This window comes from Pomacea canaliculata, linkage group LG14 (assembly GCF_003073045.1).
Source record: "Pomacea canaliculata isolate SZHN2017 linkage group LG14, ASM307304v1, whole genome shotgun sequence".
NCBI lineage: Eukaryota > Metazoa > Mollusca > Gastropoda > Architaenioglossa > Ampullariidae > Pomacea > Pomacea canaliculata.
The window spans coordinates 9,210,693-9,282,781 of NC_037603.1; positions in this window are offsets into that span (position 1 = coordinate 9,210,693).

Here is a 72,089-nt window from a genome sequence, read left to right on the forward strand (position 1 = left end):
ACGCGGCACCACTACACTTGCAGTGGGAGGAGCAGTGCGGCATTGTGTTACTACCTCAGCTCACGCACTTCAAAGGAAGCCGCCAGTCGGGAGGTAAAGGGGACTTGGTTATTGCCTGCAGGGTCCGCATGCAGCCAGTAGCTGAATAATTCATGCTGCACTGCGCTGTGTCGCCATCGCGGCAAGTAACGACTCGTGAACCAATCAAACTGCGGAATTCATTTTTTTAAAAAGGTGAGGAGACGGAGGTGAGTAGGGAGGGGACTTGTTCTCCACACGCCATCAAACAAGAGGTTGGTGAAGCGTGCCAGACAGTCCGGCCACGTGTTTGTGTACTGGAAATCGATGGCCAGACACACTTTCTGTACAGTTTGAAATTCGATATCGTCTAGGACGACCTGACATCCGGGCATTGGACAAAGTGATAGTCTCGGTAAGGCTCGCGCATGCGTGGCGCGGTCACATGGTCACACGGTCACACTGTCACACTGTCACGCGGTCACACTGTCACGTGCCTTGTGTGGTCAGCACGTCCAGTGCACTCTGCTCCCCCTGCACACGATCAGTGCATCTATCGTATCTCCCCTCCTCCTCATCTTCGTGTGTGGTGTGGTCCACCCTTCATGGTCTTGTGTCTACCATCCACACAGCACAGTCCCAGCATCCCACTGGGTGTCTAGTACTGACTAGTACTACGCTAACCCTTTGCTGCTCCCCCTGACTAGCTATGCAGGCTATCCTACCTGTGGCTGACAGTACTACCTGTTTACTACCCATCATCAGTTTCTCTGCCTCGTGTTTACACGTCAGGTACCCAGCACCACCCGCACAACCTGTCACTATAAACACTGTCAGCCACTAAATATGTCTAGCTCAACATGTTGTATACAAAGGTTTAGAAGAAATCACACACCAAAATTATAAAATGTTTTGCCCAAATAATTTTAAACTAGACAAAACCGTTTAAGGGTTACTTCCGCTCCCATGAGAACAGCCGCTTAAGATGGCGGCTGCTAGATAATGTGAAGATGACTAAAGGTAAATGTTTCCTACACGATGGATCTAGAATAAATTCTGAAAGACTGAGTAAATTGTTTAGTTGCCAAATTAACAACTTGTATAATAAATAATAAATTATTTCCACGTGTCGATGTGATGACGAGAGCAGAGAGAGTGGGATGTGACAGATGACCACGTGACTCCACATGACGACTGCCAATAAACGACTCAACTTCAAACAGTCAAAATGTCTCTTGCAAAAAAGGCCATGATAATGTATACTGGTAAGCTGTGTAGCCAAATGTTGCTAATTGAAAGTTGATTACAAGACTGAGTTGACGGATGTTGCAAGTGCTTCAGCCACAATTATTGTAAGTGACACGTGTCACTGCCATCCCCTCCATTATCCTAGCGATGTCGGCTTGTTACCACTTCCAGGTCTTCCCCGAAGATGACTGGAATAGTTGCACCTATCTCAAAATAAAACCATTTCAGTGTAATGTCCATTGTAACACAGGATTGAGTGAAGAATAAGATGAGAATAAAATACTTGACAGGCAGAAACACGCACGTGCGTCGTTACACGTGTAAGACATCGCATGACATCACGACATAATGAGACTTTAATGAAAGTACCCGAGATTACACACTACTGCTCTACCACCGTACTACAGGTACCTACACACAGCAAAGACAAACTGATTATCCCGAGATTAGCAAGTGCTTAACCCCAGTGTTACACAGTGTTATCTCTGTAGACAACATCTGTCTTTACACTAAGTGTTTGACTCCTACATTACACAGTCTTATCTCTGTAGACAACATCTGTCTTTACACTAAGTGTTTGACTCCTACATTACACAGTGCTATCTCTGTAGACAACATCTGTCTTTACACTAAAGTGTTTGACTCCTACATTACACAGTGTTATCTCTGTAAGACAACATCTGTCCTTTACACAATGTTTGACTCCTACATTACAGTGTTATCTCTGTAGAAACATCTCTATTTCCCAATGTTACAAAGTGTTTGACTCCTACATTACACAGTGTTATCTCTGTAGACAACATCTCTATTTCCACAATGTTACAAAGTGTTTGACTCCTACATTACACATTGCTATCTCTGTAGACAACATCTGTCTTTACACTAAAGTGTTTGACTCCTACATTACACAGTGTTATCTCTGTAGACAACATCTCTATTTCCCCAATGTTACAAAGTGTTTGACTCCTACATTACACAGTGTTATCTCTGTAGACAACATCTCTATTTCCACAATGTTACAAAGTGTTTGACTCCTACATTACACAGCGCTATCTCTGTAGACAACATCTATTACCCCAATGTTACAAAGTGTTTGACTCCTACATTACACAGTGTTATCTCTGTAGACAACATCTGTCTTTACACTAAAGTGTTTGACTCCTACATTACACAGTCTTATCTCTGTAGACAACATCTGTCTTTACACTAAGTGTTTGACTCCTACATTACACAGTCTTATCTCTGTAGACAACATCTATTTCCCCCAATGTTACAAAGTGTTTGACCCCTACATTACACAGTCTTATCTCTGTAGACAACATCTATTTCCCCCAATGTTACAAAGTGTTTTTTGACTCCTACATTACACAGTGTTATCTCTGTAGACAACATCTGTCTTTACACTAAGTGTTTGACTCCTACATTACACAGCGCATCTCTGTAGACAACATCTATTACCCAATGTTACAAAAGTGTTTGACTCCTACATTACACAGTCTTATCTCTGTAGACAACATCTGTCTTTACACTAAGTGTTGACTCCTTACATTACAACAGTCTTATCTCTGTAGACAACATCTGTCTTTACACTAAGTGTTTGACTCCTACATTACACAGTCTTATCTCTGTAGACAACATCTATTTCCCCCAATGTTACAAAGTGTTTGACTCCTACATTACACAGTGCTATCTCTGTAGACAACATCTATTTCCCCAATGTTACAAAGTGTTTGACTCCTACATTACACAGTGTTATCTCTGTAGACAACATCTATTACCCCAATGTTACAAAGTGTTTGACTCCTACATTACACAGTCTTATCTCTGTAGACAACATCTGTCTTTACACTAAGTGTTTGACTCCTACATTACACAGTCTTATCTCTGTAGACAACATCTGTCTTTACACTAAGTGTTTGACTCCTACATTACACAGTCTTATCTCTGTAGACAACATCTATTTCCCCCAATGTTACAAAGTGTTTGACTCCTACATTACACAGTCTTATCTCTGTAGACAACATCTATTTCCCCCAATGTTACAAAGTGTTTGACTCCTACATTACACAGTGTTATCTCTGTAGACAACATCTGTCTTTACACTAAGTGTTTGACTCCTACATTACACAGTGCTATCTCTGTAGACAACATCTATTTCCCCAATGTTACAAAGTGTTTGACTCCTACATTACACAGCGCTATCTCTGTAGACAACATCTATTTCCCCCGATGTTACCAAGTGTTTTGCTCATACATTACGTAGTGTTATCCATTAAGACAACATCTCTATTTTTCCCGGCATTACAGAGCTTCTCCTCAACATTACTGATGGCCCACTGCCCCAGACATTACACACTGCTCCCCCCTACAGCCCACCCCGAGACTACAGTCACAAAAACTACAGGCTGCTCCTCCCACCTTCTGGACTACCACCGTCCTCCGTCACACCCACACCCTCACACCCGAGACACGCTGCTACACCCCAGAGATTACAGATTACAGATTACACCTCAGGAGATTACAGATTACACCACAGAGATTACAGATTACAGATTACACCTCAGATTACAGGTTACCCCGTGCTTGTGAATCTTGATCACACTTTACCCTCCCCGTGCACACGACCAGACTACAGGCTGCTGGGAAGTCTTCATGACATATTAGCGGGAGTCAGTTACCAGGGGAGACAAATCTATCGGTTCCCCAGCGCGTCACAGCCACCCCCACCCACCCCACCCCCACTGGCAGTAATGCGCGTGCTAACAAGCACACTGGCGGCTAATTTACATGGGAATGTTTCAGACAGAAGCAAACCTCACGCTGGCCAAACACAGTGAGAACTGCCAGCAGCCATGACCGCCCTGTAAGTGCTCCGTGTTCTCTCCCTTTGTCAGGGGCCACAACTCGCCCTTCATGTGATGCCATCATTCTCTGTCTCAAGCACGTGACTTGCCTGCAAGTGGAGCTGCTGGCCGCCATCAGCACGTGCCAATATTTGCCGACATGTGTACGATTAATCGAGACAAACAGCGCGCAACACCGTTGCTAACGGACAAGCCACCCGACAAAAGCCACAATGAGGTCCAATATGGCCGCTCGTCATCCACGTTTGAATGAAGCCATGTTTGGACAAAACCGTGCGTGAATGGAGTCGGCGAGAGTATAGCAAGTAACATCGCCATGAAGCCGACTCTCCCCCACAACAGTTGTAAGCGATACCCGGCTTCAGCGCCGAGATGAACCACCCCGGCCACCCGCCCCGTGTGAAGGGATGGGCAACAGAGAGAACAAGCAAGTCCCACTGGGGCCATCAGCCAGCCACCAAGTCACCCACCCACAGAATGACAGTCACACGTACCTCTTGGTCAAAGTCACACACAATGACATTCACACTTGTCTTGTACAACCCATAGACACATTCACATTCACACTTCTCTTTGTCCACCTCTATCCTAACCGTTGAGACTACTTGCAGACTAACTGCAGACTGATGAAAGACGACATCGCAATGGTGCTTGTAAACTAATTACCGTCTCATGATACGACGACTCGTGCGATCAGCTGTGGCAAGGAAGTCTGGGTGTGATGTTTGTCTCACTTAGCAAGTGTGGGTGTGATGTTTGTCACTTCCTGTAAGGAAGTCTGGGTGTGATGTTTGTCACTTCCTGTAAGGAAGTCTGGGTGTGATGCTTGTCACTTCCTGTAAGGAAGTCTGGGTGTGATGCTTGTCACTTCCTGTAAGGAAGTCTGGGTGTGATGCTTGTCACTTCCTGTAAGGAAGTCTGGGTGTGATGTTTGTCACTTCCTGTAAGGAAGTCTGGGTGTGATGTTTGTCACTTCCTGTAAGGAAGTCTGGGTGTGATGTTTGTCACTTCCTGTAAGGAACTCTGGGTGTGATGTTTGTCACTTCCTGTTCGCCTGTTTATGTACACTGTGTCGTTTTGTTGCCTTATTCCAACATCGCAGCACTACTGGGGCAGCACGGGTGGATGCACCCACTACAGGGTCCTCGTACTAAAACAACAAATCAAAGCTCGGGACGTTTTCTGGCAAAGAACATGCCGGCGTATCGTGGATAATTCATTGTCACATCACCAAATCACAGTTGTCTTGCAGACGAGGCTCGTCTTAGGCGCAGATAACTCCCTGTGGTCCAGAGTTGTGGGGCCTGATTGTGGTCCATTTACGCCCCACAGCAGACGACAGCTCACCTCAAGCTCGAGGCTCAAACCCTAACCACATGGTTAGCACCACTTCACCCGAATCTCCAGGCGCTGTAGTGGCAGCGGGTGACGTGAAAGGGGGATAACTCATCAGAAACCCTTGTTAGGTCCACTACTGTCTACAAGTAGGTTACAAGGGGGCAGCACTGTAGCCCCTAGCCAGACTAAGGCTCACAAGGGGGCAGCAATGTAGCCCCTAGCCAGACTAAGGCTCACAAGGGGGCAGCACTGTAGCCCCTAGCCAGACTAAGGCTCACAAGGGGGCAGCACTGTAGCCCCTAGCCAGACTAAGGCTCACAAGACAAAGCCCCTCCAGTGCCCAGTGTGACAGACGTCGTTGCACACCATCAGCGGCGCACGACAAGGTTGAAGACGCACAGTTGTCGCTGTCGCTGGCGGCCATGTCTGTGCAGCACAGAAACCTTGCAACGTCCGTCAGGTGGCGCTGTGGGGCTGCCTGAGCCTCTACACAAACAGGTTCTCTTACACTTGGGAAGCAACTGCAACAGTTGGTGCATCTCGCCTTCAAAGCGAGGCTCGTTATGAGAGAGAGGCTGCTGCTAACGGCCGGACATCAAAGTGCGGTGCACCCGGCGGTGGTGGGGGGATCGCTTACTTCAAAAAAAAAACAACACAAAAAAAACAAAAAAAAAAAAACAACAACAAACGAATGGAGTCCTGACATAGAGGTCTGCACGCACGAGCACACAACACACTTCTCAACCTACACACGCACCCGTTACTTATTATACATGCAAATTCACACACACACACACACACACCAGCACAAAACACATACACACGTACCCGTTACACATTATATACACACTTACACACACATGGAAATGCACCCGTGACACACTGCACACTCTCCCTCTCACACAAGAGCCCCACACCCGGATTATCAAGGACAGCGGCAGGTCTACAGATGCAAAATGTACACATGAACTTTAACCTCTACATAGCGTGTGGGATGCCGTCAGGCTCACAGTCTCTCTCACACCCAGTCACCTACCCCACACCTACTTCAGCGCCACCTACTCTCTTCACTCCAACTACTGACCTTTTGAACCTGTATCTTCCCATCACTCCAGGCGCTCTATTTGTCTGATATCACCTTAGTCCAGTGGTTCCTGGCCTTGTTTGGGGTAGCGAACCCACAAGTTTCATCTGCACAGTCATCGAACCCTTCTTTAGTGTCATCACGAATTGCGGGTGTGTCTTGACCTCCGTGGCGGAGGCTCCGAGAACCCCTGAGACCGACTCACCCAACCCCTAGGGTTCGATCGAACCCCGGTTAAGAACCACTGCCTTAGTTGCTGACACGGTGTCAAACTCAAAAATGCAAACCAAACCCTCCATCATCATCGGTTAAAATGCAGCCCGAGGCTGTGACTACCACTGTGCCAGCCATAGTCGTAGACTTTTAGAGGGAATGTCTGCCACCCGCCCCCAGCCTGTCTTCCCCTGTTTACATTGCTTTAGGCGCCTGGAAGTGGGCCTACACCATTACCATCACATCATTACCATTACTACGTCATTACCACTGCACGTGATGACACAGGAGCACGTGATGGCCGCCATCATCACCTCTGTGGCTGCAGTCACCAAGGGCCGTCCGTTACAAGCAGCCCACCTGGCAACCAGTCGCACCCCAGACTGCAGGAAGCCTCTCCCAACTTCCTTTCCTTTCTTCCTCCACACGTGCAGGGCACCCAGCCCGTGAAAACATTGCCACTAGGTGTCACCGCTGACACACATCATGGCCGTGTTGCCATGGCAGCAAAAACACACCCACTGCAGTGCACTCATCAAGAATCTCAGGGTCTTAGAGGACTCGCACTCTGGGTATCTTCAGTTTCTTCAGTATCTTCAGCAGACACCACAACACACCACTGTGATGCTACCTCCGACATGACAGGGATAGACAGCTGTATTGTATCTGAGGTTAAAGTCTAGCGTGTAGACAGCTGTATTGTATCTGAAATGTTGCACGTACACAGCTGTATTGTATCTGAGGTTAAAGTCTAGCGTGTAGACAGCTGTATTGTATCTGAAATGTTGCACGTAGACAGCTGTATTGTATCTGAGGTTAAAGTCTAGCGTGTAGACAGCTGTATTGTATCTGAAATGTTGCACGTACACAGCTGTATTGTATCTGAGGTTAAAGTCTAGCGTGTAGACAGCTGTATTTTGTGTGAAATGTTTCACGTAGACAGCTGTGATTTATGTGAGGATGAAATGTTGCATGTAGACAGCTGTATTTTATCTGAAATGTTGCACGTAGACAGCTGTATTTTACCCGAGGTTAAAGTCTGGCATGTAGACAGCTATATTTTATCTGAAGCTAAAGTGTCTCACGTAGACAGCTGTATTTTATCTGAAGTGTTGCATGTAGACAGCTGTATGTTATCTGTATGTTGCATGTAGACAGCTGTACAGTATGTGAGGCTGGAGTGTTTCACGTAGACAGCTGTGCTTTATCAGAGGCTGAAGTGTGGTGTTTGTGATGAAGTTGTTTGTGTTTACCTCTCGGTTGAGAAGACTCGCTCACAATGCAGTCAAGAGAACTCAGTTATGTAATAGGAAAATCCAGAATTCTGTCTCGTTTACTACTCGACAAGATGTACCGACGGACTGAAGTATTCAAAAAAGAACAAACGAAGGAACCGAACAAGAAAGGAACATTGGAGATGGGAAGTTTGCAAACAGGCTCGTAAACAAACTAAAACTACTGACTGCTTCAGTCCTGCTACAAAAATAATTCAGCAAACAAAGCTGGTCTTCATCCCCCTACAGAAAAAGCAGGAAGGGTTTTGTAATAAACCATCTCAACATGTCCGTCAAGACAAGACAGAAGGTAGAGGGACACTGTCAGTACAACTACAGGTTGTAAGGTTGGAGTAGAAAAGTATTGAGCAGAAAATAGACCTGAAGTTCAAGGTGAAGACGAAACATCCAGCCCGCGAGACTGCGAGATCCTCACAGGGTATCAGTTACTGAGGACAGGTCATCAAGACACGACCTCAGTCACAGAAGACAGCCACGTGACAGACAGCACTGCTGTACTCGCAGGACAGTGAGCTGTACAATGACCTGTATAATGACCTGTACAGTGTACACTGACTTGTACAATGACCTGTACAGTTACCTGTACAATGACCTGTGCAATTACCTGTACAATGACCTTATAATTACCTTACAATGACCCGTACAATTACCTATGCAGCGTACAATGACCTGTACAGTGTACAATGTCCAGCTGATGACAGATAACATTCTCTACAGCAGCCAGACCACATCAACCAACCCTCAGACCCACCAGGTGTGTGGCAAGAGGCTGAGACAGTTGGCAGTGTGACGGGAGAGGTCACCTGATGTTGACAATTTCCCAGCTGACCACTTCAAGTGCGAGGAGACAAAACAACAACAACTAACTGCTCTGTGCCAATCACAGGCCTTCCACACAACAGAAATAGTAAAGTAAACAGAGCTAAAAGTACACAACCATAAACCCGATCAGCTACAAACATTTTATGGGCTGTGAGATACAGACAGTAATTAATTCTGAAACTGATGAAAATGAAATGAAAGTGAAATACAGATGTAAATACACACAAACACAGAAAGCATATTGAAATAACCCAATCTAAAACCTCTATTGAACATATTTCAAAATGTATATTAAAGTAGAAGCCGTTGTAAAACATAGACTAAACACAATAAACACAATAAACACAACACAAACAGCAGCAATACCACAGGTGTCTTGTGTTTGACAGATTAAACACTTTAGTGTTGCTACTCTTCCTACTGAAGTATTTTTAATTATACTACTGCACTCTAGTCTCAAGCTTGCTATCATACTTTCAATTTTCAACATGCTCTCAGCTTGCTAGTCAACCAAATTCCAACAATTTTCAATTTCTCTCGGCTCTATTGCATTTGTAAGTGGGAGAAGTACTTAGTTGATGAATTTGTTTTGCCTCGCAGCCATGTTGCAGTTGATATTTCAGTTTTTACAACTCAAGCAGATATTTTCATACAGACTGAACTTGTTCATTTATCTTCATAAGACGGGTGACACCATCCCAAGTTAATTCTGTATCATCTGTATATTGTACTTTTATACTTTGTTTTTATACTTTTGTTTATACGTACTGTTCCTAATCAACATATTTAAATTTCTACATGTAAAGTGTATAAATAATCGACATATAATCGACATATTTAAATTTCTACATGTAAAGTGTATAAATAAGGTGAAATATCACTCTGTATGCTCTTGCATTGAGCCTCACTGATGATGTGCCATTAACGGACACACCCGACTTCAAAGTAGATAAAAATGTTATCCATTGACAAAACTTGGGGCTGGAGCCGAAGAACACATGAGACATAAACTCCAGCCATTAGTATCAACGGAATTTCTCACAACCAAGGCTTACCTGTAAACCAGGTCATTTACCAGTATTTTTAACAGTATTACCAGTGATTACCTGTAAACAAGGTGATTTACCAGTATTTTTACCAGTATTACCAGTGATTGCCAGTAAACCAGGTGATTTACCAGTATTTTTAACAGTATTACCAGTGATTACCTGTAAACCAGGTGATTTACCAGTATTTTTACCAGTATTACCAGTGATTGCCAGTAAACCAGGTGATTTACAGTATTTTTAACAGTATTACCAGTGATTACCTGTAAACCAGGTGATTTACCAGTATTTTTACCAGTATTACCAGTGATTGCCAGTAAACCAGGTGATTTACCAGTATTTTTAACAGTATTACCAGTGATTACCTGTAAACCAGGTGATTTACCAGTATTTTTACCAGTATTACCAGTGATTAACTGTAAACCAGGTGATTTACCAGTATTTTTACCTGTATTACCAGTGATTGCCAGTAAACCAGGTGATTTACCAGTATTTTTAACAGTATTACCAGTGATTACCTGTAAACCAGGTGATTTACCAGTATTTTTACCAGTATTACCAGTGATTGCCAGTAAACCAGGTGATTTACAGTATTTTTAACAGTATTACCAGTGATTACCTGTAAACCAGGTGATTTACCAGTATTTTTACCAGTATTACCAGTGATTGCCAGTAAACCAGGTGATTTACCAGTATTTTTAACAGTATTACCAGTGATTACCAGTAAACCAGGTGATTTACCAGTATTTTACCAGTATTACCAGTGATTACCTGTAAACCAGGTGATTTACCAGTATTTTACCAGTATTACCAGTGATTACCTGTAAACCAGGTGATTTACCAGTATTTTACCAGTATTACCAGTGATTACCTGTAAACCAGGTGATTTACCAGTATTTTACCAGTATTACCAGTGATTACCTGTAAACCAGGTGATTTACCAGTATTTTTACCAGTATTACCAGTGATTGCCAGTAAACCAGGTGATTTACCAGTATTTTTACAGTATTACCAGTGATTACCTGTAAACCAGGTGATTTACCAGTATTTTTACCAGTATTACCAGTGATTGCCAGTAAACCAGGTGATTTACCAGTATTTTGCCAGTATTACCAGTGATTACCTGTAAACCAGGTGATTTACCAGTATTTTACCAGTATTACCAGTGATTACCTGTAAACCAGGTGATTTACCAGTATTTTTACCAGTATTACCAGTGATTGCCAGTAAACCAGGTGATTTACCAGTATTTTTAACAGTATTACCAGTGATTACCTGTAAACCAGGTGATTTACCAGTATTTTTAACAGTATTACCAGTGATTACCAGTAAACCAGGTGATTTACCAGTATTTTACCAGTATTACCAGTGATTACCTGTAAACCAGGTGATTTACCAGTATTTTTAACAGTATTACCAGTGATTACCAGTAAACCAGGTGATTTATTTGCATTCAAATATTTAATCAAATCGTGTATCAGCCTACTAGAATATCTCCCATGGATAAAGCCCGAGCGATCTTCGTGAACAACAGAAAGAGAAACACTTCTTCCTTCTACTTGCAACACATCCTGCACCCATAGTAGGTACACCATTCACTACAGGCAGGTTTCCCGTTCTTCATTTGATCTGTCCATCTGTTTTTGGCTACATATGGTCCCACCCTCGTGTAAACACTCTGTCTCCTTGAGTAAAGCCTTCATCGATAGACCAAACAATAAAACAACAAAGAAGTTTACAGAAAACATTAAAAACACTCGGCAGCAAATTTATCTCTTTCTGAGTTCCTCCATCTCACATACTTTCCACAGTTCGACCTGTTCCTCTACACTTCTAGTTCCTTCCCTCAGCTGAGGTTGTGAATATTTTGGTCAGTTTTCTGGGAGACCAGTCAAGTTCCAGACATGCACAGCTCGCTCCAAAGACAGCTTGGAAAAGAAGAGTGAACTTCAAATCTTATTTCTTCAGATTTTTTGATGCCCTCCCTATTTCGCTTCTGTTCGGAATTTGCTTACTTACATAATTCAGTTTTTCTACCCAACAGAAACATCAACTTTCTTCCCTTCTGATATCCACCTTGCCCTGCGGTGGATCAGTAAACATTCTGTTTTCTTTTCTCTGAAACTATTGTTTGTTCCTTTTCCTTTCAACTTCAATAATCTCCTCCATCAGCTTGACTGTGTAATTGTTTTTTATTCTAGTACTTTTTCATTTATTTCTTATGTTTTCTTATTAGTACGAGTTGTTTTCCAATCCTATTTTCATGACCATGGTGTGTGAAATGTGTGATGAGATACAGCGAGGTGTAATTCCACTGAGGCGATATTTATTAAATTATTCCTGTTACATGGGACGGCTGAGTACTCTTCTGTAAGTTCTTGTTATTCATTCGAGATAAATAATTATAGTCTTTGTCCTTCAAATGGCAGGAGACCCAATTGCCTGTCTGTGTTGTGTAGCTGCTGACCACGTGGTTAAAGTGGTCAGGTGGGGCTAGGGGTGTATGTGCCTGTGACAAGACCTGCAACTGTCTGACATGGGAGGAGTGGACTCCACTCTGTTGTCATGGACTCCACTCTGTTGTTATGGACTCTACTACTCTGTTGTCATGGACTCCACTCTGTTGTCATGGACTCTACTACTCTGTTGTCATGGACTCTACTACTCTGTTGTCATGGACTCTACTACTCTGTTGTCATGGACTCTACTACTCTGTTGTCATGGACTCCACTCTGTTGTCATGGACTCCCCTCTGTTGTCATGGACTCTACTACTCTGTTGTCATGGACTCTACTACTCTGTTGTAATGATCTCTGCTCTGTTGTCATGGACTCTACTCTGTTGTCATGGACTCCACTCTGTTGTCATGGACTCTACTCTGTTGTCATGGACTCTACTACTCTGTTGTCGTGGACTCCACTCTGTTGTCATGGACTCTGCCAACACCGAGGGCCGGACATCTACTAGACAGCAACTTGTCCTCCTCATGTCTACTTGTTCTTGCCCTGTAATGTTGTTGTCATGTTTATAATTATGTCCGTCTAGCTAAATATTTACAACAACATTCCAATCTCCCCAGTAGCAACATTTTCTACCACTAATTGTAAAATAATTTCCTCCCTTCTCTGAAAATCTTTGAAACTGAAAATTGAAAGCGGTTACTAGGACTGCGAGTATATTATGGACAGAGGCGAGATGCCGATGTTCCAAGTGTCTGCAGTAGGTCAAGTAAACAAACCTTGTTTGGTAAACAGTCACGTGTGTCACATGTCAGCTGGGTCCTGACAGCAAAGTTGCAATGTGTACTCATATTAGGTAAATACAAGGTACAATAAGCAACAGCTGTAAGTTTGTAAGAGGTACAAACAACAGGACTTTCTGTCTTCTACTGTGTGAACCTGACAGAAAGTGTCAGCTGTGGTTAAAAGACAACAACAATAAAAACAACAAGTACAGTAGTAAAGGCAGATATTCTCAAAAGGCACTGTCATGTCCTGTAGAAAAAATGGTGTCTAAGTATTGATCAACAAACTGACACAAAAAGAAAATCAGAAGAAAGTTAGAAAAACAAAACAGAACAAAACAACAAATGTCAGCAAGACGAGAGATAAAAACAAAATAGAAGAAGACATAAACAAGAAAACAGTCAGAAACAGCAAACAAACATTTTTTATAAGCGGGTTGGTGGCATTTCCTGATGACCATTGTTTAGTGATTAGTATTGCAGCAACGACATGTTGACTTCACTAGTGAGCTGTGAGGCCGTGTACACAAGCACTCGTGGTGTGGTGTTGTGGTGTGGTGGTGTTGTGTTGTGGTGGTGGTGTGCTGTTGTGTCGTGGTGGTGTTGTGGTGTGGTGTGGTGTGTGGTGTCGTTGTGGTGGTGTTTTTGTGTCGTGGTGGTGTTGTGGTGTGGTGTGGTGTGGTGGTGTGGTGGTGGTGGGGTGGTGTGGTGGTGTGGTGTGGTGTGGTGGTGGTGTGGTGGTGGTGTGGTGGTGGTGGTGGGTGGTGGTGTGGTGTGGTGGTGTGTTGGGTGGTGTGGTGGTGGTGTGTGGTGGTGTGGTGGTGTGTGGTGTGGTGGTGTGTGTGGTGGTGTGTGTGGTGGTGTGTGGTGGTGTTGTGGTGGTGTTGTGTGGTGGTGTCGTGGTGTGTGTGTGGTGTGTGTGGTGGTGGTGTGTGGTGGTGTGTGGTGTGGTGTGTGGTGTGTGTGGTGGTGTGGTGTGTGGTGGTGTGTGTGTGTGGTGGTGTGTGGTGGTGTGTGGTGTGTGTGTGGTGTGGTGGTGGTGTGGTGGTGTTTTTGTGTCGTGGTGTGGTGTGGTGGTGTGTGGTGGTGTGGTGGGTGTGTGTGGTGTTGTGGTGGTGTTGTGGTGGTGTTGTGGTGCTGTGGTGGTATGGTGTGGTGGTGGTGTTGTGGTGGTGTGGTGGTGGTGGTGTGGTGTCGTGGTGTTTTGTGTCGTGGTGTTGTGGTGATGTGGTGGTGGTGTGTTGGTGTGGTGTTGTTGTGCTGTGGTGGTGTGGTAGTGTGGTGTCGTGGCGTTGTGGTGGTGTGGTGCTGGCTAGCCAGGCTATGGTGCCAGGGGGACACCACACCAGCCTACAGTCCCCTCTCTACTTTGCAATCACCATCCCATGCTACATCACTCATTCTGTCGTGGCTCCCTACATCAGAGGAACCACCTCGCCTCCAGCAGGTCGTGAGAAGGGAGGAGGAGGCCAGCAGCTCCAAGACAGCAGCAATGGCGGCCATGCTTGTTTGTGTGGCGGGGCTGCCAGGCTGGGGGGCACCATGTCTATCACCATGTCTATCACCATGTCTATCACCATGTCTATCACCTGCTCGTAGTTCTCCACACCGCCAGCTGCTTTGAAGTCTCCTCCTCATCTCTGTGCAGTCTGGAGCTTCTCTGCTCATTCCTGCTCCTCTAATGACACCATCTTCACCACATCCATGACGGCCCCCCCTTTGATTCCCCCTCTTCATCCCCGCCCCTGCCCCCGCTTTATCTCACACGAAGCTGAGTTATTTGTCAAAAGCTGAGGCCAGGCCAAACAAGTGTGTGTGGTTTGTGAGTGAGTGACACGATGCAGACCCCACAGCCAGCGAACAATTCATTTTCCACGCGCTGCTCGTCTGCTTCTCGTCCTCTTTGACATCAAATGCTTGCCACAGGTCTTGTCGGTCACGTGTCATGACGAGAGACAATCACAGCAAACAAAGTAAAAACAACTCAGATATATTGCCAGCCCGATAAGCATCACTCATCTGCACTGCAGCATCTGTAACCAGCAGCCGACGATGTATGGAGGGTGCCACGACGAGCAGACAAACACACGGACATAAAGACACAAGCATTTGGAAAGGTTAGGGTTAGCCCTGAAATGAGGGACATGGAAACAGATTAGGATTAACCCTGACATGAGGGACATGGAAACAGATTAGGATTAACCCTGACATGAGGGACATGGAAACAGATTAGGATTAACCCGGGCATAAGTGACATAGGAAAAGGTTTGGGCTCACCCTGACATGAGCAGCACGGAGAGGAGGATACAAGCAAGGAAGCAAGGAAGGAGTGAAGGCAGGCAGAACAGACGAAAGCCCCAGACACGGCTGAGACCACCCAGTAACTACAAAGAAATGCAGAAACCAATCAAGATTTCAAGAAAACACCGACAACTTTTTTTTACGGGCAAACCAAAGATAGATGTCTGTAGATATCCGAAGTCAAAACTGAATTTCTCGTGCTTCGTGTACAGCCGTTGCCTGCATTCCTGAAACAGAAGTCAGGAGGAGAGAGAGGGGGTGGGTGTGGGTGGGGTGGGGTGGGGTGGGGTGGGGTGGGGTGGGAGCTGTTGCTGGCATTTGGAGATTGCACAGCAGGCGGGACAGCAGCTCGAGTGCCGCTCTGATGCCGTTTGTGGGTTTGGGAGGCTTTTTTGCATGATTTTTTTTTTGTTTTGAGATGTGGAGGGCTTTTTTCTTTCTGCCAGTGAGTCACTCCTGTGGCCTTCTCGCATCACCACAGCTACAGCGCTCCGCCGCTGATCACAAGGCAGAAGGCAGCTCGGGGGTTAAACGCTCACCTGTCTCTTCAAACAAATGGCAGCAGGTGCGTGGCCACTCAAGGTGAGCAACACAAGATGCCGACAAGTGAGGGTCAGGAATGCGCTGTGGCGGTCGACAGGTACTGACTACAGTCTACAGACTCACAGTCCTGGGGTCGGTGGGGGTCTGCTATTCTCTCTACTTCCGGTACACTTCTCCGTCCTCCTGCTGATAGAATTCTGATAGCATCAGTGACACAGGCGCACGACAATGTACATCCCCCACAAACATGTCGACACAAGTTCACAGAAGCAGGCGCACTCGGCACCTCCACTCTTATGGTGCAACAACAAGGGCAATGTCAACATGAACAATGCAGCCAGCAGGTCAGGGACATCAGGTGACCTGCAGGGTCATAAAAGGACCTTCACCTTCAGACGCTACACTCTGTTCACTAGGAGAAACTTCGTCGCCACACAAGTCAGGAAAGTCTTGCTTTTCATTGGGGACCTCTTTGCTGTTGATCAGTCGTCTGTGACTGGATCAAGCACACAGGACATGGCTGGCTACACGCCGCTGACCTTTAGGGGAGAAAGGAAGGGTCGACAGGCCCTCGTCTAACTAGGAAACGAGAGTCAAACTTCAACTCGTTGTCGTCATGGGATGGAGGAGGACTAACGCTGTATGTTGGAAGATAATAAAGTATGACATCGGCATAACATTGGTGTAACATCGGTGAACCATCGGTATTCCATCAGTGTAACGTCGGTATAACGTCGTCGTCGTCGTTGCCGCACTTGTGTAAAGGTTAGGCCCTGACAAGGTATCAAGGAGGAGGAAAGAGGAGGATGCACGACATCAGTGGTAATGAAAAGGCTCGTGGGACACAACTGACGGAGGAGAACCTCCTGTCTGTGTGTGGCGCTGCACAGAAACTGAAGCCATTGGGTGTCGGCAGGACCGCAAGACCAGGATGCCCTCGTGGTCTCACGACTGCAACTCTCGGTGTTGATCCTCAGTACTCGTGACAATCACTTGCAATGTGAACAAGACTAGCTCACACCTGTGGACAGTAACAGGAAGCCACCTGTAGGCGGGTGGCCACCTCCCTTAGTCACACCCCGGGGACTGGTGCAGGAGACCCCCGCACATCGTCACAACGGTCCGGTCGTTACTATGGCAACCTAAAGGTTGTTGTTTGTCTGATGTCTGACTGACTTTGGAGGGGGGGACTAGTGGCTGATGTTATCAAGTCCACCTACACTACCGATGTGGTGGATGAGTAGAGGCGGAGGTAGACAAGAAAACTCTCGTTAGATGAAGGTGAATGGCCAGACAAACTGACTTTTAGATACGATAATGATGATCAGCACACACACACACACAGAGCCACACACACAGACACACACACACACAGACATAGACACACACACACTGTATACATGTATACATCTGGACTACGTGAAGGTGAAAACTACTCACTCCCTCTCCGTGTATTTAATTTTTTGTTGCTGTTGATGAAGAAACTCAACTCTTTCCCTGATGTTCAAAACCTCAACTTCTGTCTGTCCAGCTCCTCCACAGGTGTAGAGGTGCAGGTGAGTGGAATGAAGTCCCTATCATGTCACTGTTGATGTCCCTATCATGTCACTGAGACCACATGTCGGTGATTGTGACAGGAAGTGTTTACTACACTAGCAGCTGCAATTGTTCTCGAGAGACCAACGCAATTACTCAGCGTTTGCACCTGTCCATGCTCTGAGTAGTGCTCAGTCCACACGACCATGATGGCCTAGACAGTAGACAGTAGACAGTAGACAGTAGACAGCCTAGTCATCACAACAACAGCAGGTCACACCAGGTGCAGGAGTCTCTGGCAGGGTGCGGGGGGCACTGCGGAGTTTGGAGGCCAACAACGGATGATGGGAAGGGGCAGGAGGAATAAAGGCTGGAGATAGGGGCCGTCACTCACAGATTACAGAGCTACAGAGGCATGGAGCGACAGCTGTTACACAAGGTATGGAGTGACAGCTGTTACACGAGGCATGGAGCGACAGCTGTTACACGAGGCATGGAGCGACAGCTGTTACACGAGGCATGGAGTGACAGCTGTTACACGAGGTATGGAGTGACAGCTGTTACACTAGGCATGGAGTGACAGCTGTTACAGTAGGCATGGAGTGACAGCTGTTACACGAGGCATGGAGCGACAGCTGTTACACGAGGCATGGAGTGCCGGCTGAGTTACACAAGGTATGGAGTGACAGCTGTTACACGAGGCATGGAGCGACAGCTGTTACACGAGGCATGGAGTGCCGGCTGAGTTACACAAGGTATGGAGTGACAGCTGTTACACAAGCCATGGAGAGACAGGTGAGTTACACAAGCCATGTAGCGAGTTCACAACAAGCAGCTGTGAGTTACAGACAAGACCAGAGGCAGGCATCTTAGATGAACATTCTAGAAACGCCAATGGTTTATCAAGTCTGGAATGTGAAGGGAACGATTACGGGATCTGCCAGACATGTCACGTAGCGGACGTAGATACGTGATGCACTTGTTCTTCCTGATCTGCTTTTTATGGGTAGCGTGAAATGTGTCGGAGAGAGAGAGGGGGGACACATAAAGGGGTAGACTGGACATAGTAGAGAGATAGATTGGTTGATTGCTAGCTAGAGAGATAGGTGGAGACATAAAACCTCAAGGTGATGCCAGAATAGACAGTGGGAGAGGAGGGAGTTGAGAGGGGAAGGAAGGAACCTCAAGGAAAATGTGTTGAAGGGTGAGGGTGGGTAGGTGGGTGGAATGCAAGTGAGAGAGCGAGTGTGAGACGTGCATCCTGACGACAAGGATAATGTGCCGGGGAAAGAGGGAGGGTGGAGAGAGAGACAGAAAAGGGTGGGAATGGTGGGAGAGAGTGTTCATGAACTCTCAAGGACGTCTCAGCACTACACCCGTATGACAATACTACACCCGTATTACACGTCAACACGCTACATCCGTATACAGCGCTACACCCGTATCACAGCGCTACACCCGTATCACAGCGCTACACTCATATCACAAAGCCACACCGGTATCTTAGCATTACCCACGTGTCACAAGATGGCGGATTAAGAAGCTGCTGACAGCTGTGTGTAGAGGTCAAAGCCTCAAAGGTCAAACGTGGAGCGTTGCTACAGACTGAAGACAACACCAGTGACTACAACAACGACTAGGCCACCACGTGTACTGCACCCAGCGATGCCGGGACTCCTTCCAGACTGTGTCTAGTTGTCTACATGACACAGAGGACAGCTAGTTGTCCACACGACACAGGACAAGTATTTATTTACACGACAGACCACAATATTTGTGTACATGACACACAGGACAGGTATTTGTGTCCCCATGACACACAGGTCAAGTATGTGTCTCCATGACACACAGGTATTTGTGTCTACATGACACACAGGTCAAGTATTTGTGTCTACATGACACACAGGTCAAGTATGTGTCTCCATGACACACAGGTATTTGTGTCTACATGACACACAGGTCAAGTATTTGTGTCTCCGTGACACACAGGTCAAGTATGTGTCTCCATGACACACAGGTATTTGTGTCTACATGACACACAGGACAGGTATTTGTGTCGACATGACACACAGGTCAAGTATGTGTCTCCATGACACACAGGTATTTGTGTCTACATGACACACAGGTCAAGTATTTGTGTCTACATGACACACAGGTCAAGTATATGTGTCTCCATGACACACAGGTATTTGTGTCTCCATGACACACAGGTCAAGTATGTGTCTACATCACAAGGCGTGTTGTCGAGCCTGTGAAGAAGAAAACCTGTTTGTGTCTGTCTACCTGTTTACCTGACAGGTTCCCCTAATTGCAGGGAAATGACAATGACAGTAATGACGGCGAGGCTGAAACATCACACTTGATATAGGAGCGACTGGGTGAAGTGAGATGACAGGTGATTACAGTGATTACACCTGTCATTGCATCACGAGCTGGTCATCCTGCTCAGCTCTGGTGTCAATCCAACACGCAGCACCCGTGTGTTCACACCACACCTGCACCCAGGTGTCACCTCACAGCGTTGCCACTGACTACCACAGGTGTGCTATACGCGAGATGTGATACAATCACATGTAATCACATCACTGAGGCACAGACTGGGTAGACAAAGGTCCACATGCTTGTCTACTGCTGTAAGTCTATCCTGCTTGTAGCATCCTCATCCAGTGCTAGTGTGAAACCGTCTCAAGGTCAGCCATGGCCTGTGACTTTCTTACCCCCAACTCCAGGTGACCTTGTGAATATATGCTAATCTCTTCTTTAACCATCACCTTGTACATATCCACCCTTCTCTGTGCTTATTATCTTTTTATATTTAATGCTTAATTAATTCATTTATATAGTTAATTTCCTTCCCTGAAAAGGGCGAGGGTTAAGTGGAAAAAAGCGCTCAGTTGCTTATTTTACCCCTCGTAAATAAAGAATTGTCATTGTCATTGTCATTGTCAGCAGTCATGGGCCAGCGACTCCATACCTGCCCGGTGCATGCCGGGCCAGCGGCGGAGTGCACGTGCCGCCATGTTGTTTCCTCTCAGCGCGAGCCGCGGCGACAGCACCACACGGAGGGAGGGGGCCTCAGACATGGGGGGAGTGGCCTTAGGGAAAGAGGTCAAGGCTGTATCTGACGAGGAGATGGGTCAGGACACAGAGCTGACGTCGTGGACCTGGCGCTTGTGGAATGGGGCAGTGGGGCACCGTGCCCTGACCTCGGCAAGCGCTCGCCACGCGGTAGGGCACCCCCCCTCCGCCAATTCCATTTCTCCTCCCTCCCCCCACCTCCTACACTGCCGACATTGGTCCTCTACAGACGATGCTAGGGTTGGGGTTAGCCCCCCCGTCCTCTACAGACGATGTTAGCTTCCACTACCTGCTGCCTGACCCGTTGTAGCCCAGCCAGGACCCCCGGTGAGCTGTTTACCACTAAAAGCTGTGTAGCGATGATACAGTAATGAGCGAGACTAACATCAACATGGAATAATGAGACTAACATCAACACGGAGTCGCAGGAGATTGTACTGCTCTACGTGGACAAACGGAGGAGGCGTAGGCAGCCCTGACCTCCAACCCTAAGCCAGTGACGAGTCCTTACCCAGCAGCTGCTGCCACAACATCTCGCGACTGTTTGCCTTCAGCTTCCGACAGTCCGTGATGGAGGCCGCCATTGCACCACCGGCCAGTCACAGAGACAGCAATTGTTATTCTGGGCCAGCCGGCTCCCCCAGACCCTCTTCATTTCTCCTCCCGTCGACAAAAAGCCGCCGCCATGTATGACATCGCCTCTGCATAACCGAGGGGAAAAAAACTGGGTTTGAAATTACCGGACCTTGTGACCTCCCTAACCGTCCTCCACCCCTCTCCCTCCTCGCCCACTGAAACAAACAATTCGGAAAAAAAGCTTTCTAAAAAAAATGTCTTCATTAAACACGCGGGCGCTATTGAACAGACTGCACCACGAGGAGAGCTGCAATGGATGCAATGCAAATTAATAAATTCAATAAAGTAATTTACTTTGCACTTTAGGGATTAGCTTGCCGGGCCCTCAGGCATAGCCAAGGCGAGCACCAAGTTCTCTCGGGGTTACCAAGAGAAGGGGCTGGCCTCGGGGGGTGGGGAGGAGACAAGGGTGAGGCTGATGGCCACAGATGGCAGAGATCAGGCGCGGGGCCTGCGGGGTCTGACCCCACAGACACTTTCTGCTCCAATAACGAGAGTTGTTTGCCTTGGCCCCCAACTTCCGCATTTCTGGTCACTGGGCCCCTTTGTCCCCAATATGAACACCAGGTAGCAGGCTCACGTGACAGTCACCTCACGACGAAACTGGTCATCGTTACTGTTGATGGTGTCAGGTCACGTGTATGCTGCTGACGTCACACTTATTAATGATGAGTGAGTGCTGGATATTGTAATGTGTAATGTGTCTGTAATGCTGAGTGAGTGCTGGATATTGTAATGTGTAATGTATCTGTAATGCTGAGTGAGTGCTGGATATTGTAATGTGTAATGTATCTGTAATGCTGAGTGAGTGCTGGATATTGTAATGTGTAATGTGTCTGTAATGCTGAGTGAGTCCTGGATATTGTAATGTGTAATGTATCTGTAACGATGAGTGAGTGCTGGATATTGTAATGTGTAATGTGTCTGTAATGCTGAGTGAGTCCTGGATATTGTAATGTGTAATGTATCTGTAATGCTGAGTGAGTGCTGGATATTGTAATGTGTAATGTATCTGTAATGCTGAGTGAGTGCTGGATATTGTAATGTGTAATGTATCTGTAACGCTGAGTGAGTGCTGGATATTGTAATGTGTAATGTGTCTGTAATGCTGAGTGAGTCCTGGATATTGTAATGTGTAATGTGTCTGTAACGATGAGTGAGTCCTGGATATTGTAATGTGTAATGTATCTGTAACGCTGAGTGAGTGCTGGATATTGTAATGTGTAATGTGTCTGTAATGCTGAGTGAGTCCTGGATATTGTAATGTGTAATGTGTCTGTAACGATGAGTGAGTGCTGGATATTGTAATGTGTAATGTGTCTGTAATGCTGAGTGAGTCCTGGATATTGTAATGTGTAATGTATCTGTAATGCTGAGTGAGTGCTGGATATTGTAATGTGTAATGTATCTGTAATGCTGAGTGAGTGCTGGATATTGTAATGTGTAATGTATCTGTAATGCTGAGTGAGTGCTGGATATTGTAATGTGTAATGCATCTGTAACGATGAGTGAGTGCTGGATATTGTAATGTGTAATGTGTCTGTAATGCTGAGTGAGTCCTGGATATTGTAATGTGTAATGTATCTGTAACGATGTATCTCCACCTTCGAGAGGGAACAGGAAAGATAACCCTTGATAAGTCATCTCAGGGCTAAAAAATCTTTTGTCTTGTTATTCAGTAGACCAAGGTGTGACACGATCAGCAGCTGTGTGTCACACGTGGACGCTGTCCTACCTGTGACACACTAAAGCTTGTACTACATGTACTAAAGCTTGTACTAACACTATGAATCACGTGAAGGTGGATACAAAGCCAAGTCTGAGAAATCCTCGTGACTGCTGTGAATCGTCACGTGACTATGACCGAGATCAAGAACACAGTTTTTCAGCAGACCTGAATATATTAACTAACTGGACATGTGAGGGTGTCGGTGTTTATACAAAACTTAATGTTAAATCAAGGATGCTGTTATCCCAATGATATAAACTGATATCACTGTCTAGTGAAATAAAGTCTGTAGCTGTCTGTCTGTCCCAGGATTACGGACTCAGCCTGTCGTCCCTTTAGTGGAAAGCCTCACATTTTTTAAATGCTGTCACATGGTCTAAAACTGTGTTTATTTGGTTTATGTTTGACAGTCAAACAAAGTGTATACAGGTCATTACTTATTTAAGAGTGAGGAGAGTAGGAAGTGCCCGTCCTCCCGTTACCCCGAGCAACCAAAGACCTGAGGAGGTGTTGTTGTGTCGTCTCCGCTGATGCTGAACATTCCTCAAAGTGTCTGTCTCACTAATCTCACTAATATCACTAATCTCACTAATCTCCTGGCGACTCAAGCCCTACCTGACCACAGCAACAGTCCTGTACAGTAGACATGGCGGACAGTTCTCACGGAGGATTGTGGGAGGGAGCACGTGCTGGCTAGAAGCTCTGTCATTGCTGGCAAACATGCTTCTGCTTCAGCTTGGAGATTAACCTTTTCAGCGAGGATGTTTTAACCCTTTGTGTGCCTGTGAGGCTGCTGGCTGGTCATTGTGTTTTGCCTGCTAGCATCCTTTTATTCCTGCTTGTCCTGTCTTCCTACCTGAGCTACATTTCATTAGCTACTCTCCAACTGTCTGACGACCCGTCATGTCACGTCAAACAGCGCGTGACGTCCACGTGCACAGCGCAACTATGTTGTGACGGTTCGCTGACCGCTGGCCGACTGTCGGGCCTTTGATGTGGCTGTCATCTCACTGCCAACAAGGTGTGCGGCAGGTGAGAAAGGCAATGAGTGTGTGTTGTGAGAATGGCAGGTGTACCGGCACCGCACAACCCTGTAGAGTCATGTGTTCACTTTGTAAAAATAAAGTCCATCTGTGGGTTCCGAAGCCACAACTCGGTGTACTCAGTGCTGCCTGACATCGACAGGTGGAGAAGTCTACACAGTGCACCTGTCTCTCACACCAGGCAGGTGACTTCGTCTCACCACCCGTCTGTGGGACAATCCAGTGAACACCTACATGTGAGTGCATGAGAGAACAAGATGGAAGGTTCTGGTGAGGCAGTGAGCAAGAGAGCGTGTAGTGATTAGTTTTACTGGTGAGTGAGTGTGTGTGTGTGAGTGTGTGTGTGAGTGTGAGTGAGTGTGTGAGTGAGTGTGTGAGTGTGTGAGTGAGTGTATGATGTGAGTGTGTGTGAGTGTGTGAGTGAGTGTATGATGTGAGTGTGTGTGAGTGTGAGTGTGAGTGAGTGTGTGAGAGTGAGTGTGTGAGTGTGTGAGTGTGAGTGTGTGAGTGAGTGTGTGAGTGAGTGTGTGAGTGAGTGTGTGAGTGTGTGTGTGTGAGTGTGTGAGTGTGAGTGTGTGAGTGAGTGTCAATGTGTAGTGTGTGAGTGAGTGTGTGTGTGAGTGTGTGAGTGAGTGTGTGTATGTGAGTGTGTGTGTGTGTGAGTGTCAGTGTGTAGTGTATGTGTCTCCTCGCTTGTGGGAAGTTCTGTCTTGTGTCATTAACTGTTGACGTGGCCGTACAGGCTGAGCTGTCTTTTATTTTGTGAAGTGAAAAAAGCAGGTAGATGTCACAACATGCGTGAGAGTGGGAGTGAGTTTACGCGGGACGTGACATAATTTATGGTGACCACTACGTGATGTCTCGTGCGATATTTAAGACAATGTACACCACACACTACACACCACACACTACACACCACACTCTACACACTACACACTACACACAGCACACTCTACACCACACACTACACATCACACACTACACATCACACACTACACACCACACACACTATACACCACACTCTTCACACTACACACCACACATCTACACACCACACACACTATACACCACACTCTTCACACTACACACCACACACTACACACCACACTCTACACACTACACACTACACACCACACAGCACACTCTACACCACACACTACACATCACACACTACACATCACACACTACACACCACACTCTTCACACTACACACCACACACTACACACCACACTCTTCACACTACACACCACACTCTTCACACTACACACCACACACACTACACACCACACTCTTCACACTACACACCACACTCTTCACACTACACACCACACACACTACACACCACACTCTTCACACTACACACCACACACTCGGATTGTTTTATGAAGTACACCTCCTTCAGTTGCAGTCTGTCAGGAGAAGGACACGTGTGTCAGTTGTTGATGCCGTCGATGACTTAAAAGTAAAGGAAGGAGGAGAGGTAGGGACGCCTATTCCCCCATTGCCTGACCTTGTTGACCCCAGGCTGTGAGCGCGTTCTCCGTTAGCGCCGTTGATTAACCGTAACTAGTCGACCCTGACGTGGTCGGCCATGCGTGCTACATTCACACCGATCCCTAGGGGCCATGCACTTTGCACATTCTGCTCTCTGACACCTGACTTGTGACCTGAGTATTTAATGAGATCATCTCTGTCTCCGTGTGTGACAGCTTCAGTGTCGTCTCGCACGAGTGTGGTTGGCGAATGTAGGAAGTTGTACCAGCTCCGTCAGGTTCGGCAGGTGATGAAGACCACAATGCGAGTATGTAGATAACAACCTCGACATCGACCCGCACGAGCCCGAGTGGTGCAGCACCACACCACGCTGGTGTCACAAGTCTGGTGTCTCCGCTGTCAGTTGGACTCACCTCAACCTGCTTAATCAGCTCACCGCCAGGAGGCGTGAGTCACTAAGGGCCGCTATTAAGAAATCAAATTTAAATCCGTTTCGATCGCTACAGGCTACGAGACCCTGTCACACACTAGTCATCAACCTCGCCATTCGCCCACAAGCGTCCGGGCAGAATACAAGATGACAGCAGCATACCGAAGGATGACCCTTAAAATGATGACAGCTGACTACTCAAGCATGTTCACTGTACACAGATTACAGCACCTTAGCGACTTTCATCACCACAAACTGAGCGATGTCTGTGCCAAGTACCCTGTCATTATGTCGGTAGGTTGGCTGAAGCAGTGTTAGGTCTGGTACTCAGTACTGACTGAAGACACTTAGTCCTACCTACTACACTAAAGCACTGTGGGAAATCACACCTGCCTACTGTCTGGAAACGGCTCGTCATACGTAATTCACCTCAGGACCACAGTTAGTCTAACTCAGTTAGACCTAATACACCAAACTACTGTGTGATAACAGTTCTAATACACCAAACTACTGTGTGATAACAGTTCTAATACACCAAACTGTGTGATAACAGTTCTAATACACCAAACTACTGTGTGATAACAGTTCTAATACACCAAACTGTGTGATAACAGTTCTAATACACCAAACTACTGTGTGATAACAGTCATTAGATAAAAGAACCGAGGACCGATCGTCAGACCTTTTCACTCGCTGATGAAAGTGACTGCAGGCAGGACTACTACTGTCTGCACGCCTGCTGTAAGGTTGTGACTGCATACAGGTTTACTACTGTCTGCACGCGCTAACATCTGGCTACTGAATGACCGCTGTGACGTGACTGATGTTACGTTACATTAGACAAGACGACCTACCGTCTGACTGGCCGCTGAGTGACGTCGTCTAGTGGACCACAGGAGAAGCGTGTGCAGGATGACCACGAGGGGGCGCAGCTGATGGTTCGTGACGACTGTTGCACGTCACGTGTCTGCTGCACTCAGTGAATCCCTGTAAGTATACATGTAGTGTATGCAGTCAGTAGAGAGCTGACACTAGTGTAACAGCTGTCAGCAGAGAGTTGTCACAAGACTATCATGTCAGTAGAGAGTTGACACTAGTGTAACAGCTGTCAGTAAAGAGCTGTTATAAGACTATCATGTCAGTAGAGAGCTGTCACAAGACTATCATGTCAGTAGAGAGTTGTCACAAGACTATCATGTCAGTAGAGAGTTGACACAAGACTATCATGTCAGTAGAGAATTGTCACAAGACTATCATGTCAGTAGAGAATTGTCACAAGACTATCATGTCAGTAGAGAGTTGTCACAAGACTATCATGTCAGTAGAGAGTTGACACAAGACTATCATGTCAGTAGAGAGCTGTCACAAGACTATCATGTCAGTAGAGAGCTGTCACAAACGTCAGAATATACAGGTATGAAATCCTCCAAGTTTCTGTTTGTGAGTGAAACCGAACTTTGGGTTCAGCAGAGCAGCCACCCGTTTACTAGTGGTGAGTGATCACTGGTTTGTTGGTCAGTGTGTCACGTGTGTGTGTCACGTGTTTGTGTCGGTGCAGCAAAGAAATCTGTGCGGGCTGCTTGCAACGACTGGTCCCCTCCCCCCAACGGGAGGACACTGACTTCGTAAATACAGGAAGCTGTTATCCCTGTCATCACTGTCACGTGACCCTATTTGTAGATTACTTGTAGACTATTTGTAGACTACTTGTAGACTACTTGTAGACCATGTGTTCTGTTTTGTCCTGAAAGTGAATTACAATAACAACTCGCACAAACAGATGTAGATGACAGCCTCAACAGCCATGTTTGTCTGCTAAACGAATGTCACCAGCCACAACTACCACGAGGTACACAACTCGATGTGTTTGACAGAGTTGTCCTTGCAATATTTGTTTACAGTTGTGAAATACGGGTACCAGCAATGAGTGGTGTTTGTGATAAGCCACAGGTAGGATTTGACAAGATGTCCTCAGTCACAAAGTCCCCCCCCCCACCATCTCGTACAGAGCTTGGACAGTTGGACAGTTGGACAGTTGGACAGTGTGGTCTTAGCTTAGCTCTCTTAGCCTTGGATACAATTTGTTTTTGTTGTTTTTGTTTTTGTTGTGTAGTGTTTTGTGTTTTTATTAGCTGGGATAAACCGACCAGTGAGTGTGTATGGAGTGAGAGACACTGTATATAAAGACAGGATTGTGTGTGAACATGTATGAATATACTTTTAATATCTCAGTAGCCTTACAGGTGACACAATGGACAACCTAGCAACACGCAGCAGGTGTCAGTGCACGTCACATGACCTCAGTTGTGTCAGACAGTTCAGAGGGCTGTGCAACTCCTTGATAACATTATCTATATGAACTTCCCAATTCAGTTTGTCATTGATAATTAAACATAAATACTTGTAGCCGTTAGACTTCCCTGTCACCTTGCGCTTAATAACTTTTCTGTAAATCAACCCTGTCCCTCGTGCAAATCAACAATCATTTCTATCGTTCTCTTGACATTGCACTCTGAACTATTGACCCCACGCCAGGCAACAAAGTGATCAATCACCTGTGTGTAATAAGAGTCGCCATCATTGCACATTAGTCCCCGTGAGTCGGTGTCCTTCTCGGCAAATATAAGTATGAGCGAGTGAGAGCTGGTGTCTGTGTCCACATCCACTGTGTACCGGACACAAGGGAGGAACAGGCCCGTCCCACGGGTAGCACCACCGTGTACAAAGTGTCAGCAACCTGCCATTTGTTGGTCACTCACTCTGACATCCACAACAAGCTCTGGCATCAGTAGTCAGCCACAGCAGCTCGTGGACAGCCAGCCAGCCAGCCAGCCAGCCAGCCAGCCTCGTGTTGTGGACAAATCAGACGATGAAGGAACCTACATGTTTGGGTATGACAGGGTTCAGGTCCTCTACACGTGAAAACAGTTTAGTGAAGATGTTTTGTGCACTGTGTTTCCTTGTGTAGACCAATGGTAGAGGATGTCACAAGTGCTGGACACGTGTAGAGCAAGAGAACATTGGAGTGTGTTGACTGTCACTACCTGCAACTACAGCTCGGCTCACCCACCTTCTGCTTGTGTGGTTGAAATATTAGCAGGTGTTTCACAAAGGTGTTGCGGCAAATAATTATCATCATCGCCTTCATCATCACATTATTGGTCTTGCCAAGGGAGCAGCGGTCTTTACTGCGGTCTATTTTTAGTTGACCTCGCAACCTCTTGGCCGTGGTGATGCAGGATACCACGCTGCTGTGATCGATGCTCTTTATGGTTCTCGCCATTTTCGTCGCTTCATAAGCAATCTCTCTCATTTCAAAGACTGCTTTACATCGTCTGTTTCAGCCGAGCGGGAATCTGGGCGAGCTTTAACACGATTTGGCGGCCGACAAGCGCTCGACAGAGTGGTCCGCCCCTGCCTCACGTGACGACGTCACATCCGTTTTTATACGTCCACAGCAGTACATCCTACCACGTAATAATACATGATCACTCTATCGCCATCCTACAGCATCACGTGATGGCTGTATCCCCCTCCACCTCAGCATCGCTCTACAGCAGGACTAACTTTATATTCTGACTGTAGACCCTGATGTACCCTGTTCACACGAGTATAGGTGTCTTACCGGGTATTTGGCTCTTACATTGCATTGCACGACATACAGAGGCATTGGCACACACACATGGACACACACACACACACACACACACACACACACACACACACACATGCATACACACGCACACGCAAGCGAGTAGACAGCACACCTGTACAATTAACGCACCAGGTGTGCATGTGGCTGAGATTACCAGGTGTTGTCGCTGTGACGTGTGTGTTTATGGTTGTACTGTCTCAGAGCTGACTGAAGGAGGCCTCATCCTTACTGTCATATACACAGGTCCTCAGACACTACAACTCAAGGTAGATGATTCCACAGCGACAATGCTTGTCATTTCGACCCGCTGTCACAACTCCGAGCTTTGGAAACAGAATCATGGAAGAGAAGTGACGTGGTACCCATGAGACCGTCTCTCATAAATACGAGTAACAGCAAATATGGAGACATCAGCTTCGTCTGGGTTCCCTCGCATGTTGGAATGAAAAGCTATGAAGACGCTGATGACTGGCTGGACTGGAAGTAAAACACACACCAAGTCGCCAGCCTAAACACCGGCATGTCACCACCTAGACCGCGATGGCCAGGCAGCCAGCAAATACAGCAAATACAGCAAATACAGCAGACACGTGAACAGCAGACACATGAACAGCAGACACGTGAACAGCAGAGACATGAACAGCAGACACATGAACAGCAGACTGCTCAGTGTTTGGGTTTGTGGCTCATCGGCCCCTCCCTGCCGGTGCTGGAGCCAAGGTTCATGACAACCGCTCCTCGCCTCCCTGCTCCGCCTGCTTAACGACCGCGACCGCCAGAACGGCTGACAAAGGGAGCATTGTGCGAGGCGGACGAGGTTTTTGTTGCGACCCTTAAGCGCCGTAAAGAAAACACAGCAGCGCGGTCTCGCCATGACAGTCGTCTGGAGGCGCACGAGCTGCGCGAGATGAAGTTGCAGATCGATGTTCGATGTCTTCTCCCCTCCCCCCCTCACGCCGTCTGCCCCCTCCCGTCCCCTTGTGGTCCCTCCACCCACGCGTCCTTGCTTGCGGGACCCTACGTCACCACGTCACTACGTCACTACACCAATAGAGAGGGGGAGAGATCAGCATGCAGAATAGCGAGATGGTCACGTGCGGCCCGTGACAACCGCGCTCATCTACCAGCCGCTGGAGGCTTTGCCGAGATTTGCTGTCGCCGGCCTCCGCTTTCAGCTGCACCACCGTCACGACAACAACAAGAACAACAACAAGATGAGCTCGATTTTCTGATTTATTGACTCAAATCAAAGTACAGGGGATAAGGGGCTGCCAGGGGAGCAGGGGGGCTGAACTGAGTGACGTGACAAGGGGAAGTACACAGCATCCCGTAGCAACCTGCTCAGCTCAACACAGATGTCATCGTCGATACACGTGAGCACTGACTCAATATGCATGTCCACAGATGTAGGTGGTAGAGTACAACACAAATGTAACAACACAACACTGTCCGTGCTGTCCGTCATCAACCCCCGACACAGACCACAACAACAACACAGCCGCGATAACAACAAGGGGAAAGTACTGCTGACGACGAGTGTTACAACTGTTTCTAAACTAACATGTCATCATCTCACTGACGACGAGTGTTACCAACTGTTTCTAAAACTAACATGGTCCATCATCTCACTGACGACAGGCGGCGGGAAGTGGGATGAGTTGCTCCAGGCGGAGGCTGAGAACGTGCTCCGACCCCACTAACCAGTGAGCTAGCGCGGACTGCCGCAGTCTAGACAGAGCAGACGGGAGGGCAGGGCAGGGAGAGGGCAGGGAGGGGGATGCAGCTGACGGGGGAGGAGGAAGGGCACAGGGCAGTGAAGTTGATGTAGACTGGTCAGCCACGGGTCGATAGCTGCTACTACACCAAGTCCCTGCAGTCAGTGTGACACTGCACAGCGCCCCCTGCCCCTTCCCAATGCTTCCTCCTCCTCCCCTGGTCCCACCGACCGGTGCCCACTTCAGTTTGTACCCTCACATCTGGCTCATAAAAGGTCCCCTCTCCACAAGCTTGGACACTTTAAGGTCTCGTCTCATAACACTCTTGTTCTGACCTTTGATGAGTCAGCGGCGGACAGGAATATTTCTGAGTGCGAATCAGCGCGTGCGCCGTCAGAAATAAGCGAGCTATTTATAGACGTAGAGAGGATCGACAATACAGATGACATCTTGTTCAATGGCAGCAGCTTGCTTACCGTGAAAAGACATGTCACACTGGGACCAGAGGACACACCTGGCGTCTTGCGGTCTCCTAGCACAGTGCGTGGACACAGCACACAGTCACATGACACGTCACTTGAGTCACGTGACTGCAGGTCCACAGTCCTGCTAAAAGTCACTGGTGACGTAAGCAGCGGGGATTACATACTATGCACGTACCTACAGACACAGGTAATGATTACATACTATACACGTACCTACAGACACAGGTAATGATTACATACTATACACGTACCTACAGACACATGTAATGATTACATACTATACACGTACCTACAGACACAGGTAATGATTACATACTATACCTACAGACACAGGTAATGATTACATTACTATACACCTACCTACAGACACAAGGTAATGAATTACATACTATACCTACAGACACAGGTAATGATTACATACTATACACGTACCTACAGACACAGGTAATGATTACATACTATACACTACCTACAACACAGGTAATGATTACATACTATATACCTACAGACACAGTAATGATTACATACTATACCTACAGACACATAATGATTACATACTATACACCTACCTACAGACACAGGTAATGATTACATACTATACACTACCTACAGACACAGGTAATGATTACATACTATACACGTACCTACAGACACAGGTAATTATTACATACTATGCACGTACCTACAGACACAGGTAATGATTACATACTATGCACGTACCTACAGACACAGTAATCACTACAACTACAGACACAGGTAATGATTACATACTATACAGGTACCTACAGACAACAGGTAATGATTACATACTATACAGGTACCTACAGACACAGGTAATGATTACATACTATACCTACAGACACAGGTAATGATTACATACTATGCACGTACCTACAGACACAGGTAATGATTACATACTATACACGTACCTACAGACACAGGTAATGATTACATACTATGCACGTACCTACAGACACAGGTAATGATTACATACTATACCTACAGACACAGGTAATGATTACATACTATACAGGTATCTACAGACACAGGTAATGATTACATACTATGCACTTACCTACAGACACAAGTAATGATTACATACTATACACGTACCTACAGACACAGGTAATGATTACATACTATGCACTTACCTACAGACACAGGTAATGATTACATACTATACACGTACCTACAGACACAGGTAATGATTACATACTATACACGTACCTACAGACACAGGTAATGATTACATACTATACACGTACCTACAGACACAGGTAATGATTACATACTATACCTACAGACACAGGTAATGATTACATACTATACACGTACCTACAGACACAGGTAATGATTACATACTGTACACGTACCTACAGACTCAGGTAATGATTACATACTATACACGTACCTACAGACACAGGTAATGATTACATACTGTACACGTACCTACATACACAGGTAATGATTACATACTATACACGTGTGACATTACATGTGTAACAGTCAGGTAGGAGACATGACGCGTGATTACACACACAGCAAGGTTTGAACACACCAGGTACAGACGCATCCACAGTCGGTGTAAGTGAGTGCCGCTCACGCACTCAGTGAGTTAAGTGTCTGCGAGCTTTGCCAGACCGACTTTCACGAGAGTAGAGAAGGAGACTGGTGTGGTCAGTACCCGAGTGCACGGTATTGGCGAGTCTCAGGACTGAACTGAGTTGCGTGCACTCGTACCTACGTGACTCCAGACATGCGCACAGTTAATAATAGTCGCTTAGGTTGTCCTCACCACCGCTGGCCTGTAAGCTTCGCCACTTTCAATTCCATTTTGTCATCCTCTGGAGCCCAGACATGGCGCATCGATCAGCTGTGGTGACACCAGGTGGCGCACAAGCTCTGGTCACTTCACCGCGCTCCTCGGGCCGACAGCAAGGAGAGTGAAAGTGAACTCGCCTGGCTTCACACAGAACAGTGTCCTTACATCATCAGTAGATGTCAGACAGAACAGTGTCTTTGTGTCATCACTAGATGTCAGACTGCACAGTGTCTTTATGTCATCACTAGATGTCACACAGCACAGTGTCTTTATGTCATCACTAGATGTCAGACAGAACAGTGTCTTTCTGTCATCACTAGATGTCACACAGCACAGTGTCTTTATGTCATCACTAGATGTCAGACAGAACAGTGTCTTTGTGTCATCACTAGATGTCACACAGCACAGTGTCTTTATGTCATCACTAGATGTCACACAGCACAGTGTCTTTATGTCATCACTAGATGTCAGACAGAACAGTGTCTTTCTGTCATCACTAGATGTCACACAGCACAGTGTCTTTATGTCATCACTAGATGTCAGACAGAACAGTGTCTTTGTGTCATCACTAGATGTCACACAGCACAGTGTCTTTATGTCATCACTAGATGTCACACAGCACAGTGTCTTTATGTCATCACTAGATGTCACACAGCACAGTGTCTTTATGTCATCACTAGATGTCACACAGCACAGTGTCTTTATGTCATCACTAGATGTCACACAGCACAGTGTCTTTATGTCATCACTATATGTCACATCACAGTGTCTTTATGTCATCACTAGATGTCACATCACAGTGTCTTTATGTCATCACTAGATGTCAGCACACTGCCACTCCATGTTAGCACGATACTCTGGCCCCGCTACATGCCTGTCCTCAGTCTCCCCCTCCCCTGTCAAAGGTGGCGCCGACGTGAAGTTTGGTTGTTGGTTGTGACCGAGATGCCAGATCCGTCGTGCAGGTGGGCGTGAAAATACCCCGTGGGTGGCCCCAACCCGTCACAAACCAGTGGTGTTTACAGATGAGTAGCAACACACTGTGTAACCCCACCACGTCACACACCAGTCGTGTGTCACCAGTAGTGTTTACAGATCTGTAACAACACACTGTGTGTGACCTCACGCCCTCAGTAATGGTGTGTCACCATTAAAGGAGGCAAAATGGCGGAGTAAAATCAACTTCATTCAACTGACAACCGCAATCTCTCAACAGGTCGGTGAGAAACAGCCCCCCCCCTTCTCCGGTCCATGGACGCTTCTGGTTGGACAAAGTCCACCGACTACAGTCACGTGAGTGGTAGGCCATGGTGTACTTTGTACAACCGCAAATATGGCTGCCTTGTGTGTGTCACAGTGTGTGTGTCACTGTACTGTGTGGATGTCGTGTGTGTCACTGTGTCACTGTACTGTGTGGATGTCGTGTGTGTCACTGTGTCACTGTACTGTGTGGATGTAGTGTGTGTCACTGTGTCACTGTACTGTGTGGATGTAGTGTGTGTCACTGTGTCACTGTACTGTGTGGATGTCGTGTGTGTCACTGTGTCACTGTACTGTATGGATATCGTGTGTGTCACTGTGTCACTGTACTGTATGGATATCGTGTGTGTCACAGTGTGTGTCACTGTACTGTGTGGATGTCGTGTGTGTCACTGTGTCACTGTACTGTGTGGATGTAGTGTGTGTCACTGTGTCACTGTACTGTGTGGATGTCGTGTGTGTCACTGTGTCACTGTACTGTGTGGATGTAGTGTGTCACTGTGTCACTGTACTGTGTGGATGTCGTGTGTGTCACTGTGTCACTGTACTGTATGGATATCGTGTGTGTCACAGTGTGTGTCACTGTACTGTGTGGATGTCGTGTGTGTCACTGTGTCACTGTACTGTGTGGATGTAGTGTGTGTCACTGTGTCACTGTACTGTGTGGATGTCGTGTGTGTCACTGTGTCACTGTACTGTATGGATATCGTGTGTGTCACTGTGTCACTGTACTGTGTGGATGTCGTGTGTGTCACTGTGTCACTGTACTGTGTGGATGTCGTGTGTGTCACTGTGTCACTGTACTGTGTGGATGTCGTGTGTGTCACAGTGTCACTGTACTGTGTGTATATCGTGTGTGTCACAGTGTGTGTCACTGTACTGTGTGGATGTCGTGTGTGTCACACTGTGTCACTGTATTGTCATATAAACCTCATGTGGATGTCGTGTGCTCTACATGGTGTCTCTGTAATTCCCCCCACCCACACTCCCCCCATCCCTCCAACATGTCTTGCAGTGCCCCCGGAGAAAGCCCCAGGTGACCCCTGCCCTTAACACAAGGTGTGTGGGTCACTGAGATGGGGGAGACATTACATCATCTCCTCCTTCAAGTGGAGAAGGGGAGGTCACCTGTGGCGTTTGCGTTCAGGTACAAGTGCTCCAAAAAAACCGTTATTTTTACTGATGGTTGTCTGTCCTTCTGTATTCTTTTCCTCTTACTTTCTCTCTTACTCGTTCTTCTTACTCTCCGTCAGCACGTTTTACCTCCCTTTCTATATTTCCTTCTTAGCTTACCGATAATCACATCTATGTCAGTCACGACGCAGCTGGATGTCACGGTCTTGTTGACCAGCCAAGGTTGACCTATTCTCCATGTTTGCTGTCTGCAGTAACCATCGTGACCACTCTATCAGTTCTAGCAGACACGAAGAACAACATTTAAATACAATATTTTCTAATCACAAGACAAGAAATAATCACATTTCAAAAACAACGGAAGCGTCAACCCACAGCTTTAAGCTGAAGTACTTACAATGGATAAAGTAGTGGAGATTGTTGTATCTATGGCAACAGTCTAGTGGGAGGAGGCTCATCAAGCGTGAGCAGAAACTCAGTGGCGTACAAACACAGGGATCATTTAGAGCAGGGATGCCCAACCTACGGCCCGCGGGCCATATTCGGCCCGCGACGCGGTGCCATCCGGCCCGCGAAACTTCTGCCCACAGTGCAGGAAATCGGCATGTTAGTAATAAAAAAGACCTAAAAAACGAAAAAAAGGAAGAAGAAGTATTTATCCCCACGTAGGGACGTCTCCCAATCATTTTTTCGATTGACGAACATTTCTATTCAGTGCTCCGACTTGGTGTCTCTACGATGAGGCCGGACATTCAGAAGCTGGTTTCGGGAAAACAACTTCAAATATCCCACTAATTACTACATAATTAATGGTAAGTACAACTTGTTTCTAATAAAAATGGTATCTGCTCTATTTTTGTTTCTTTTTTGTATTTTTGCGGTGAAGTGGCCCGCCCTACGGCTGTCCGAAATGGATATGGCCCGCAGGCCGAAAAAGGTTGTGCATCACTGCTTTAGAGCATCACAAAGAGGAGACAAAGTACACGTCAGTAAAGAGCAGAGTGTAGCTGCCACTAAGGTGGGTGTCACGTGTACACGTATTTCCTGACACAGTGTAAGACAGTGAGTAGACAGGGGGTAGACAGGGGTAGACAGGGGGTAGACAATGAGTAGACAGGGGTAGACAGGGGTAGACAGTGAGTAGACAGGGGTAGACAGGGGTAGACAATGAGTAGACAGTGAGTAGACAGGGGTAGACAGGGGGTAGACAGTGAGTAGACAGGAGGTACCCCACACTGCAAAACGATGCCAAACAAAAGTAGGTGTGGTTACCTACACCAGTCAAAGACAACAGTGTGTGTGGAGAAGGAGTTGATACAGTCAACAATATTCTCTACAACGAGCGGAAACTATTCAGTCTACACATTATGCTTCCTCGTAGCATCCCTCGTCTCTTCTTCTCGATAGAGACAAATGTCTGAGATAAAACTGTGTAAGTGTGTGTGGACACGGAGGAAAAGTAGGCGGAAGAAGATATGGAAGGAGGCTTGAAGGGGAGGAGGATGCTAAGGACGGGGTGGGGAAGAGACAATTTCCGAGTCCCCATTACCATTAGCCGCCAGAAGGTGTACCTGCTGACCTGCTGCGAATTAATCACGTGACGCCAGAACGCTCTCTCCAGTGCTTTTTGTGGCACAAGAGGCGGAGGTCGTCCGAGCGTGTCCGGTCGATGGCAATTACGGGAAAAACTCGCGAAAGGCCGGCGGTCGTTACAAAAAACTGTGGGCACCACTGAAAGTGCGGGGCTGTGCGAAAAGCACGAGACCTCCCCACACTCCCCACACACTCCCCCCCCCCTCACACACCACACACTCGCCGTGATTCCACGCTTTAGTGGTGCGGCGGAAGTGACGACAGCCTTGTCTGACCCCGTGACCCGCAGCACGCCGTGGTCCAAGTGCTCATCAACACTAGTGTGACGTGTTCATCGTGTAGCCAGGCCTCGGCAACTAGGAGGATGAGGGTGGGGGAAGGTTTCATCTGATGATACCCCGATATGTCCTGCGCAATGATGACTGCTAGAGCATCAAGATCGTTACAGATCACATGACAGCTATAATCGGTGGCGGAGCCCGGGTCTTCACACATCCATCAACACTTTATGGACAGCATCCCCGACATGCAAAAGGAACAAATGTGGAAAGCTGGCAAAAATCATTTAACCGCCGGGGATCGCTATTTACACGTCAGGTACTCAGCAGTGACGACACCACCAACCCTCCATCCTTTGTTCAATGGATGGACACAGCAAAAATAAAGCTTTCGTTATTTCCATGGTGAGTTGCTCAGTGAGTCCGAGCCATTCTGACAGATGTTGTACACAAAGATCGCAGGAGCAAAGTGAAGGTGAAAACAAAGTGTGAGATAAGCTGCAGTAGGTAGCGACAGGCTCAACTTTCCAGGATGTGATTTATTTGAAGAAGACAATTAAAAGTGGACAGCGAAGAAAAAAGGAGGGAATGTCCTTTGAGGTTGTCTTGAGTTGAAAGCCGCGGACTTTTGGGAGGGACGGTGCTCGGCCCAGCCTGGACTGAAGACAGGAGGGTGAGCAGACCTCAGCCCTCCTGCAGCCCACAGCAGACAAGGGGCAGGGAATTAACTTTCTGAAGAAGAACAACATCGATGTGCTTCCTCTCACAGCATCCCACTCGTGCGCCATCAGGTATTGATGGGGGGAGAGTGTGTGGGGGAGGGCGGGCGGCGGGTAAGCAGCATCAAGGGGGGAATGGTCGAGGGCCAGGCTGCCGACAGACACTTACTTAAGCCACATCATAGAATCTTAAAGAGACCTTTCACAGACTTGTGCTCCAGTTCCATCAACTGGCAACCTGGACTGTGAAAGCGTGCAGTGGTCGTCACTTAATCGTCACAGGACCTATGACATGAGACTAACTCACCGATGTCATAAAAACTGTTCCATCACCTGGTGTCACCTGACATGTTTAGGGCTGATTAGAGTTAGGGTCAGGTACTGACTAGGACATGCTGACGATTTCCGTAACTCCGCCCACTGCTGGTGCTACGGGTGGCACTCCCCTCAACTGCCAGCAACAGTTGTGCTCAGCTACTCACAGCTGCTCACAACTGCTCACAGCAACTCACAACTGCTCACAGCAACTCACAGCTGCTCACAACTGCTCACAGCAACTCACAACTGCTCACAGCAACTCACAGCTGCTCACAACTGCTCACAGCAACTCACAACTGCTCACAGCAACTCACACCAAATCACAGCTGCTCACAGCAACTCACAGCTGCTCACAACTGCTCACAGCAACTCACAGCTGCTCACAACTGCTCACAGCAACTCACAGCTGCTCACAACTGCTCACAGCAACTCACAGCTGCTCACAACTGCTCACAGCAACTCACAACTGCTCACAGCAACTCACAGCTGCTCACAACTGCTCACAGCAACTCACAGCTGCTCACAACTGCTCACAGCTGCTCACAGCTGCTCACAGCAAATCACAGCTGCTCACAGCTACTCACACCTCTCATTATTGAAGTTTGCTGCTTTATTTTGCACGTGCAAACTACTCGAGGTCAGCATCAGCAGTGAACAGCAACATCTGATATCCCGAGGCTCTGACCTGACCACGTGACCCTCAAGGGGCGCACAACCTGTCCACCCGCCACCCTTCGTCGTGTGCTGCCAGGCACTGCTGGGATTCCTCCTCCCTCTTCTGTGTCTGTCTCTCATTCATCGCTGTGCAAAGAACAGGTCGTCGCCTTGTTATCTGTTGCCAGGATGTCAGAGCGATGTCAGCTGCTGATCCCGGCTCACGATGGCCATTTGACTATCGTTGACGACAAATTCACTTCAAGCTTCTGTGCGGCAAAGCGAGCTTTGACAGACTGAGCTCTGCTCACCCTTCTCGTGATGTTAAAGGTCACTTACGGCGACGACGAACAGCTTTAGCAATTCTGTCGACAATCTCCTCCTCATCTCCATGGAAATGAAACGGAGTTCTCTGTTGTGGGGTACATGACATCGCCAACAGAGGGTCGCGTGAATTCCATCAGTTGAGGATGGTGAGAGAGAACAGTGCCTAGTCTAGAGAGAGAACAGTGCCTAGTAAAGACAGAGAACAGTGCCTAGCAGAGAGAGAACAGTGCCTAGTATAGAGAGAACAATGCCTAGTAAAGACAGAGAACAGTGCCTAGCAGAGAGAGAACAGTGCCTAGTATAGAGAGAACAATGCCTAGTAAAGACAGAGAACAGTGCCTAGCAGAGAGAGAACAGTGCCTAGTAGAGAACAGTGCCTAGTATAGAGAGAACAATGCCTAGTAAAGACAGAGAACAGTGCCTAGCAGAGAGAGAACAGTGCCTAGTAGAGAACAGTGCCTAGTCCAGAGAGAAAGAACAGAGTAGAGAGAGAGAACAGTGGCCAGGGACCACTTACACCTGACAAAAAAACAGCGCGCGCCACGTGTGTGACGTCAGCCCCGGTGCCAGACCTGATCCATCAAGTTGTCCGACGGCGGGGGACAAATGTAACTCGGACAGCAAGATGGCCATCACGACTCCCATATCTTGCCGAACATCACATGTTTCCGCTCCTAAGCCCCTAAACCCTGCTATGCCCACGCAGCCCACCCACATCCATAATACTCATAACAGATGAAGCAGCCGATCACATCACACGCAGACATTTGTAGCCGACGCTGACAGGTACCACTGTCTGGCCTTCACTCATCCTTAATGGTAGTGAGCAGTGGCAGTGGCTGACATCACGTGACTCCTTGTCTCACCAACTGCTGCAGCTGGCAGCTGTGCTGTAGTACAGCTGGCATGGGCCACACTAGGCTGTATGTGTGGGAGTGTCACACTGTGAGTACAAGTGGGAGGGGCAGACTGTTACTGAGTTGATGGATAGACAGGATGTGTTGGAGGGTAGGTGGGAGGACAAAGTGTGAACAAGGGAAGGATTACTGTGTACATAGGAAGACAAAGTGTGTACAAGGGAAGGATTACTGTGTACATAGGAGGACAAAGTGTGTACACAGGAGGACAAAGTGTGTACATAGGAGGACAAAGTGTGTACACAGGAGGACAAAGTGTGTACACAGGAGGACAAAGTGTGTACATAGGAGGACAAAGTGTGTACACAGGAGGACAAAGTGTGTACATAGGAGGACAAAGTGTGTACATAGAGGACATGTGTACACAGGAGACAAAGTGTGTACATAGGAGGACAAAGTGTGTACAAGGGAAGGATTACTGTGTACATAGGAGGACAAAGTGTGTACAGGGAAGATTACTGTGTACATGGAGGACAAAGTGTGTACAAGGGAAGGATTACTTGTAGTGGGAGAGGCAGAGCGCAGAGTGTGTCGGGGAGGAATGGTGTAGCTGTGTAACAGACTGTACACCTGTGAGTGAGCATCGTGTTACCAACAGACACACTGGTGTCAGGAGGGGCAGACAACTGCGGTGCGTACCTTCACGGTTGTCTGTCTCGCCACCATTACGGTGAGTGTCGTGATAAAACGTTTCTCTGACCTTGTGTCGTGGGTCAAAGTTGAGAGTTCGAGCTGAGAGTGGAGACCTGCGATGTAGATGGCCTGGCTAGTGTGGACAGGGATCACATTACCTTTGACACTTTATAAATTATTCATCGTAATCCGCAGCCAGAGGATGACAGAGCGATCTTTATTGCGTCTGCCTGGAAAAACTTATTATATATATAGAGAGAGACAGAGAACAGATAGGTAGAGACAGAGAACAGATAGGCAGAGAGAGAGAGACAGAGAACAGATAGGTAGAGACAGAGAACAGATAGGCAGAGACAGAGAACAGATAGGTAGAGACAAATGTGCAAACACACGCGCACACACAGAACAAGCTGTAGCAGACAGAAGAAAGACACACACACACACTTGTATTTAGCATGAAGCACAAAACGACAAAAGCGTGCATACACACAGCCAGGTACTCAGACAGACAGACAGACAGACAGACAGACAGACAGACAGACAGACAGACAGACAGACAGACAGACAGACAGACAGACAGACAGACAGACAGACAGACAGACAGACAGACAGACAGAGAAGCACTGTATTTAGAAGAGACAGAGACAGTGCCTACAGTTGTAGACATGATCACAAAATCTCACTCTCTCGATCCTTGGCCAGTCTACGTCTGGCAGACAACCCCTTCATGTGGTTGTCTGCCCATGTCGCTGTCTCCTCTTCTTATTCGTCATTGCATGGTGCGACAGGGTGAGGTGTGACCATGCGACATGATGGCAGGTGTAGGCTGAGTGTGACGATGTGAGACGAGCTTTGTGTTTTGTTTTCAAGTTCCGCTGTCATGATGACATGCAGGTAAAATGACGCGATGGTTCACGTGAGTACATTAGTTAATGTTAGAGTGAACAGATGGCGTCATTAGTTCCATTGTGATGTGGCGAGAGATTCATTGCACAGAGTTTGAAGTGCGGTGCTGTCAGCATGTCCGTTATGAACCTTCACCTTTGTCGCAGGTCATTGACCTCAAGTATTTGACGCGGGGACGGTTTTGCCCTTGAATTGCTTGTGGTCTGGTGGTGTCGGCCCCTGACTCGTCTGTAGTGATGACATGTTGGCCCCCGACCTGTGTAGTGATGGCATGTTGACCCCTGACCTGTGTGTAGTGATGACATGTTGACCCCTGACTCGTGTGTAGTGATGGCGTGTTGACCCCTGACCTGTGTAGTGATGCACGCTTTTGTGTAGCAGACCGATGGACTACTTGCTAAGAACACACAGCTGCCTGCGCCCCATGAGGACCAGCCAGGCGCCCAGACGGCAGACGTGCCAAACAGTGCGAAGCTCTCACAGACAACACATTGGGGCCAAGATCTCCATTTTACACGAGAGAACACCAAGAGATACTTCATGGTGCCGAGCCACAATTGTTACCCGGTGTCTTTATTAGCCGGAGATGGTTTGAGGGGGGGAGGGGAAGGGGAGGACTCTGTGATCCCGAATAGCCGAGACACTGCACAGTCAAGCCTGAGCGCTCCAAACCCGATGAGACGAAAGCCAGCGCCGTGTCTTAGAGAGAGCAGCGGTCATTGATCTGTCTGCTGGGGAATGGCCACAGTTGCCGCCACGCCTCCAGAGATGCAGACAGCACACCTCCGCAACTGTTAATGTAATGTGCTAACCGGACACATTAGCAACAGGAGAGACGAACGCAAAGTGACGAGGTCAATGACCGCCAAGCCACAGGGTGTTGGCACCACCGCCGAGATTGTCAACATCCATCAGCTGGTGTGCATGGGTGCGTGTGCACACTGGGAGACAGTCACAGGGGTTGAGACACAGTCAGCAGACTGTTATACATCAGTCACAGGGTTAGACACAGTCAGCAGACGTGAGACAGTCAGGTCACAGGTTTAGACTGTGAGACAGTCAGGTCACAGGGTTAGACAAGTCAGCAGACTGTGAGACAGTCAGGTCACAGGTTTAGACTGTGAGACAGTCAGGTCACAGGGCTTAGACACCGTCAGTCAGAAGATATCTACTAAGGGCATGCTGGCCAAGCTCTAGCTAGAGGCATGGTCCAAGTTCCACATGGTCCGATGTGACGAATGTGTATTGTACTGGTACCCCAGTACACAAGTACCGAGTCGTTCCAGCTTCTGCCACCCAGAGAAAGCTGATGGCAGTTGTACAACTTTGCCATTGACAGTATTTGACAGGCAAGGATCCCATTCTCCACAGGATCCAACAACATTATCGTCCTTCATGTCCTTAAAGACAGGATGAGCCGAAGGGTAAATAAGTAATAGGTAAGAAAGTGTGATGGTCCTGATGTCGATGTCGATGTTAGATGTCGATACGCCATCCACACTATGGCCAAACAGCAGGCTACAGACAGACAGACAGACAAAGTGCCGCAGCTGTACAGCTGCTCAAGTGTCTTGGTGTCAAAGTCACGGTTAAGTGTTTGCACGTTGCTGTGTGAAAGCCGTAGAACTGTCGTGACGTCAAAGACGTTAAACGTTTCTGTTAACGCCGTCGTTTTGCGGACAGCACTCAGACGACGTGCGGCAAGATGAGGACGCAATGAAACGCAACGACCAAAATATTTTCTGTCCTTGACAGACAGTTGACAACGCTGTTGACAACATTGTTGACAAGGCCGTGATATTATTGTCGATAATGGGGTTGACAGTTAATGTGAAATGCTGTTGACGATTGCTGTTGGCGAGTGACGAGAGAAGTAGTTGCTCTGCCATCAGATATTGCAGCCTTGTGGCCGGCTGGCAGGTGATGGCGAGGATCGCGTGAAGCAGACGGACATGCGGCTTATGGAGGGCTAGCCTCCCCACACCACCACAAAGCGGAGGACACTGGACACCTAGCCTTGTCACCACAACTGATTGGTGTGCACAGCCACTGTACCACTGGTAGCCACCACCGCCAGTGACAATCAATTTCAATTGTGGAGGTTATCAAAGCTCACGCATCAACATCCGCCCTCGCTATCGATCCCAGAAAAGCTAAGACATGGGTAAGGACCGCGAGTGTGGGGGAGGAAAGTGGGGGATTCAGCTTACAGTGACTCATTTCCCCAGAACAGATGTCTCCAGACCACAAGCACAGACTGTCGAAAACATCGTCTCCCAGCCTCTTACAGTCGGCAGTCCCTGTAACCTGTCCAGCAGTAATTATTCCCATCCAGCTGTCAGTGTAATTATTCCCATCTAGCTGTCAGTGCAATTATTCCCATTCCAGATGTCAGTGTAATTACTCCCATCTAACTGTCAGTGTAATTATTCTCATCCAGCTGTCAGGGCAAGTATTCCCATTCCAGCTGTCAAGGCAATTATTCCTCAGCCAGCTGTCAGGGCAATTATTCCCATTCCAGCTGTCAGTGTAATTATTCCTCATCCAGCTGTCAGTGCAATTATTCCCCATCCAGCTGTCGGTGTAATTATTCCCATCCAGCTGTCTCGCACAACAATGCAAACTTTGCAAATAGCAGCCACTCCAGGACATGCTAGGGTGAGGTGAAGATCACTGATTATCAAGCGTCACCACAGTGACATGATACGACATAGACAAGGTATTGTCCAGACATGAACACAAAGCGAGGTATTTACTGACATGACATAGCACCACAAGGTATTTACTTCGACATGACATAGCACACACAGGTATTTACTGACATGACATAGGCGCACACACAGGTATTTACTGACATGACATAGCACTCACAAGGTATTCCTATGAACATCACTCACAAGGTATTTACTGACATGACGATCAGGCACACGACAGGTATTTACTGACATGACATACTGCACTGGTCAACGAGATTGTATGGCACTGCACACTGGTAGCGGGCACCGCATGACGTAAACATAGAGCCCAGAGTGTGTCACAGACTTTGTTCACGTGGCCGACAAGACAACGTCAGACAGTGTGTCACGACTTGTTCACGTGGCCACAGACAGTCAGACAGTGTGCTCACGACTGTTCACGGTGGCATATAGACAGTCAGACAGTGTGTCACGACTTGTCACTTGACCACAGACAGACAGACAGTGTCACGCACTTGTCACGTTGCCCACAAGACAGTCAGACAGTGTGTCACGACTTGTTCACGTGTGCCATAGACAGTCCGACAGCACACAGACAGGACTTGCGTAGCCGACTGTCACTGGCCACAGACACACAGACGTGTCACGACTTGTTCAGAGTGGCATAGAGACAGTGACCAGTGGATCACCGTGTGTCAACGACTTGTTCACGTGGCCACAGACAGTCAGACAGTGTGTCACGACTTTTCAACCGTGTGCCACAAACAGTCAGAGTGTGTCACGACTTGTTACGTGGCCGACAGTCAGACAGTGTTCACACTTGTTCACTTGGCCACAGACAGCAGACAGTGTGTCACGACTTGCTTCACTTGACCATAGACAGTCGGACAGTGTTGTGGTCACACTTTCACTGTGCCACCCTAGACAGCAGACAGTGTTCCATTGTTCACGTGTGCTCACGTCCTCGGACAGTACCACTTATATCAGAGACAGTGTGTCTACGACTTGTTCACGTGGCCACAGACAGTCAGACAGTGTGGTCACGACTGTTTCCACACAGACAACAGCATGTTCACGACCTTGTTCCGGCCATAGACAGTCGAGACAGGTGGCATGGGTGCCACAGACAGCAAAATGTCCGACTTGTCACTTGTTCACTTGCCACAAACACACAGAACAGTGACAGGGTCGCTGTGTACGTAGTGCCACCAGACATCAGTTGGGTCACAGAACAGAATCAGGGTCACACTGTCCGGGCCACAGACAGGTGTCACGACTTGTTTGGCACAGCAGACAGATCAGACAGTCACGGCTTGTTCACTGTCCATAGACAGCAGACAAGTGACTGGGCATACACTTGTTGTTTCACGTGGCCACAGACAGTCAGGTGGTTGTCACTTGTCAGTAGACAGTGTGACGGACTGTTCACCTTGGCCACAGACAGTCACAGACACAGTGTGTCACGACTTGTAGTCACTTGCCACCACCAACAGTCAGTGACAGTTGTGTCACGACTTGTTCACGTGGCCCTAGACAAAGACAGGTGGTCACGACTTGTTTCACTTGGCAAGACAGTCAGACAGGTGTCACGACTTGTTCCGGGCCAGCAGTCAGGACAGTGTTCAATGGCGACACATTGTTCACTGGCCACAATACAGTCAGACAGTGTCACGACTTGTTCACATGCCACAGACAGAGACAGTCACGACTTGTTCCACAATTGGCTCCACGCAGTCAGACAGTGTTCACTGACTTGTTCACGTGGCTAGATCGTCAGACAGTATGTGTCCACGACTCTCCGTTTCACTGTCAACAGTACCAGTGTCACGACTTGTTCACGTGGCACAGACAGTCACAGTGTGTCACACTTGTTCACGTGGCCAAGACAGCGTCGAAGACAGTGTGTCCACTTGTTCTTTGTCTTGGTGGCCACAGACAGTCAAGACTAGTGTTCAACGACTTGTTCACGTGCCACAAACAACATGTGTCCACACTTGTTCACGGCATACAGTCAACAGTGTCACGACTTGTTCACTGGCCATTCAGTCAGACGTTGGTCGACTGTTCACGTGGCGACAGTGTTCACGACTCACCATAGACAGTCAGACAGTGTTCCGACTTGTTCAAAACGTCGTTTTTTTTTTTTGGTTAGACAGTGTCACACTTGTTCACGTTGGCCACTGACAGACAGACAGTGTGTCACGATCTTGGCTTCATGCCATAGGCCACAAGACAGTGGTCACATTTTCACGTGCACAACAGTCAGACAGTGGTACACACTTGTTCACGTGCACAGACAGTGTGTCACGACTTGTTCACCCATGCCACAGCACAACAGTTGTCATTGTTCACGTGCCTTCAGTGTCCACGACCAAACAATTGGCCACAGACAGTCAGTGGTACGCAGACAGTCAGTGGTTCACATCCATGCCAGTAAGACTATTGATGCTCAGCTTCCAAGTCTAGACCCATAACCTCCACTCCTGAGATCTCGCCATATCTCGCCCACCCGCCATCAGACGGTCACCACCGCTCAGCCTTCAGCATCGGGCATGTCCCCCGCAAGTCGCGTGATAAACAAACTGTTTTTAAGCAGAGAAAGGAGACTGTCGCTATTGTGGGAAATAAACTCGTTGTTTCACATGGTCACCCCTCCATTGATAAATGGATTTTGTGTGAAAGTGAGTCACAGGTCGTGTCAAATAAACATGTAAACCTTGTGAACGACACCGTGACTTCTGCCTATCCATTTTTCCTGCACAACTGTCACGCGCAAGATTTTCTTTGTCTCACCACAGAAGTCTACATGTTCGTGACTATTTCGTGAATCCTGTTCAGTGCAATGATCTGTCTATTGGGGCTGAAATACTGCTCGTACAATTATTATTATTTATTATTATTATTATATTATTATATATTTCCTGAAATCATTCATCTCACAGCATCCCATCTACAACCTGTCACCTCATGGGCTCCAGCACTGACAGCGTGTTACAGGTTACCAGAACAGAAACCATAACAAGATGGCGGCCAAGAGGAAGACTGGCGTGAAGGAAGAAGGACGCGTGCCAGCACAGGGAGATCATCGATCCCTCCCGTGCTAACTGTATTACGAGCTTGATACTATTTTGAGCATGCTATGTTCAAGTTACATTGCGCACGCAGTCATGTGACTTATCGACGTAATTATAGTAAAAAACGTCATCACGAGTTAATCGTCACCTGTATTGGGGTCCCCGGTGGTACAGTGGTTACAACACACTCGCTGTCACCTGTACAGTGCGAGGGCTCTACCTTTAACATTCTCTGGAAAGTGTATTGACGTATGATTTGCGGGCGCGCCGACAGGGGATTCTCCTCCCTCCTTCCTTCATGCTGCGAATCACCTGTAGGTGAAGCACTCCTCCCCGCCTAACCAACGAGCAAAGTAGTTTGAGATGAGAGAACAGTTCTAGGCGCCGACACTGAGAGACAGTCCCCCTCCTCCCGCGTAACGCGCATCAAGCCGTCACCAGTGGCAACGATGAAGACAGACAACAGCGTGAATTGGATCTCACTTGACTGAGGACAGAAACGGGTGGATGCTGGCTGTGTCGATGATGTACCTACATGTGCAGTATAAGTATACGATCACTCATCACACATCATCATATCATCATCACAATCATCTAATCAATCATAAGTTCAATCATCATCATCATCACATCAACATCATCATAATGTATTGCGGGTGGGACTCTCCCATGACAGAGGCGGGATGCCAGTCACGTCCATCCACTGCATGGTGTGCGGCGCTCACGCGATCACGTGACAGTAAAATGCGGAAGGTAAGCCGCCGTGAGTCAGGGTCAGAGGCAGACATGTTGCTGCCAGCGAGTCATCAGCAGACGACGAGTAGCCACAAACATTTGTCACACCATAAACCCAGCACACTCGGCACCGGCGCTCTCATTTCAATTATTCAATCCCAAAGCGCAGCGGAAGGTCACCATCTACCTTCCCTCAGCGGATATCTTTAGCGATCGACACCATACCCTGGTGGTGTCACAAATATAATTCACAAATGGAGCTGTCGCCCTCTCCGGTCCTCGGTGCACTGCACGCTTGTTGCTTCCTGTGCTTGTAACACCGTTCATTACTCTCTCCTGTCACTACCAGACGCTTCTCGCATGTCACGTGCTGCAGTGTTCTCTCGGCATGTCACGAGCTGCTATTTCTCTCGCATGTCAGCGCTCAATGCTGGCTGACTGTGGAGTCAAACATGCTCAATGTACCTAATAAACTCTGTGGAGAGACCCACTTAAACCAGATGATGACTAGGATACAGGAGGATACAAAGGTGGAGGTGAGAGACCCACTCCCGTGCTACCAGATGATGACTAGGATACAGGAGGTTACAAAGGTGGAGGTCAGATGCACTTTACCACCCAGCTGTAGGCGGTGTAACCGAGATTAGTTAATCTAGTTCCACACCTTGCACGCCTGGCTGCTTGTAGAAAGCAGTGCGGGCCAACCTGGAGTGGTGTCGACACGGTGCATCTTTTATTGATCGCTGGAACCTTATTTGACTAGACACTCACCCACTCGCCCACACACTGATCGCATCGAGGTGCACAAGATGCGCTGCCCCTGGTGCGGCTACAGATGGCAGTCTTGTCTGGGTCTAGGACAAACAAAGATTTTCCTCCATTGAGCAATGCATCATGGAGTCGGCACAGCGCTGTCCCTTAACTTAGCAAACACTGGCTGAGGCCTAAAAGGCCCACAGCGATAATACAAGAAGATTAGTATCAACTCTAAGTCTAGTAACAGAAATGGTAAAATGAGAGTGGAGGGAGTAAATCCCACCATATCCCATTACTGTTCCTGTTTTTATTAGGACGCCATAGGAGTTGGAACGTGAATCTGATTTTATACACCCAGCAGGCATCACTATCTCTGACGCAGCATTCCTGTAAGCTGATGTCAGAGCAAGAAAGAACAGTCGCCGAGAACAAGATCTGAACCCAGGACATCCAACCCTCACTGTATGGTGACAGACCCTCGCTGAGTCTATTACTGAACGTATATAAAAGATATCAGACATGTGATGAGGGATACTGGTGTGACCTTCCACTAGAGCACAATTAAATAGACTCCAACTATCTAAACATCAATACATCCATGAGCGCTTGCAATGGAGAGATTCTGAATATTGGTGTTGGAACAGTCATTCTGTCCGTCAGACAAACTGCTAAACAATATTGCTGGAGGGGGGGACAAGGGGCGACTATGCTGCTTCTCTCGTCATAAGAAAGCAAAGTAAAGCCTAAGTGTGTCTTTCTCTCCTCTGTCTTCCTGCTCTTTCTGACTGCCCCTGACCTCTGAACAGTCAAAGACAGGACTGTTTCGTCAGGATTCCTCCACATGGACTCGGACCATGGTAATCAGACTATGTCTGCCATAACCAGAAAAACCCGGTTTCATGTTACTCTGACATCCTCATTGTGGATGTCACGAGGGAACACTGCTGTCTGTAAGGTACTTGAACTTCCGACAATCGTCTGCCTGTCTGTCTGTCTGCCTGCCTGTCTGGCTGCCGTCTGCCTGCTGCCTGCCTGTCTGTACTCCTGTCTGCCTGTCTGCCCGTCTGTCTGCCTGGCCCGTCTGTCTGCCTGTCTGTCTGCCTGCCTGCCTGTCTGTCTGCGTCTGTCATAACAGCACGCACTCGCATACTCATACACACACATACACACTTACACGTACACACACACACACCACCGCGCGCATAACAACACACGCTCAGTCACACGTACACGTTAACACACACGCAGCGCGTCTGATATGTCGGCTAGTGCATCACATAGGTGTGAGCGAGGGCCCTGTTTCAGCTGCTGCAAGCAAAGTTCATTTGTGTAGTACACAGCTCGCTTCTCCACGAGAGGACAAAGAGGAAGGTAAGGGAGGGAAGTGTTTTTTGCGTGCCACCGACAAGACTGTCCGGATTCGTACACCGGAATAAGAGAGCGGAGTAAGGGGCAATAATGCTCACGAGGAAGGAGCAAAGGATGACATAAGAAAAAGCGAATTAATGTGAAAGCAAAACAGCAGCCGAGGCCTGACGACTCTGTGGCGACTCCGGGAGCGAGGCGAGAGAGAGGCGAAGAGACAGAAAGTAGGGCCAACAAAATTACACAACTTGCAGACAGAAGCGCTTGCCGCACCTCGCTACGTTTGCGTGAACGCTGGAGAGAGAGAGAGTGAAGCAGAGAAATATAATGAAAAATCACTTCAACTATTTCTCTTGTAGCGCAAGAGGTACAAGTCAAGGGGCAATCCATTGGCGTCTGCTCCTATCACGTTCAGTCGAGTTCGGTATGCGGCACGCGCCGCGAGAGTTATGGCCTTGTAAGCACAAGCACGTGCCGCCTCGTTAATTGGCGCGCCCTCTACGGCACAGGCGAGGTAACTGGAGGCAAGGGAGGTCAGCGGTGGGACCGCAGATGGGAAAGGCGAGGCCGATTTCAGCAACTGCCGCCTGGCTGCGGGTGTGGAGGTGGGCTCACTGGCAGGCCAGTGTGGCTGATGAATTACCAGTGCGTGCAACTGGGCCGCGCAGGTCACGTGAAGCCAACAAGTTATAATTAGATCATCACGCCATCTGGAATAGTCGTGAAGCTTCGCGATGGCGACATTGCGGTCTTTATCATCACTTGCCTTGACCTTTGCACACAACACACAAGGTCTTCAGCTCCCAGACAGTGAGTCTGCTAGTCTGACAGTCTGTAGTTCTGGTCACGTGACTCTTAGCAGTGGACTGTGTCACAGGCAATGCTAGTACCCGTAATACTAGCAATGCTATACCTGTAATACCCCGGACTCTAGTCACAGCGCAATGCTAGTACCCTGTAATACTAGCAATGCTAGTACCCTGTAATACCCGGACTCTAGTCACAGCGCAATGCTAGTACCCTGTAATACCCGGACTCTAGTCACAGCGCAATGCTAGTACCCTGTAATACCCCGGACTCTAGTCACAGCGCAATGCTAGTACCCTGTAATACCCCGGACTCTAGTCACAGCGCAATGCTAGTACCCTGAAATACCCCGAACTCTAGTCACAGCGCAATGCTAGTACCCTGTAATACCCCGGACTCTAGTCTCAGCGCAATGCTAGTACCCTGTAATACCCCGGACTCTAGTCACAGCGCAATGCTAATTTACAATCTCTATTCACAATCCAACAAAGGAAGGATGTCAAATACAATATCAACTAATAGAGAAAAACACTGAAAATAAAGAAAAACATTGACAATAGAGAAAAACACAAACAATACAAAACCTCTAACAATAGAGAAAGCAATTGATGATAAAGACAAACACGAGAAGACACAATAGAGAAGACACTAACAACAGAAGAAAACCGTGACAGCGTGCACACCGTGCACATCAGATAGAGAGAAGTGTAGAACAAGTGTGGAACACCATCAGGAGGAGCAAGATGGACAGGGATGGGGAGTAGCTGTAGCCTAGCTACAGCTACTGTAGCCGGCTACAAATTTTGTAGCTTGTAGCTTAGCCGGGTACAAATTAAAAAAAAGTAGCTTGTAGCCGTAGCTACATTTTAGAAAGTAGCGTAGCTTGGCTACATGTTGGGGTACTTTCACGACTGTAGCACTCTAGTAGTGTACAAAGTATAATGTCTTTGGGTTGTAGATTTGCATCTATATTCCAGAATGTTCAGCACGGCAGCAATGTAAAAGATAGAATGTCTTTGTGCGAGGGAGGAAATGATGTTCAACAATGTAGCAATGTTCAAGGGTTAGGGTTAGGTGTCACTGCTCGGTGTCTTGACAGCCAGACACCACGTGTCTCGCACGCTCAGTAACCGGAAGTACCGGGTCGTCCATGTGGCGGGAGCGATTTGAAAACGAAGATGGACGTACCCATCAATTTCCAGCCTTATTTGAAATTTTTTACATTTTGCGAAGCCACAAAATGTGGTATAGTTTCAAATGCGAAGAATGGGTGCGGCAGCACAAAAAGTACTCAACGAACAAGACGTTACCGGCACCCCTGAGACAACTACCTTCCTGATGTCTGGATTGTCACAGAATGTCAGTGAACTGGACAAATATCCACGGTCAAACAAATTATTTGCGCACAAACACGTCTTGCAAGCAGTGCTGCGGTTGAGAAGATTGTTCATCTGGCAGGACTTATCATGACAAAGCTGCGCACTAGGTGACAGACAGCAACTTCGAGGCCAAAGTTCTGGTCAAATTCAATTCTATGAAGGACTAAAAGAATGTAGATTTGTTTTAAGGTTACCGGTACACTCCAAAAATTAAAATCCATATTTAAATATCTTTAAGGGTTTTTAAATATAGAGTAACAAAATAACATAAATACACACAAGTAATAACACTTCTAAAACTGTTTTGAGTACCTAAAGTGGAAAATTGTGACTTTAATCAACGTTTTTTGTTTCAAAACGTACAAGCATTTTTAAAACAAATTTACACAATACATAAAGTCATATACCAAAGTTTTTGGATTTTTGTAAACTAGAGGCACTGATAAGAAAACTGATGCATAAGCTTTTGATATCTCAAGATTTCTAGAGATATAAAATCAGACATGGTACCCCCAGACTCAGTGTGAAGTGGCAATTAAATATTTAGAAATATTTAGAAAATGTTAATTTATCAAAGTAATGTTTATACCATATTCTCAAATGCATCACTTTGTAGCTTATGCATTTCTAAACAAAATTGCAAAATTACTGCTGTAGCACAAGCCAATTTTGAGAAATATGTTTTTATAGTTTATGACTGATGTCAAAAACGACAAACAGATGAAATTCAGCTTAAAGATTTAAAATAATATATCTTGTATCGATCATTTTGAAAAATTTATTTCAGTGTTTATATGCTACATTTACATCCTACTATATAATTAAAGTCTATTCTAGTATGCAGGACTATACTTTTCACCCTATCTGCTTTTGGAAACAATTAGTTTGTGTTCCTTTCTTTGTTTTCAGTGTCAGTGTTAGAAAAAAATGCCTTATGATCTGCTGCCTAAATTAGATTAAGCAGTGTTTTACTTATATTCCATGCAAACTCATTTATTTCAATGGTCTGTTGTTCATGTCACAGTATTGATAAGAGTTGACATTTTTCATCACCACATAACCTAACTTATTGAAAATTCCACCATACCTGATACTTAAGCATCTGTTTGTTTTCATTTCTAAGTAATAGGGAAACCAAATAGTTATAGAAAACAAATGTTTATCGGAAAACTTATATAATTTCTTTTGTCACTAAAACAGGATAGGAAAAAAGATCCAGAAATGTTTAATATAATCGTAAAATACGTGTACTTATTGTGTGAAAAGCCGGGGAGGAAGGGTGCAAGGAATGAATGAAAGCATTTATGGATTCACTAAATAAATTGTCGGTATATCGCAGTTCTCCGTTTCATTATTATAATAAAAACTTGTAAAGCAAGTAATAGTGTTTTGTATGTATGTTTGATGTTTATATTGCTACAGCCGCTGGCTACAGCTAACTTGTTATAACATCAGCTTTAAAGTAGCCAAAGAAGCTGGCTACATTTAAAAGTAGCCTAAAGTAGCTGCTAACTTTTTGGAAAATTGTAGCTGTAGTGTAGCCGGCTACATTTTTGAAAAAAAAGTAGCTGTAGCCTAGCCGGCTACAAATTAAAGTACTGCCCATCCTGAAGATGGAGCTACAGCAGGCAGTTCCACTAAAGACAAGCATCACGCCCTCTTGATGCACCGGGCTGTAGCCAGCTGAAGCAAACCTCGGGTAGGTTGTAAGAAGCGGGTGGAATAAAGTACAAGGGGAAACTACTCTTGAACGGTTCCTTCAGGTCAGGTCGCTTCACGCTGGGTGCGAGGAAGATAGTATTCAGCTAACAGAACTCTTTGTAGTCACAACCCAATAGTCTACTGTCACTAGGCTCCATTCTCTTGTGGCAGTGTCACAACATGACAACATGACATGACAATGCTACTCATTGTTAAAAAGGTTTATGGCAGTGTCACATGTCACATCAGCTGACTGACCAGGACACGAATAGACTGACCACTTGTACCTGAACTCATCCAGGTGTCGCTGCTGTCATCTTTCCACCGCTTCCGAAGCTGCTGATAGAAGTTTGGTGAAATATTTGTTACAATGATTTCAACTACCGGATGCAAGATAGTAAGATAGTAAGAGCGACAAAGAGAAGCATATGAAAGTGAAATAAATAAATAGCACATGTTACAGCGCTGTTCCAGCATCAGCCAGACTAGAGGAGAGCACAAGCTGAGGACACAGACTGACACCACACAAGTGAATAATGCTGTGCAGCACCTTGACAGCAGCAGCTGCAGCCCTGCATCGTCACTGAGAGCTTGACCTCTGACTCTTGGTAACATTGACACAATAGTTGCTGAACCTGTGATGATGTGGCACTAAAGTGTGTGTGTGGAAGACACTCTAAGCCTCTATTCAGCCTCTGTCTCTGCCAAGATGACTGTCAACAGACTGGTGCAGCGGACACGGGTGTACTGTGTACATCGCCCTCAGTGTCCAGAAGATTTCACAGATCGAGTGTCCTCTCTCGCCGCCTCACACCATCCAGGGCACTGTGACCCAGGGTTACTCCCCCAACCCTCAAATCCAGTCAGCGATATCGACCAACATTGATGGCAGGAGGGAGGAGGCAGGATGGAGGGTGGAAACACGCCGACTCAGACAGTCTTTATGTCTGGGAATACCGCGACTGAAAAAGGCTTTTATGTGTTTTGGTTCTTGTGCAAACCCTGCGTCCAGGCCTCCTTCCTCCGCGTGACCCAGCTCCAGCGCCCTGGAGGTGCTGCCACATCCTCGGCAACCATTCCTGCGTGCGGTCAGAAACTGCATCGCCACTCACTGTCTGACGGCTGTTACTCACCCACCATGGCGCCACTGACCCACATACCCGCTACAGACCCCACAATACCCGCTACTGACCCCACAATACCCGCTACTGACCCCACAATACCCGCTACAGACCCCACAATACCCGCTACAGACCCCACAATAACCCTATTGACCCCACAATGCCCGCTACAGACCCCACAATGCCCGCTACAGACCCCACAATGCCCGCTACTGACCCCACAATGCCCGCTATTGACCTCACAATACCTGCTACTCACTACACAATGCCCGCTGTAGGACGAGTGAAACACGTGACGGCTGTGACAATAATATCATGTGATGCACTGACATTGTACATGTAGCAGAGCCATAAGCACAACTGTCACAACTGTTTACAGCAAAGTCACAGCACCACCCGGATGTACATCGCAGGCTGGCACTGGTTTAGTCTTAAATCCTTGTACTTAATACAATATTAATAATTCACATTGCTAATATTAAATATTAATTGTATTGCCTAGAGTGTAATGTTATATACAGGCCATTACAATATTTATTTAATGTATGTTTTATATTGCCTAGATGGTGATATGTTGCCTATATATTTCCTTTACTGCAATATTAATTATTTATTATCTAAATATCGTCTATTGAACATATAATACATATTTTCTGTTATATTGCCTATAAAATATATGTATATATATTTACTGCCAATATTGCAACATTATATAAATATTGCATGCAATATAATACTAATATTTGATGGCCGAATTATGCAGTACTTATACTTATTTGTGAATTAGTATATATATCACCTGTAATGCAGAGGAAAGGAGGAGGTGATAAACCACCTCGACTGGCAGTAAAGCCCAAACAACAAACTACAGTCGCCATGTCACATGGCATCTCAACATATCTCACCACTGGCATCTCAACACTGGCATCTCAACATTAGCATCTCACCACTGGCATCTCAACACTGGCATCTCACCACTGCCATCTCAACATTAGCATCTCAACACTGCAATCTCACCACTGCCATCTCACCACTGCCATCTCACCACTTGCATCTCAACATTAGCATCTCAACATTAGCATCTCACCACTGGCATCTCACCACTGGCATCTCACCACTGGCATCTCAACACTGGCATCTCAACATTAGCATCTCACCACTGGCATCTCACCACTGGCATCTCACCACTGGCATCTCAACACTGGCATCTCAACATTAGCATCTCACCACTGGCATCTCAACACTGCCATTTCAACATTAGCATCTCAACACTGCCATCTCACCACTGGCATCTCAACAGCATCTCAACACTGGCATCTCACACTGCATTACCACTGCCATCTCACACTGGCATCTCAACACTGGCATCTCACCACTGGCATCTCACCACTGGCATCTCAACACTGGCATCTCACCACTGGCATCTCAACATTAGCATCTCACCACTGGCATCTCACCACCAAAGATAAGAAAAGCCAGAAATCCATCTATAACAGTCAGGTGAAGAGAGAAAGACAGAAGTGAAGACAGAGGATGTGAAAGACTGTTAGACGACTGACGGAGGGATACTCTAGACCAGGGGTGGGCAGTTAATTTTCCCAAGGGGCCGCATGAGAAATTGGGATGGTTTTAGAGGGCCGGACTAATATAGTTAACTCAGTTTTACCCAATACTGTATACATAGTATATATACTGGCGGGCGGGCCGGTCAGAGACAGGAGGCGGGCCGGTCAGAGACAGGAGGCAGGCCGGTCAGAGACAGGAGGCAGGCCGGCCTTTGCCCAGGTCTGCTGTAGACTCTAGAATGAGGCTGAGAGTACCTGCCACCTAACTCAAGGCCTGCTTCCTCCACACGGGGGACATCACTGTGACTGTGAATGTACCCGGGACGTCACAGCTCCACGCAACACTCACACAATATTTGTATTCACACAGCACACACACACAGCGACACGCACGCTCTGACACACAGGCGAACACACCTACACACACACGTGTGACGACTAGTACAGCGCTGTAGGCAAAGCTGATTTTCTCAAAGGCCAAACACGTGTAATTGGTCGGCAGTAATTAAGCCAGCCAATCACAGGTGAGCCTCTGGCCCCTCCCTTAATACGGGAGGGTCACAAAGACGATGAGGCGGCCGCCACCAGGTGTCAGCAGGGGGCGAGGAGCGCGGAGATGCGGGCCAGGGAGGAAGAGATTAATTGCGCCTGCGCATGTGACGCCATCAATCATGTGAGCACGTGCCCGCCCTTTGTGTCTGCGACTGGCGCGTGCACCTCGGCCGCCTGCTCGTGGTCACGGCACGCGGGTCTCCTCCGCATCTCATACATCCGACCTCAGTGGTCTCCTCCACACAGCTACCTCATGTAGGGTGTAATATATATATACAGCTTGTCACACTTGGGTCACATCTATATACACAGAGTGTAATATATACACATTATCTAATATATATACAGCATGTCACGCTTGGGTCACATCTATATACACAGGGTGTAATATACTATATATATATACAGCTTGTCACACTTGGGTCACATCTATATACACAGGGTGTAATATACTATATATATACAGCTTGTCACACTTGGGTCACATCTATATACACAGAGTGTAATATACTATATATACAGCATGTCACACTTGGGTCACATCTATATACACAGAGTGTAATATACTATATATACAGTATGTCACACTTGGGTCACATCTATATACACAGGGTGTAATATATACACATTATCTAATATATATACAGCATGTCACGCTTGGGTCACATCTATATACACAGGGTGTAATATACTATATATACAGCTTGTCACCTTGGGTCACATCTATATACACAGGGTGTAATATACTATATATACAGCTTGTCACCTTGGGTCACATCTATATACACAGGGTGTAATATACTATATATACAGCTTGTCACACTTGGGTCACATCTATATACACAGGGTGTAATATACTATATATACAGCTTGTCACACATACTGTCACACCCATATAGTTCTCTGGTACACACATGGTGGGCATGTCGCACCTTGGAAAAGTCATGTTGAGTGCAGTCCTTACAGACTTGCATGGGAGACAGCTCAGGTGATGTTTGTACAAAGAAGACACGTGTGACAGCTGCCCTACCTTGCACAAAACATCTACCCTGATGATTGCACAGTATAGCGATGAACCCTGTCAGTGCACCACCCTGAAGACTGGCTTGTGACTGGTGCAACGTGAAGGTGGTGCAGACAGACTATGTGCTGGAGAACAGGTTTATATGTGATGCAGATCACATCAACCGCTTGTCACATGGCTGTAATCACATTGTCACATGGCTGTAATCACATTGTCACATGGCTGTAATCACATTGTAGCCACACTCATCACCTGACTCCAGTCACAGCAAAGTCTGCTTTCAAAGCGACAGCTTGGCTTTCATCGGAATGGAAGAAGAAAAGAGTTTATTAGAACTTTGATCTTGTCCCCGGACTAAAGCAAAAGACAGAAAAGAAGATAGAATGTTGTGTAGAGGAAATGACACCATGCACGGCACCCTTCAAACGACGGGTATTCCTTCAGACACCAGGGATCAGACCATGTCACACAAGTCCGTAAAGAACAGATCACACGACAGAGGAGAAAGATCGTGTAGAAATACCTTTATTACTCGCCACATTGAGTACATTGAGTAGTAGGTAGTTAACAGCAGGATATATCTTAAAAACTGACAATGCAATCACGAGCTAACAGGATACATACACACAGACACACACACACAAACACACACACAAACACAATTAACATAGGACTCACTCACTGACACACTATTAAAGACACAAAACATTTCTAATCTTCACTTGCAGAATCAGTTCTGAACGTACGTGTTCACATCTCTGCTTGTTTCTGCTCCTTACTTCCTTTGATGTGATGATGTGTGCGACTACATTGACCACAGCGATGGCGATGCTCCACCACCTGTGTGACTACCTGACCCTACAGGCCGCACTCAATGACCTCGCACTCAGCTCAGGATCTGCTGACACTGTCATCATACTGGCACTAAATTTGTGGCATTATAATCATACCGGCACTATATTTCTGGCACTGTCATCATACTGGCACTACATTTCTGGCATTATAATCATACCAGCACTATATTTTTGTTACTGTCATCATACTGGCACTATATTTCTGGCATCATGTCCTACTGGCGGCGCTGTGATATTTTTGTTACTGTCATCAGACTGGCACTTTATTTTTGTTACTGTCATCATACTGGCACAATATTTCTGGCACTGTCATCAGACTGGCACTACATTTCTGGCACTGTCATCATACTGGCACTATATTTCTGGCACTGTCATCATACTGGCACTATATTTGTGGTACTGTCATCATACTGGCACTATATTTCTGGCACTGTCATCATACTGGCACTATATTTGTGGTACTGTCATCATACTGGCACTATATTTCTGGCACTGTCATCAGACTGGCACTATATTTGTGGCACTGTCATCATACTGGCACTATATTTCTGGCACTGTCATCATACTAGCACTATATTTCCTGTTACTGTCATCATACTGGCACTACATTTCTGGCATCATGTCTTACTGGCGGCGCAGTGATACTTGTGGGCGCTGTGGTCAGGTCCAGCAGGATGTGGCAATGGCAAAGCCAGACCGTTGTGCGCAAGAGGAGGCTGTCTCTTTAATGATGCCGCCAGGTAAATTACAAGCAAAAATGCAGGTGCGAGACGTCGGCGTTACTGGTGCTGATTACTTTCCCTTGATTAGCTCAGGTTTTTCCTGACGCTTCCTTGTGTCTGTGCGCATGCGCGGAGTGCCGGAGCACGAACGCGAGCACAGTTTTATTATTTTATTCTCTGACGTCTCGTGCACAAAGACCTGCGACTCCAGCCATTCGGACATCGACTGGACTATTTTCTCGCGACGAATGGCTGACGTTTAGCAACCGGTGTGATCGATGGCGCGGTGCGAGGGCTGGGGACCAGCGAGTGGAAATCATGCACGAATGATAAATTATCCAAGGGACTCTGATGGGCCATCAGCGCCTGTCAGATTTTAGCCGTCTGTCTTTGATCTTCTCGTCTTCAAAGGAACCGATCACGGAAGCACGTGGATGTGACAGCGCACTTAAGCATTGTGGGACAGGGAGGGAGGAAGGTTCTCGTGTCGTCTCGCGGTGTTGTGCGGTGTTCCGGTCCTTTTACTGATGCCATTTCCTCCCAGAGAGCCCTGGCTGGAGCAGGCTCAGTGTTTGGTGGCTTGTCTCTGGCGCCAGGTCAGCCTCACACCGTCTGATGCCCACCCCTTCCTCCCCACCCCCAAGTTTTCTTTGCGTCCTCATCCACCCGCATTGTCCTCAGCTCATTTTGTCTGAAATAAAGTAGTTCTCGGACAGGGAGGGACACACATAGCCAACCTGTCTATGGCAACAGAAAAGGTTTGGGTAAATATCCCCGCGTTGTTTTAATTAGGTTTTCTGTTTCTGGATATTGTCATTGCTTTACTTTTGTTTTGTTTTGTTTGTGTTAACAACTGTAGTGTACTTGTCTACTAATGTCGGAAGACTAAGGCTTTGTCTCCCTGACATTGGAGCACACAGTCACAGACTTGTCCCTCCACGTGAGACTGTAAAACTAGCGAACCCTCACCCTAGCCCAGCCTACAGTTAGTACATGCCAGCCTATCAGATGTGCGTACACCTAGTCTTTGCCAACCTATCAGATGTACATACACCTAGTCTTTGCCAACCTATCAGATGTGCGTACACCTAGTCTTTGCCAACCTATCAGATGTACCTACACCTAGTCTTTGCCAACCTGTCAGATAGTCCATATCAAGGGAGGTTGAACAGAAAGGAAGGGGACTGGACTCAGCTCAGTTTGACACAGTGAGCCACAGTGGTCTAGCTCAGTGGTACTCAAAGTGTGGTCCGCGGGCATAGGTCAGGTGGTCCGCGGCTGACAGTCGTCATGTCAGCAAAGTGATGTTTAAAGTGATGCATTCCTCGCATTAACATTTTAATTACAAATAACGAGGTCCGTAGTTTTATGTCAACTTATTACTATACTACTGTCACAGAAGGACATTTAGTTTTGAATTGTAATGAAACTAATGCGGCAGTTTAAATGTGAAATTCATAGTACAGACTGATGTTTAGGTCTTGGTGGTCCGCTAAAGTTTTTACCTAAGTTAAGTGGTCCGCGGTCCGAAATACTTTGAGAACCACTGACTTAGCTACTTACCAAGTCTATATTAACCACTTCCGCTAGTGCGTGTCAACCACTTGCCCAGTGAACCCACTTGACCTGTCGGCCATTTCAGCCAACATCATGTCACTTTGCCTGCCGTACTTACTCTAGTCCTGTGTACAGTTAGATACAGACAGGGGACAGAGACACAGTGAAAGACAGAGACAAGTGAGTACCAAAAGCCGAGAATCGCCGCCATTCCACATCGACTACACACTGACATATTGTAGGATAATAACACAAAGTGACAGACTGAGGATGATATATAACAACTAACAGACTGCGAGGATAGACAGACTGACCTCAGCATGAGATTATTTTACAGATGAAGACACAAGTCACGGGGATTGTGTCCCGACATGCCTTGTGTGACTAGGCCGGTGCTAAACACATTAGCAGCTCATTAAAGGACTGCAAGCGGATTGTGTGATGACAGGGTATAGGCCCTGGCCTGTGTGACGACAGGCACGACTGTCACACCAGTGTCACACTACTGTTGACCACCATTCAATAAACTGACCCACAGCATCGCCAACACGCACATGGCTGCAAATATACACTGTCATCACATGTACTTATCTGAATATTGTTCTTGTGTCAGCAAGCTCTAGACAGGACTGTCACCACGCATTGTGCCAGCAGTCGGCAGGACATTCATACCAAAGTACTTCAGTCTTCAAACTCACGAGTTTTCATGGGAAGATTCAACATGGAAGAAAGTCTCGTGCAAGTCTCGTGCAAGTCCTCACAGCACACAGAGCTCAAGGACCACAGTCCTGCGGGTGACCTGGTGTACGGAGGTGACACGTAGACTGTGGTGTTGAGGCTGGGTTAGGGTTAACCCTCAGCAAGAACATCTCACCATTGCGGAGGTTTAGTTTTTTGTGTTTGGGATGAGGGCGAAAGAGCTGGGTAGTAGAAAAGTGCGATCTATTTTTAGAATTATGGTTCGAGGGGGGAAAGTCAGAGCACAACAAAAGATTTTTCATGTTGGAGTTTTATTGCATGATTAGCCGGAAAAGCCAAGTCTTCTTGTGGAGGAAGATAAAGGTGCTTCAATGATACCTCGCCTGTGGCTGCAATATAAATCATCAGGCGTCTCGTGCCGAGGGAACATCCGCACGGGGAGTACACAGCAACAGAAGGATCAATAAGAAAGACACCAACAACAAGGACTGGATGAAGATTCCAAACAGTCATGTCATAAACATCCACAAATACCTGTAAATAATATAAAAATAACTTTTCTCCTACCTCTTCCGTCAATGGCAACGGATGTCCGTAATTAATATACAGATATTTGTCCGAGCTCTCTCTTGAATGTCCACAGATATTTGTAATTAGTAAACAAAAAACATTTCCCCGAGCTCTCCAGTGAGCCTTCACACATGCGTGTAACTACTGTGTACCTCTCCTACTCCCATGGCTGGAACCTTGGCAATGTCAGTAAGTTCATCCGTGTTTGTAAAGTGAACAAGATCAGAAGACAACATCATAGTTTGCTAGGACACCCTCTCAGGTTTGCTTTAAATAAGACACCCACATCTATATATACCTATATGGGTTTTATGTGTATATATATAAACTGCTTGCGTCCTTGTGATACAGTTTCCCGATAGTAAAAGAATAAATGGATATGTTTATAAACAGAAACTTGTAGTGTTTGATTGTTACAACATGAGACTGGTCATTCTTGTAGGTAGACTTCACCTGTTGCTCTACTTTGTTAACATTGTGTTGGTGCTCCCTCGTGTGACGACTGTTCTCGTGTCCCCCCCTCTCTCTCTCTCACTGCTTCCCCCCCCCGGCCTGTTTGCATGTGTAGATGCCACTGTTCTGAAACAGGTTTTGAAGGCGGGGAGTCGGAGGGTGTGTGTCCATGTCTACCTGTCTGTTGGCACCACGCGATGCTGCTGGCTTTTTGTTCCACCCAGAACTAACAATACAGGAAATCTCAGATTTCAGAAATCAAATTGTTGTTTTCTAAAGAATGTACGATGTTTCTTCTTTGTTTATCTTTATGAAAACTGACTACGTGGCTGGGGTGGACACTAGGCGACACACAGCACTAGCACCCAGCTGACAGCGACCCCTGGTGTCCGTAACACGCAGGTGACAACGTCTGTCACGGCGCAGGTGAGAGGCACTCGTCAATGTGCGACACCTTAACCCTAACCTGACATCACAGGTATGCGTCCATCGATCTCATTGGCCACAGCTGCAGCATCACCGTCCGTGTCTGCCAACCTCCACATCTCCCTGGTATGTGGCGCCCTCTACCCTCACCCACCCTGTCTCTCCCATCTCATCCTTCTCCTCCTCCTCCTCCTCCTCCTCCTCTCTCCCGCCTGGACATGTAGCGCCCTCTACCCTCCCCCACCCTGTCTCTCCCATCTCATCCTCCTTCCTCCCGCCTGGACATGTAGCGCCCTCTACCGCATCTCTTGCTCTCCCCTCGATCCTTCTTGTCGCTGTCTGTCACGTGATGCTCTTTACACAACAGGTTTGTAAAAATCCTTAGTTGTCATTATGTGACTGAGCCTCCAGCTGTATGTACAAACACAAATGTTGTAGGAAATGTTGTAAGCACAATGGTTTGATTTCAAAAGCTGTACACTACACACACACAACACTGTGCAGAAAAAATATTATTTCCTTTTTTCTTCTCGACCACATCCCTGCTGGATTCACTCCACACTTGAAATACGACGGACAATAACTCTTCAATTACTGACCCTAACCTTTGAAATAAACACTGAGTCTAACCCTTGAAATAAACACTGAGTCTAACCCTTGAAATAAACACTGAGTCTAACCCTTGAAATAAACACTGAGTCTAACCCTTGAAATAAACACTGAGCCTAGCCCTTGAAATAAACACTGAGTCTAACCCTTGAAATAAACACTGAGCCTAAACCTTGAAATAAACACTGAGCCTAAACCTTGAAATAAACACTGAGCCTAACCCTTGAAATAAACACTGAGCCTAGCCCTTGAAATAAACACTGAGCCTAGCCCTTGAAATAAACACTGAGCCTAACCCTTGAAATAAACACTGAGTCTAACCCTTGAAATAAACACTGAGCCTAACCCTTGAAATAAACCCTGAGTCTAACCCTTGAAATAAACACTAAGCCTAGCCCTTGAAATAAACACTAAGCCTAACCCTTGAAATAAACACTGAGCCTAACCCTTGAAATAAACACTGAGCCTAGCCCTTGAAATAAACACTGAGCCTAGCCCTTTAAATACCTTAACTGTTGGAATACTGGCGATAACCCAAGAATGATTTGCTGCTGGACAAGAATCCGACCTGCTGGCACGGAGAGGTTTATTTACACAATAAGCATGGAGAGGTTTATTTGCACAATAAGCATGGAGAGGTTTATTTGCACAATCAGTGTGTGTTTCCAGTATGAATGTGGGTTCATCCAGTGAGTTCACAGATACTTGCACTTTGAACCTTTTCAACACAAGCCACGCCCACACCCTGCTGAGTACTTTAATGAAGTGTTTGTGTTTATTCCTTCCATCTGGTGAGACAAACTGATTGTTTACAGAGCAGGCAGGAGGAACTGTTTGTCTGATGTATACTTGTCGTGTTCTAACACATTTTTGACATTTTCTAATTCCCGTAGTCAGGTTTTGTCAGGCAGACGATAGTCGCGAGTTTTCTTGTCCTCTCCTCTTCCTCTCGCACGTGCTTCAATCAATACTACCGCCATTTCCTTTTGTCTTCAGCAAATACTGCCTTCCTCAATCTTTCCCAGCTTATCCACTTGTCTTTTCTTCTTACTTTCAATCCCAATCACTCGTCCTTCTCGCAGCTGTCTCTAGACAGAGAGAAAGCTATACATATATACTTTTATGCTTTAAACTTTTCTCCTTTGCATTCGTTCACTGACGCTTGTCATGATGTCTTCCAGATGTCATTTCAATATTCTTTATCCGTCAGACACTTGTTGTTCAAATCCTCAGAGAGGGCTTACAGGATGGACGGTCTTGTAGTCGCCATTGTGCAGGTCTCTGCTCTAGTCTTGCCGTCAACCCTGACTTGCTTTCCGTGTTGGTCAGTGCAGGTCAGTGCAGGTCAGTGCAGGTCAGTGCAGGTCAGTGCAGGTCAGTGCAGGTCAGTGCAGGTCACTGTCCATCTCAGTCTCCTCAGCATTCTCACCGTCAGTCTGTTGGTGGTGTCTTCCATGTTTGTGTCTGCTTGCTATCACATCAAGTTTATTTTCAAGCGCAAATTGCACGCCGGCTCCACCAATAGGTGTGGCCCTCAGCTTATCGCAGGAAGCCCTCGAGAAAAATGTTGATGAGTCCTGGAGATGGTGGACAGCCTTCTCGGACAAAGTGTTCCAGTCCGTTGGTGAGTAGCCCTGTGTTCTCTGAGCTTTTATTCGGCATTTGCATGACTGACACCAGCCCTCATCGATGTGCGACAACCCCTCGTGCCTTGCATGGTGTCTGCTGCTCGTGCCACACGTGCTCTGTCCAGTGCTTTGTTAGTCAATGATGCTGTAGAAGAGACGTTGCTGGTGTTACAGGCGTTTTTCTATCAGAAATGAAACAGAGTTCAACATTTTCAACTGCACTTCTGTTGAGTCCAAAGACAACTTGTACTTCTGCTAGCATTCCTTCGTCATTTGCTTAGTCTTTTCTAGAAACGAAAAGTCAGAGGTCAAACAGAGACAGGAACTCGAGCATCATCAGAAAACAAGCACGCAAGTAAGAAAGGAGGAACAAAGAGAGCTATAAGGGTGTCGGTTGGGTCTTCGGGGACAAGGTGATGTTAAACAACTCGGGGACAACCGATGTTAAACAACTCGGGGACAACCGATGTTAAACAACTCGGGGACAACCGATGTTAAACAACTCGGGGACAACCGATGTTAAACAACTCCCGTGGTACCAAACGCTATCTGCAGTCACAGGGGGTCGGGTAGGGGCGGGGAGGGACGGAGGCGTGTCCTCCATCAGGCCGCATCTTTGTCGAGAATTAATAGACCAACACACTTGCCTTCCCTCAATAAATTTGCAAACAATCGCTGCCAGCTCCATCGCGATACGCAGTCACGTGACCTGCTATAACGATTGATCTGACCCTCAAGATGGCGGCTCTGCCACTCTCTCTTCATTTTCTTATCGCTCACACCTTCCTTCGCTTCCTTACACTCGCTTTCTCCCGACTGAGCACCACTCACCCATCCCTCTCCCGCTGACAGCACCGCTCTCTTATCCCTGCGCATGCGTTCTTGCCAAACAAGGGAATTAACTCTAGTGGAATTTAATTGCAGCGGAGTGGCGGGTGGTGGGCTGTATGACCGATAACTCCTCTAAGTCAGCTCCCTTGTGCGAGTAGGCACGCTCTCGTTCCCTCCATCACTCCCTCCTCACTGACCAGTGTGTCTGACTTCCTCACTCTCTTCCTCCTTCAAATGTCTGCAGAACATTTCTTCCTGCACTTGTTTACACGTGCACACTATTCTCACACGCTATACGTCACACGCTATACGTCACAGGCTATACATCACATGCTATACGTCACACGCTATACGTCACACGCTATATGTCACACGCTATACGTCACACGCTATATGTCACACACTATAGCTCTCATTCTATATCTCACACACTATACTATCCCAGGTCTTACTATAAGTTCACTATCCCAGGACTCACTATAGTGTCACTAACCCAGGTCTTACTATAGGGTCACTATCCCAGGCCCCACTATAAGGTCACTATCCCAGGACTCACTATAGGTCTTACAATAGGGTCGCTAACCCTATTAACTGCGCCTTCATTAACCCCCAAGATCCTGCAAATCTACTTTCGAGCAACAAACAAGGTGCATTTTGTTTTCCTGGCGCGGAGGGTGCTGTACACTTTGTAAACATCCTGTACACAAACTGTGAGATGGCGAGAGCACGTGTTAGTGATACTTAGTCTACGTTGACTGTGTGTAGCGTGTGAAGCTGGCCCAGGCTCAGTCTGTGATGTGATGTCTCTACACACAGTGAAGTGAGAGCAGGAGGACGAGTGTCAAGGTGGTTACCTAGGTGGGGCTTCTTGAGAGACAAGGGAAGCCACCCATGCACCTTGACGGAGTTTGGACTGCCAGAGCCCCAGCAATATTTTGACAACAGTCAGGACAGTCCCCCACACAGTCCTGTCTGGCACACAGTCGTGTCCCCCACACAGTCGTGTCCCCCACCCAGTCCTGTCTGGCACACACGTCGTTGGTAGGTTTGTGCAGCTCCGGCACCTTGGCAATGCGGCTGCACTGGAAGCAGGTGTCAGGTAGGGGCTGACAACCACACAGCTCCGTTTGTCTTACCAGACGATTCCAGACACATTGTCTGCTGGCGGGTGGGCCGGGCACAAAGGGCGAGGGTTAAAGGTCTGTCTGTAAACTCACCGCCACTTGTGGCTGCCAGCTGTTCTCTTCAAGGTATTAGACACACACACAGACACACTGACACACAGACACACACAGTCACAGAGACACACAGACAGTCACACTGACAGAGACACAGACACTGACCTACGATCGCGAATCGTCTAACAGGGCTTCTGCTTACGCAAAAAATTGCGTACAGTACGCATTAAAAGTTCTGAGGACCCCTTCAATTTTCGTCAATGGGGTCCCATTCAAATTTGGGCGAAGAACAGGGACCCCTTAAAAATCTGAAGAAGGGGTCCCTGGGACCCCAAAGAATTTAGCCTTAGCAGAAGCCCTGGTCTAAGAATCTGGAGAACTGGATGCCGAAGCTTTGACTGTGTAAAGTTGCTTTGTGCCGAGTGTTTTATCAATTCCATCTTTCTCTCAGATTCTAACTTTGTGTGTTGGCCCTGCCATCAGGTATCTAGTTTCACTCACTGATTATCGCAGACAAAAATGCTGTCAAAGCCGTCAGGTAAAATCTCAAATAGTTGTAAGATGGTCGACAACAAAGCCTTCACCTTGTGTCTTGTCTTTTAAAGAAACAAATAACAACCCGCAGCTTTATGTTGCATGACACCAAAGACAGCCATTGCCCTCACCTGGCAGGACGACAGAACCACGTGAGTGTGCGTACAACAAACTATTCCAGACACCTGCAGCCTCCTTCTCCACTGAGTGAGTTCAGTAAGACATTGATGACGTCACAAAGCTCGGGACAGCTTACCAGTGCAGTAACAGCAACATCAGCCATCAACTGTTTAAACTACGTCATTCACTACAGAATGATGAAATACATCGCCTCTCTACCAAATCCAGTGTTTTGACCATAAAAGTAGCGAGCATAAAGATCGCGCACCAACCCTGAGAAGGACGTGGGTTTTTTTCCTAAATAATATCATGTTACTCTCACCTCCTGTTCTTGTTATTTCGTTCCTCTTTGTCTTTTCTGTATTTGATTCTGTTCTTCGTTTAGTACTGTACGTTGTTTATTTTGTTATAGTTCATATGTTGTTTGTTTGTTTTCCTGTCCCTCGCATGCTGTCCATGTTTCGTTCTTGTTCTTAAGCGCTAACAGCTTGCTCCTTAGAGTGTGAGAATGTGTTTACACATTTAGTATTTTATTATTATTATTATTGACCTTTTTGACCTCTCTCGCGGTCTTTATGCATGAGCACGACACGTCTCTACAGCAGCGTCACGAGGATGACGTCATCAGCACGACACGTCTCTACAGCAGCGTCACGAGGATGACGTCATCAGCACGACACGTCTCTACAGCAGCGTCACGAGGATGACGTCAGCAGCACGACACGTCTCTACAGCAGCGTCACGAGGATGACGTCATCAGCACGACATCAGCACGACGGCAATGCAAGGCCTGATGAAAAGGATCATGGAGGGACATCAAGAGGAGGTTCTCTACCTCCACAGAAAAGAGTTTGAATTCATCCTTCACAGGAAGTGAACCGTTTGCGTGGCCGTCATGGCTCGTGGTGTCGTAACGACGGCGATAGACAAGTCTGCTACAGCACAGATGAACACTCAGATAGTAGTCACGTGACACCAGTTTCCTATTGCACGCAAGATCGATGACAACCAGAGGCAATCCACTCCGCCAACACAGGGAGGGGGAGAGAGCGATTGGCAAATACCTCCGCTACTTCCCCCCATCACACACCCGACTTCGCCTGACCGTCTGCTTGCCTTTGCCGCACAAGGAGCAAGTCGCCGACTGTTGACACTCCACGTGTTACACTAGCGGGCTAAGGGTTACACTAGCAGGCTAAAGGTTACACTAGCGGCCTAAGGGTTACACTAGCGGGCTAAAGGTTACACTAGCCACTAGCGTGCTAGCGGGCTAAAGGTTACACTAGCGTGCTAATGGGAAATGGTTACACTAGCGTGCTAAAGGGAAAGGGTTACACTAGTGGGCTAAAGGTTACACTAGCGGGCTAAAGGGTTACACTGTAGTTTTTATGAGCTCATCTACACACCGGAGATGCTTGGCGCCGTATCAGCCTCAGGCTAAAAGCTGCCTGTGAGTAACTCACAATGGTGAGCCAGTCACGAGGCTGACAGACCGTTAGCAGCGCCACTAACGCCGCAGTCAGCTCCACACCCGGGTACCTGCGCCCAACTCACAGCGTTGACGAGGGTGGCGCATCAACATGAAGTGAAGACAATGCACAATCGACTTGCAGGGAACCTTGTGACACACACAGACACACAGATACACAGATACACTCATACACACAGACAGACACACAGACACCCACATTGCACATCTACACACACATGGGCGCGCGTGTCAGTTGTACTAGAGTACTACTACTACTTACCGCTACTCATCCTGTGACTAACAGTGCACCCAGTCCCTTGTAAAAACAATAAGCACCTGTATGTAGCACCTGTATGTAGCACCAGCCGCACTCAAAGCCACTTACATACAAGCACGTGACATACAAGACAAACAAGCACGTGAAGAGAACTTTCACTGAAGCATCAACAGCATTTTCAGGAGCACGCATACACTATGCACAAAGAAATATAAATAAAGTGGAGTGAGAGAGCGCCGAAGAAGCGTTATAGAATGGTATGTGCGATGAAAGATGTGTAGCCACAAGCTGCTGCCAGCGAGTACAATTCCTTTATAAACTAAAAATGTCGTCCACACAGCAAATCCTCTCGTCCACACCACAGCTCTACTCATAGAATGGATCTCTTAGGTAAAGTCTCTTGTTTGTTTGTTTGTTTGTTTGTTTGTTTGTTTGTTTGTTTGTTTGTTTGTTTGTTTGTTTGGTTGGTTGGTTGGTTGGTTGGTTGATTGTTTGGTTGACTGGTTTTTTTTTTTTTTGCCGCTCACTGGGTTGCCTGCAGAATGTCTCTGGGAACAGACCATAATGACGTCACGAGGCACCGCAAGGGAAGCGATGTCAATCCGCTGATACAATTCTCTCAAGAGGTCCACCTGATCGTCATCCACGTGACTAGTTAACCCAAAGGTTAACTCATAGACTGCTGTAGTCTCGTGCTCTGTGAATGGTCGAAACTCTGCTATAATCTTCTGCAGAAAATACTTCACGGACGATGGGTTTGTACTTCATCTATGCAAGAGCACCAAACCGATTCCACGACAGTCACAAGGTCAGATGAAGGAGGTGGAGTCCTACAGTTCAAAGTTCAGGTCTACACAGTCATCACTAATCTCTGAGGAAAGCAAGTCAACGTATACCTGGAAATAGTTCTTGTCCACACACCCAATCATGGTAGACTGCCAGGCTGTACATGACCCCGGACAAGAGAGGAGACAACACACTGCAGCCCCTGTGTCCTCCATGAAGC